The 72,089-nt window shown below is 42.3% G+C and overlaps 1 protein-coding gene across 2 annotated transcripts; it reads right to left on the bottom strand.

The window, feature by feature from the left end:
* Positions 1-12,932: 12,932 nt before the first annotated feature.
* Positions 12,933-37,313, bottom strand: LOC129855815 (leucine-rich repeats and immunoglobulin-like domains protein 1). Of its 2 annotated transcripts, none has more exons than XM_055923847.1 (5): positions 37,152-37,313; positions 17,283-17,597; positions 16,563-16,838; positions 16,286-16,420; positions 12,933-14,981 (listed from the first exon to the last, which is right to left on the bottom strand). In XM_055923847.1, exons 1-5 carry the CDS (start codon positions 37,213-37,215, stop codon positions 14,944-14,946), a joined length of 828 nt encoding a protein of 275 aa, XP_055779822.1. In that variant the 5' UTR covers positions 37,216-37,313; the 3' UTR covers positions 12,933-14,943. The 2 variants fall into 2 exon arrangements, with proteins under 2 accessions (XP_055779822.1, XP_055779823.1); XM_055923848.1 differs by having other exon boundaries at positions 16,301-16,420.
* Between the last annotated feature and the right edge of the window lie 34,776 nt (positions 37,314-72,089).

Here is a 72,089-nt window from a genome sequence, read left to right as displayed (position 1 = left end):
TTCCTATCTTGGCACACATCATCCAAAGTTATACGCTGCTATGCACAGCCTTCCCAGAGCCACCAGTCATAAGCTGTAAGAGATGTCCTACCCTACATGACAAACTAGTCTACAGCTACCTTCATTGTGACTCTCAAAAAACGTGGCTAGACCACAAACCCAGGGGCTTTTTAAAATGCAACCAGTGCAACCATTGCATAAACATTGCACATAAAAAGTATTTTGTTGACACAGCTTCTAAAACGGAGTATCAGGGTAGCATTTCATTAACTATAACAGCACTCATGTCATTTACCGATTGGAATGTCCACAGTGCAAGGTATTCTACATTTGACGGACATAGAAACGCCTTCGAGACCGCTTAGCGGAACACAAGTACACCATATAGGGAGGCTATGAAGACTACCCCATGACAAGGCACTACAAGTATTTACACCATGGCGACCCTGCCTCCATACAAGCTATGGGTATGGATCATGTTCCGGCCTCAATTAGAAAAGGGGACCACCCTAAACAGCTAAACCGAAGGCAAAGTTTTGGGATTTACATACTACAGGTCACTAAATTAAGTATCCTGGTTTAAATGAAGATATGTTTTTTTGAAACTTTCCTGTAGAGTTGTGAGAGGTCCCTTTGCTGTCATCTAGTGGACATATTGCTATATTGCCCTCAGCTATGTTTAGACTCCTGTGGTCTAGTCTACTATAAAACAGATGTCTCTCTTATTCTTACCGCTTTTCCCAGTCATATTCAAGGTTAGAACTTTGTTTTTCTTGGGGTTCTGATGCTTCTAGCCTTGATTAGCACTTTGAAAACATATCTACAACATTTTATTTTTTAATGTGTATAGTATTGCTTACAAGGTGTTGTCAAATGAATTCTGTAACCACTCCCTCTTCAAATCAGGATTGATTGGAAAATGCTGTTCTAAAGAGGAAATTGTATTATTGTATCTTTGTACTCCCTGACGAAGGCCATGCAGCCAAAGTTTGTAATCTTTGTTTCCATTGAACATGCCATACAAATAAAGGCATTTTAATAAATGATATGAAGAGTGCCTTGCAATTACATTTAAGGCATTTAGCAGACACTCTTATCCAGAGCGACTTACAAGTACATACATTCATACTTTTTTGTACTGGCCCCCCGTGGGAATCGAACCCACAACCCTGGCGTTGCAAGCGCCATGCTCTACCAACTGAGCCACACGGGACCTGCAATGGTGTAATGGACCATGATGAAACCATCAGGCAGATTAATGTTCAATGAGGACTGCACCCATTCCCACATCCAGAATTGTCAATGTGAAGGATTGTGTGGTACCGGTGGAGAAAGTTGTGTGTGTTAATTGTGGGGGCTGGAGATCGGAGGTGTCCAGTGAGAGAAAGGGAGACTGAGGTTGCCAGGGTTGGAGTAGTACAGAAAATGTATAATGTCGAAGCAGTGAAGAGAGTGGTAGAGGAAGATGTGTACAGGGTGAGGGATCCTGAGAGGATTCCTGTGAGTAGGCAGAGACCAAGAGAGAGTGATGGGAAGAACATGAGCTTCAGAAAGGTGGAATTTTTAGCATTTATAGCCATGGTTGTCAATTATACTGCAGAAGTGGATTGAAAGTCACAGAAAATAGAAGTTGTGGTGGCAGAGGCAGAGAAGTATTTGAGATTGCAAGGATTAAATGCAGAACAGCTGCAGGAGGTGTTGTGTGGTAGTGTTATGTCCTCTCAGACTGTTGGTCTGGAGTAGGACTAGATAGGGTTCAATAGTGGAATGAGTCGTAATTTGTTTGGAGTTGGCATGGCAAATTTAGCAATTTTGAATTGTCGTATCAAATAATATAATGTAGGTAGGTGATGAGAGCCCTCACACACCAGTACAGAAGGTGGCGTTGTATGCACCTAAAAGTTGGATGCGATCCACCAACCAAATCTCAAAGAAGAAGAAGGAGAAGAAGAAATTGGATTTTCAATGAAAGAAGCAAGTGCAAAATACCAAATTCTTGCAGGTCAACCTCCCAGTGGAAGCTCCTCGGAGGAGGAAGGGGAGGACTGTCCTCCTCAGTGAATTTTATGGAAATAAAAATAGTGAAACATTAAAAAAGTTATCCATTTTAGATAAAACTATACTTAATATATTCCCGTCACCAAATAATTAATGAAAACACACTGTTTTGCAATGAAGGTCAATAGTAACCTCAACGGCACTCTGTAGGGTAGCACCATGGTGTAGCCGGAGGACAGCTAGTTTCTGTCCTCTTCTGGGTACAATTACTTCAACACACAACCTAGGAGGCTCATGGTTCTCACCCCCTATAAACTGACATGTTGTCCACCTAAAATCAAAGGATCAGAGAATGAATCTAGTACTGAAAGCATGATATGCACCTAGCTAGCACTGCATTGCATAAAATGTGCTAAGTAATTGACTCAAAGAGAGAGAAAGACGATAATTGAACAGGGGCCCGCCGGTCTAACTGTTAATCTGTAACTGCACGATCATAACGGGTTTACTAATGCATTAGTTCTAGTAGCTATGTTTACTTGACGCTAGCTAATATGGTGAAAACAATGTAGGCAGTGTGTAGTGTTTAAGTTTAAATGTGACTTTGTATTATTTAGGTAGGGTAACTTCCTTATTGGGACATTGCATAATTCATTTGGGGGGCCTTGGGTGGCAAATAATATTGTTGGCGGGCCAGATTTGAACCACAGGTAGCCAGTTGGAGAACCATGTCTATTAAAGGGTAGCCAGTTTCTGCTCTGCTTGCTTTTATAACTCGGTGAAAGAGCGCAACACATACACACTGAACTATGATCAAATCTATAATTAATGACAATGAGACAAGAACATAATGCCCGGAAATAACAGTACTAATCACAATAGACTTGGCAACCTCACTGTCTCAGCGAACAGGAGGAGACAGTAGTCTAGGCTCAGCGACCAGGAGATAGTGTAGCCTATGCTTCTAGGGTATTGTTTGGTGAATTTCAAGTGTTTCTCTATTTATTGAGTTTAAGTGTGTGACATTTTGTCACTTTGCATGACATGCAGCTTTACATAAAACATTTTAAAACAATAAATACTGTAAACAGTAAATGTTTAACTTTTTATTTAAAAAATTCTATAAAAGTGCAAGCATTGTTTTGATAAATGTTGGGCTTTTCTTCTGATGTCTTTTCCCCAACTAGCGCTATGTTAGGTTACCCATCTAGTGGTTGAATGTTTTTATATTTCAGCATACTTTATACCGGTGGTGCAACTTTCACTGGGGACAGGGGTTATGTCCAGCGCACATTCTGAAATTGCATTTTTGTCCCCTCCAGTTTTATAATTGCAATGTGATACAAAATACAGCTAAGGCGTGCTTTAGGACCTTGCGGACGCCTCCGAGCAGTGAGGCTGTTTGGAGTGTTCAGCTGGCTGGATTTAGGACCGCTGGATTTAGGACCAAGGGCACACCACAGAGTGGGCTGACAGGCTGTGTGAAGGCAAAGCTGAGAGTTGCAAAAAAAAAAAAGCAAGCAGAGCCTACTCTTTATTTGACTGATGTAGCTGGCAAGGTAACTACTGTTTAAATGAACATCATTTTTTTAAACTACTGTTTATTCGTAGTGCTGAGCTAGTATTGTAACTGACATGTTAGCTAATGTTTCATCCCCTCTCGACTGAGGTGAATTTACAAGCTACAGTAGCTACCTCAGCCAGGTCAGCTCTAGCTTCTAGTTATCTGTCAGATAGTATTAATAGCTGTCTAACAGCTGTTGTTTTTACGGAAATGTTTTGTAGTCTTTGTTTTGTCCCGTTTCAGATGTAAACTAACTTGGTTAGCGTTCGCCAGTTGATGTACCGTTAAAGAGAAAGCTGGCCAAAAATTGGCTAATGTTAGCCATTATTTTAGCTTCAATCACTGAAGACCTGAATCAAACGATGAAACCATCTGCCAAAGATTGATATTCTGAAGTTTTTTCACTGCACTGTGAATTTATTAGTCATTATGGCAATGTAATGTTATTGATCTGTCAGTTTCCCAAGCTAATTCCCTACTTTTCTCACTGACACAGTAATAAAGAGCTTTAACATTACAGGCTTCACTGTCATGGTGCACCAGCTGGCTTTCTGTCTGACTCCTAAACCAAACCGCAATCCCACAATATTATTTTAGGCGTATGTCATGCAGCTTGCCTGCCAGCCACGGTCCCAGCACTTTTGCGTCCTATAGGCAATATTGCATTTGCAAAATATCTTGAAAAATATGTACAATTACCAGAGATTCTCACATGGTAAAATGTCTGGTAAAATTTCCAGAGATTCTCACATTCTCCCTTATTGTGTATTACTGGGATATGTCAGCCAACGTCATTCAACAGGAGAGAGAATGCAGGAGGCAGTCAACTAATGAAGCATGCAGTTGACCATTATAGATCACTTTCTATGCAAGTGTTGCACAGCAATAAATAGAGAAAAACTACCCCATTCGAGTAATTCATTTCAACAATAATCTTAATTTGATTTCGCAAACAATAAGATGGCTTAATTGGAGTCTATTTCTGCCGAGCCTAGGCCTATATAAAATATACCTTTAATGGCTATGAGGCAGGCTATGAGGCTTAACAGAATCTTTCACAATAAAAAAAGTATATGGTCTAATGGAAGTGGGATTGTTTTATTAGGTCTACTTACAATTGCAACTGGCCAAAAATGTAGCATCCTACAAAAAACAATAATTTAAAGAAAAAAAGGTGACATCTGTGTCTGAATGTCTGTATCGGGATAGCCTGCTCCTGTAACGACGGAACACAGAAAATACTGTCCGTTTGATACCTAAATATCCCTGGATAAGCACTCACAATAATGTTAGTATTTACTAAATACAGTTATATAGGCCACTAAGTTACTTACTCAATGGGAAAGGTTGAATTTCCCCTCGGACACGATCTTGTGGATGACGGGTGAGAGAAGCGCAGGCAGTCCACAATTGACTTATGTGAAACCCGGATCCTGTGGTGAGTCTATATTGCATTCATAGAGGAAAACACTCGCAGGTGTAAGTCGATCCAAACATTGCTAGCACATAAAATGCAAGGTTATTTATTGTGCTGTATTCTGAGCATGCCACCCAAAACGCACACAAGGATTCGGCACTCCTGAGCTCATTCCTGATTTGGCTCGATGACTGGAATTCAAATCAGCTCAGTGTGAATTGAATTGAGGCCTAATCCAGCAAGGGTGTCGTTTTCTTAGCAAGGGAGGATATTTCTCAACCTGGGCGGACTGTGAGAGGAACACGTAAAAACGCAATGATATCCTTGGGCATGCTGTAGCCTTCCCATCTGGTGGAGAAGTTGTCCCTCAGCTGCTTGGTGAAATCTTCCATCACCTCTGTGACAATGCTGCGGACTGGTCCCTCTTCCTGTCGTTTCTTCAGTGTGCTGAAATGCAGCAGCCTTCCAGATGACAAGTCCAAATCGAACAACTCAAGATTCCTAGTAAAAACTGCAGATTAAACCCATTTAAGTGACTTAATATGTCCGCCAAAAAAGCCTTGTGTGTAGCTTGCAGTTATAAACGCTTCAATGTTTCTGCTCCGGCCTCTGTCTGGGGCGGGAAGGACACTTTGAAAGTTATATGCTTGGATTTTTAATGACGTCTGAGATTGAATTGTTTGCAAACAGGGATATTTTCATTGCAAATAAGACACATTGGCTCGGGATTTGGAAAATATGGAAAGATGAACCTATCTCTGTACAATCTTCCCTGAAACTTCGATTTTTATTATCCACCTTTCTTTTGATACTTTTCTCTTGCTATCAAACTAATTGTTCTGAACAAATGTTGACGTATAACAAAGAATTGTAGCCTACAGTAGGCTACATAGACCTGTTTTTCCCACCAATTAACGCACAGAGAAATAGACAAAAATAGTATTGAATAGAGATGTGATTTTGTGAGCATATTTATGGATTCATTATGTACTAATCAGATGTGTTAAAAATGTTGTTCAAATTGTAGTGTAGGCCAATGAATTGTGCTAATATTATATTACAACTTATGTTCTGGCCCGACGACTTTTGGCTCCGACACAATTTGGCCCAGGGCCAAACCTAGACGACAAACCCTGATTTGGGGGATGTCTGTAGACACCGCAGGAGTGCAGGGACGGTTTTAAAATTTTCTTTTGGAGAACACTGCAACGATTTCTGAGTACACCACAAAGGCTGCTGCTGGGATAAGAGTATGTTCATCCATGCCTCTCATCTTTGTGTGGGTGAAAAACAAATACAATACATTACATACATAGTGTACCTCACATAAATAGAACACAGAAGCATACAAGGTTATGCAAACTGCAAACAGTTTTGATTTTATTTTATTCAGATCCCCATTAGCTGTTGAAGAATCAGCAGATATTCTTCCTGGGGTCCACAAGCGCCAGTAAATAATTGTAAAAGTTCATAGTGAAATTCAATTCTCCAATCTAATCTCAGGTTAATCGCAAATTAATTATAAAAAAGTAACCTTTATTTAACTTGGCAAGTCATTTAAGAACAAATTCTTATTTACAATAACGGCTTACACCGGCCGACACTGGGTCAATTGTGCGCTGCCCTATGGGACTCTCAGTCACAGCCGGATGTGATGCAGCCTGTATTCAAACAAGATACTGCAGTGATGCCTTTTGCACTGAGATGCTGTGTCTTAGACAGCTGCGCCACTCGGGAGTACCAATATAACAAGTCTATTAAGCCCTCGTCTTAATTTTTTTTAAACAATAGTGTATTGAGCTTAGAGCTGATGGTAATAAAGGATAATGATCTATCTTACCTTCTTCATCTCCAAGGTCTCCATCTTCACAGGGTGTAGTGATGTTGACAGTGAAGGTCTGTTTAGTGACAGGACTGGCAGCTAACCAGCTGTAAATGGAGTTGTAATGTTCTCTCCCTACCTCCAGAGGGAGTAAGAGGTTAGGTTGGTGGTGAGATCAAGTCTCACATGCACCTGTAAGGTCCTAACCGTTAGGACATGAAGAGCTAAACTTAAATTGAGGCTGGTATGTCTTGTCGGTATGTAGGCCTAGGTTGACCTTTTTTTACTTAAATTATGTGCATTTGGTTTATTGATTGCAGCCTAACAGGTGGGAATTATGTTAAAGGAACTATTTGTACTGAACATACCAGTAGCCTATTTTACCGCTACGCCTAAACCTTAAGTGTAATCCTGTATGTCCTAATAATATAATTTAAATGAAAGGACATTGCATAGTCCTACGATGTGGATGCTTTTTTGATTGGGGTAGTCCCGATAGGGGAATTCATTTCATTACATCATTGATGTTTCCTACTGTTGGTTTGTTGTTTTGAAACTATGTGCTTTATTTGCATCACTGCACGAGATAAATAAAGAGAGAGTTAAATAGGGTAGTAAATAGAGCTTTTTCATGGGAGAAGTAAGCTATTACAGGTTGTGGGCTGCACAATATCTCTAACATGGCCTCAGGGGAATTCGTAAGACTACTATATAAATAAACTCAGCAAAAAAGAAACGTCCCTTTTTCAGGACCCTGTCTTTCAAAGATGATTTGTAAAAATCCAAATAACTTCACAGATCTTCATTGTAAAGGGTTTAAACACTGTTTCCCATGCTTGTTCAACGAACCATAAACAATTAATGAACATGCACCTGTAGAACGGTCATGAAGACAGTAACAGCTTACAGGCGGTAGGCAATTAAGGTCACAGTTATAAAAACTTAGGACACTAAAGAGGCCTTTCTACTGACTCTGAAAAACACCAAAAGAAAGATGCCCAGGGTCCCTGCTCATCTTTGTGAACATGCCTTAGGCATGCTGCAAGGAGGCATGAGTACTGCAGATGTGGCCAGGGCAATAAATTGCAATGTCCGTACTGTGAGACGCCTAAGACAGCACTACAGGGAGACAGGACGGACAGCTGATAGTCCTCGCAGTGGCAGACCAAGTGTAACAACACCTGCACAGGATCGGTACATCTGAACATCACACCTGCTTGACGGGTACAGGATGGCAACAACAACTTCCCGAGTTACACCAGGAATGCACAATCCCTCCATCAGTGCTCAGACTGTCCGCAATAGGCTGAGAAGGGCTGGACTGAGGGCTTGTAGGCCTGTTGTAAAGGCAGGTCCTCACCAGACATCACCGGCAACAACGTCGCCTATGTGCACAAACCCACCGTCGCTGGACCAGACAGGACTGGCAAAAAGTGCTCTTCACTGACGAGTCGCGGTTTTGTCTCATCAGGGGAAATGGACAGATTCGTGTTTATCGTCGAAGAAATGAGCATTACACCGAGCCCTGTACTCTGGAGCGGGATCGATTTGGAGGTGGAGGGTCTGTCATGGTCTGGGGTAATGAGTCACAGCATTATCAGACTGAGCTTGTTGTCATTGCAGGCCATTTCAATGCTGTGCGTTACAGGGAAGACATCCTCATCCCTCATGTGGTGCCCTTCCTGCAGGCTCATCCTGACATTACCCTCTAGCATGACAATTCTACCAGCCATACTGCTCGTTCTGTGCGTGATTTCCTGCAAGACAGGAATGTCAGTGTTCTGCCATGGCCAGTGAAGAGCCATATAGCACGTCTGGGACCTGTTGGATCGGAGGGTGAGGGCTAGGGTCATTCCCCCCAGAAATGTCTGGTAACTTGCAGGTGCCTTGGCGGAAGAGTGGGGTAACATCTCACAGCAAGAATTGGCAAATCTGGTGTAGTCCATGAAGAGGAGATGCACTGCAGTACTTAATGCAGCTGGTGGCCATACCAGATACTGACTGTTACTTTTGATTTTGACCCTCCCTTTGATCAGGGACACGTTATCCCATTTCTGTTAGTCACATGTCTGTGGGACTTGTTCAGTTTATGTCTCAGTTGTTGAATCTTGTTATGTACATACAAATATTTACAGCAGTTGACAGTTGACGCAGTTGAGAGTGAGAGGACGTTTCTTTTTTTTGCTGATTTTATGTTCCCCACCATTTAGTATGATACATTACTTTCTGTTTGGGTACATTATGAATGGAATAGTGTGTGTACATTATCACACGAAATAGAGGAAGCTATCATAGTTCCTCTGAATCGGATGATGTAACTTATCATACATTTTGGAGGATGTACAGTGCATTCGGAAAGTATTCAGACCCCTTGACTTTTTCCACATTTTGTTATGTTACAGCCTTATTAAGAATTTATTCAAAAATATATATCTACAAACAATACCCCACAATGACAAAGCAAAAATAAGTTTAGACATTTTTGTAAACGTAAAAAAATGAAATATCACAAGTATTCAGACCCTTTACTCAGTACTTTGTTGAAGCACCTTTGGCAGTGATAAAAGCCCCGAGTCTTCTTGGTTATGATGCTACAAGCTTGGCACACCTGTATTTGGGGAGTTTCTCCCATTTCTTCTGCAGATCCTCTTAAGCTCTGTCAAGCTGAATGGGGAGCGTCACTGCACAGCTATTTTCAGATCTCTCCAGAGATGTTCGATCGGGTTCAAGTTCGGGCTCTGGCTGGGTCACTCAAGGCCATTAAGAGACTTGTACCAAAGACACTCCTTCGTTGTCTTGGCTGTGTGCTCGTTGTCCGGTTGGAAGGTGAATCTTTTCCCCAGTCTGAGGTCCGGAGCACTCAGGAGCAGGTTTTCATCAAGGATCCCTCTGTACTTTGTTCCGTTCATCTTTCCCTCAATCCTGACTAGTCTCTCAGTCAAACATCCCCATATCATGATGCTGCCACAACCATGCTTCATGGTAGGGATGGTGCCAGGTTTCCTCCAGATGGGATGCTTGGCATTCAGGCTAAAGAGTTTGATCTTGTTTCTGATAGTCTGAGAGTCCTTCAGGTGACTTTTGGCAAACTCCAATAGGGCTGTCATGTGCCTTTTACTGAGGAGTGGCTTCTGTCTGGCCACTCTGCCATAAAGGCCTGATTGGTGTAGTGCTGCATAGATGGTTGCCCTTCTGGAAGTTTCTCCCATCTCCACAGAGGAATTCTGGAGCTCTGTCGGAGTGACCTCAGGTTCTTGGTCACCTCCCCGACCAAGGCCCATCTCCCCCAATTGCTCAGTTTGGCTGATCAGCCAACCCTAGGAAGAGTCTTGGTGATTCCAAACTTCTTCCAATAAAGAATGAGAGAGGGCCCTGTGTTCTTGGGGACCTTCAATGTTGCAGAAATGTTTTGGTACCCTTTCCCTGATCTGTGCCTCAACATAATCCTGTCTCTGAGCTCTGCAGATAATTATTTCGACCCCATGGCTTGGTTTCTGTTCTGACATGCACTGTCAAGTGTGAGACCTTTTATAGACAGGTGTGTGCTTTTCCAAATCATGTCCAATCAATTGAATTTACCACAGGTGGACTTCAATCACGTTGTAGAAACATCTGAAGGATGATCAATGGAAAACAGGAAGCACCTGAGCTCAATATTGAGTCTCATAGCAAAAGGTCTGAATACTTATTTAAATAAGGAATTTAAATGTCCAAAAATTTGTTTTCACTTAGTCATTATGGGTTATTGTTTGTAGATTGATGAGGAAAACATATATTTTAATACATTTTAAAATATCTGAATACTTTCAGAATGCACTGTATAGTATTACACGTCTTTCTCTGAGACCAGGTTGCTTGTTGTGTTGTAACAACAAATGAGAATTATGTGGAGAATTCACTTTAGCGGTTAGGAAAAGTAATGACAAAGGTAAGGATAATTTATGTGAAAGGTTAGATGAGAATGCTGTTCATCGACTATTATCAGCTCAGCATTTAACACCATAGTACCCTCCAAACTCATCATCAAGCTCGAGACCCTGGGTCTCGACCCTGCCCTGTGCACTGGACTTCCTGACGGGCCGCCCCCAGGTGGTGAGGGTAGGTAACAACATCTCCACCCCGCTGATCCTCAACACTGGGGCCCCACAAGGGTGCGTTCTGAGCCCTCTCCTGTACTCCCTGTTCACCCACGACTGCGTGGCCATGCACGCCTCCAACTCAATCATCAAGTTTGCGGACGACACTACAGTGGTAGGCTTGATTACCAACAACGACGAGACGGCCTACAGGGAGGAGGTGAGGGCCCTCGGAGTATGGTGTCAGCAAAATAACCTCACACTCAACATCAACAAAACAAAGGAGATGATTGTGGACTTCAGGAAACAGCAGAGGGAGCACCCCCCTATCCACATCGACGGGACAGTAGTGGAGAGGGTAGTAAGTTTTAAGTTCCTACGGCGGACACATCACGGACAAACTGAATATGTCCACCCACACAGACAGCGTTGTGAAGAAGGCGCAGCAGCGCCTCTTCAACCTCAGGAGGCTGAAGAAATTCGGCTTGTCACCAAAAGCACTCACAAACTTCTACAGATGCACAATTGAAAGCATCCTGTCGGGCTGTATCACCGCCTGGTACGGCAACTGCTCCGCCCACAACCGGAAGGCTCTCCAGAGGGTAGTGAGGTCTGCACAACGCATCACTGGGGGACACCACCCGATGTCACAGGAAGGCCATAAAGATCATCAAAGACAACAACCACCCGAGCCACTGCCTGTTCACTCCGCTATCATCCAGAAGGCGAGATCAGTACAGGTGCATCAAAGCAGGGACCGAGAGACTGAAAAACAGCTTCTATCTCAAGGCCATCAGACTGTTAAACAGCCACCATTAACATTGAGTGGCTGCTGCCAACATACTGACTCAACTCCAGCTCACTTTAATAATGGAAATTGATGGGAATTTATCAAAAATGTATCACTAGCCACTTTAAACAATGCCACTTAATATAATGTATATGTATATACTGTACTCTATATCATCTACTGCATTGTGCCATCTTTATGTAATATATGTATCACTAGCCACTTTAAACTATGCCACTTTTATGTTTACATACCCTACATTACTCATCTCATATGTATATACTGAACTCGATACCATCTACTGCATCTTGCCTATGCTGTTCTGTACCATCACTTATTCATATATTTTCATGTACATATTCTTTATCCCTTTACACTTGTGTGTATAAGGTAGTTGTTGTGGAATTGTTAGGTTAGATTACTCGTTGGTTATTACTACATTGTCAGAACTAGAAGCACAAGCATTTCGCTACACTCACATTAACATCTGCTAACCATGTGTATGTGACAAATAACATTTGATTTGATTTGATTTAGATGAATTGGGATAAGGTTAGAATAATGGTTAGGGGAAGGGTAAGCTAAAATGCTATAATTTACCCTGATGCAACTTAAACACACAACCTTTGGATTGCTAGACGGTCGCGATATACACCCTACCCATCCTCCTCAACCAACCTCCCTCCAATTTATTTTTCTTAAGTAACCTTCTGTCTTTATAATCAATACTAATTATTGGAGGTGAAAAGATTTAAGTAAAATACCAAACGTCTTTCCATTGAGTCCATAACTACAGAGCATGCCAACACTTGATTGGTTGTTTTGATTCACAAGACATCTGGAACAATGATTATAAACTCCACATTTACAGTGTCTGTGATTGTTAACTGATTAATCTCTCGTTAGAATTGATCTGAGTTAATTAAAGGGTATTTTCCTCTGAAAGATGACTTTCCTTCTCTCCAATTACTTTTTCTCACACTAATACAGGAACAGTATAGACTTGTTTGTGTTACCCATTTCAATGAAGTTTGAGGACAATTCCATCTATGATGATGTAACTATCTATAGAGGATGTGCCCAACCAATATATTCAAATGTAATACCGATCAGCTTTTCATTCATGAGTTTTATCCAAAGTAGGCATGTTAAAGGTTAGTTAGACTGCTCCACTCTAAACAGAAAATGTTGGTGGTTTCCTGTGATTACGTGATCAGTGTCTATCTGTCACGTAGAGGCCAGATGGTAGAGTGAAAGACGAGTGGTTGAGGAACAGGTCATGTGCTTTATTAAATAGATCATGGGCAGACAAGTGAGATGGGTGAAAATGTTGTAGTTAGTTTCATGACAAGTGTTGCAGCATGAGCAAAACAAGACTGCCGTTTTTGGGGTCTTAACTGGAAAAAACAGACTCTAAATGGTGTAGCTTACGTATATAATATATACTCTACTTTGTGACAAGTGTGTTGATACTGAGATATCTAAGCTATCTACTCTGTGAAGCCCAGCATTCAGCTCAGTCTGAAACTCAGCAGGTGAAAGAGATTGTGGGAAAGTATTTTTTTTATACACTTAATTAGTTATACATATATGCTGGTTTCTGGTGAAAAAGTTCAACACCCTGACAACTGTGCACTGAAGGAGGGGTTGTCAGTGTGAGCTGCAGAAACATCTGTTTTAGGAGGAGCCAAAGACAGTTCTTCACACTGACCATAATGCTAAAGATCAGGAATCAGGAAGTTAAAATGTATTGCACAATCTGAAAATTGTAGAAAAACACATCACATAAATACACAGAATGATAAATGAGGCACTCATGTTTTCTGACCAAATGTGATTAAAATTATATTTGGCATGGAAGAATTTACAAGACATGTTTTTATATAAAACATAAATTGGCACAATAATGCATGACCACAGTCCAAATGTAAAAGCATAGAACGGTTAGAGAACATTTTGCTGACACATGATTTAAGCTACACTTACAATATACAGTACACTGACTCAGAGTACAAATTGGTGTACACTGGCTCAGAGCACAAAACTCTTCCTGGGGTCCACAACAAAACATTGAACCGTACATTCAAACTGCATGAACACAGTTATTGTCAAAGCAAGATCTGAACTACACTTAATCAAGTCTGCATTTTGTGAAAAGCAATAAGAGTAAAATGTCACCAAAGATCACTTTCTGAGTCAAAAAGCAAATCAAGATCTACCACTCAGAAATGTTTCAACAGAATTTGGTGGTTTCCAACGTAGCCTAATTGTCACGTTCTGAACTTAGTTCCGTTTTTATGTCTTTATTTTAGTTTGGTCAGGGCGTGAGTTGGGGTGGGCATTCTTTGTTTTGTTCTGTATGTTATATTTCTATGTGTTTTGCCTAGTATGGTTCTCAACCAGAGGCAGGTGTCAGTCGTTGTCTCTGATTGGGAGCCATATTTAGGTAGCCTGTTTTCTATTGTGTTTTGTGGGTGATTGTTTCATGTGTTAGTACCAATCGGTACTAGTTCGATTTTCATTTATTCTCTTGTTCTTTTGTATTTTGTATTCATTCTCGATTAAATGATATTATGGATACGTACCATGCTGCATTTTGGTCCTTCCACCAACGAAAGCCATTACACTTATAGCCATTGTGCTGAGGAGTAGGTGGCTTTTTCTCACCAAACATCTACTTTTTATGTTCACAGCTGCTATCCACTGGCAAGCTAAATAATGACCAGTTATAAAAAAAATATACAGGGGCGGCACCTACATTTAAACAACAGAACAGACAATACTGAAAAGAAGCTTTGGCACAGCAGTAGTATAGTAAGTACACTAATTAATTGTATTAAAAGAGGTTCCATTTGTTTTAATAACCTATACATTTGGACAATGGGCACTTGAAAAGAGGGATCATCCTACTAATAACCCTAGGCATAGTTATTGAATTTGTCTGCATCAGTGAATCTCATCGAGCCCCCAAATCAACAAGAGACTGTGAGAATGACCAACAAAGGAAGTTTGAAATGATAACAGCACAATCGTTAAATGGGAATTTCCTCCAGTAACAACTGTGCCTCCATTAAGTTTTCCAGATGAATATTTACTATAATTTTGTCTCAACATCCACTGTAAGAGGTAACACCTTCTCTTGGATGTGAATTATCATGTTACCCTCTCAGTAACTTGCTGTTCTCTCTCTCCTTCATGCTGTGTCAACATCCTCGCTGGCAGCCATGTGATGTTACTGGAGTGTATAATAAACTAATGTTCAGGTTAGTGTTGTCTCTAAGCAGATCCAGTTCTGGTATACCTCTTCGCTCCTCCTAGACAGGGAGAGGGAAAGAGGTAGAGAGGGAAGGATTGAGAGGGACAAGGAAAGAGGGGCAGAGACGCGGGGAAGAAAACGTGTAGCAAGAAAGTTAAAGAAAAATAATGATGTGTTTCGTTATTAGATACTTTGTACCAGAGGAAGGAAACAAGACACGTCTGATGCTCTCTTGTCTATTCTCATTGTTCTGCATTAAGTAACTCAACAGTCAACACATCTAGAACATTCCTAAATCTAGTGGGAGGAGCCAAGAAGCCAAGCTTAAAAGTCCACTGACTTGACAAATACTGTAAAAGACACGGGAAGATCAAAGGCATTACTATACTGAACAAAAATATGAATGCAACATGCAACAATTTCAAAGATTTTACTGAATTACACTTCATAAAATGACATCAGTCAATTGAAATTAATCCAATAGGCTCCAATCTATGGATTTCTCATGACTGGGCAAGGGCGCAGCAATGGGTAGGCCAGAGAGGGCATAGGTCCACCCACTTGGGAGCCAGGCCCAACCCTCCCACCCCTCCCAGATGACCTGCAAGTGAAGAAGCCTGATGTGGTGGTCCTGGCTGGTATGGTTACATGTGGTCTGCAGTTGTGAGGCCGGTTGAATGGGTAGGTGTGTCCAAACGTTTGACTGGTACTGTATGTACAATATGAAGTGTGGCTTCTCATTGTGCAACCCAAACATTTCATATGGGCAAAACTGGTTGCAGTGACATCAGGCCGGTTATCAAACTCAAGTGGTCTGTGCAACTCAAGACCACATTAACTCACTGGCACAGAGCTAAAGCCTACAGTTGTAGCCTTGAGGGCTACAAAAGCTGCTGTATTTCATCTCCTATGTTTATCAGCCTGTAGCATTATTACTAAACTGGTTATCTGCTGGTTTACTGTGAGTTCTCTGCATAGTGAATGTCATCTTGTTTTCTTTCAGCTGAATCTATGAAGGCAAATAAAGGAAATGAAACATACAGTGTGGGTGGGAGTAACTGACAGATATGCACAAATGCTCACCCCAAGGACAGGTTCCACAAACACTAAGGACTCTTTTTTCCACCAGAGAAGCTATAAATATTGTCAGAGTCTGCTTGTGTGTATGTGCCTTCTGCATTTTCAACATTTAGAGAAGTGGTCTGAAATAATGCAACTGTCTGACCAAGCAGAGGAAGTGTGGAAGATACACCTCTTCATTTGACCTGCATCCGTTGTTCAGGCAAACATTTCCTACCTATTCCAAAACACGATCCTTGATAATTAAAAAAGGTTGTGCACAAGGAGAATGACCTCACCCACCTATAAGATTAATACCTGCATGTGAGTGTCCGTTTCTCCTCTTCTTAAGATAGATTGCAAGTCCAACAAGACCTGAAGCAACCAGAACGCAGATTACAGCAATAATAAGACAACCTTGAGTCCTCTCATCACCATCTAAAGTAAAAAGAGAGCAAACAATATTTTAATTTAAACATTGGGATTCATAAAATGAGCTCTACAATACTTATTGCTTCATATACAAGTTGGTATTGTCTGGATATCTGCAATTTAACATTGCTACTGTATATGTTTTTACCTGCCACCTTGGATGGATCACTCTCTATACAGGGATTTGGAACAACAGCTGTCTCCTTGCTGACTGGGTTGGCAGCCTCACATCTGTAAGACTCTCTGTTCTGTTCATCCACCTTGAGAGGTAGAGAGAGTGTGATATTGAGGTCAGGGCTGCTCGTCTGGTTGAGTTTCTCCTCTCCTCGGTACCAGGACAAGGTCACATCTCTCCCGTTCTCCACAGAACACACCACACTACAGGAGCTGCTGTCATGGACTGTCACTTGAGGTTTGGACAGAACTGGAAGACAAATAATGAATAAATGGGAATTGGTGACATGGTAGTTATCTTTAAATTGTCAAAGAGCAGATGCTACATACATTTTTGGACTTATACATTCATGATTTGGACACATTGATTCCTGAAGAAAATGACTCATAAATGCTTCATGAGCTTAGACTCGTCAGAGAACCCATCAGCTTGTTTAACTCCAGTGCTTGTAAACAAAGAAATTGTAAGCAAACACTATATATAGTCTAAAAACATGGTTACAACTATAATTGTTATATAATGGTTGATCAGTCCTTGCATCCATAGCTCTGTCTATGAATTTGACAGTGGTTACATTTCTCCAGAAACATCCCTCAGCTTTTTACCGAACCAATAAAGCAACAGCTTTAGTATTGTTTCTACTGCTCATTGCCACTTTAATGATTTAGTAATTTACAGCACACACACACTTACAGTACACAGTCAGCTGAAATGCATCGGTCATCTCTTCATCTGCATTGTCCACAGTGTAAATCCCAGAATCGTCTATTTGTAGGTCTGACAAAGTGAAGAATCCAGTAACATTGTTCCAGTGAAGGCGGTTTTCAAATCTCTTCTCAAGGTTTGTATTACATTGTTTACCAGGGTGCACCTGTGCAATATTGCCAAGGTCTTCATAAAGTAAAGTGCCAGACTTCAACACCTTTTCTGGAAAAGAGAGAGACTTTCCCACGATGCCTTTCACCTGCCTAGTCTCAGGTTGGGCTGAATGCTGTGCTGAGCAGAGAACTGTGGAGAGGAAGAGAGACTCAATATCAACGCATTGACTTAAATATCATAGTTCTTCTCTAAAAACATAGCAATGTAGCAAATTAATTGTTCTTGATTGCTTGAGAAGTGTCCACACAGAAATAACTTTTTCTAAACAACTAACAGTCAGCCCCAAACTGAAACAAGTTGGCCAAAATGACACATTTCATTTGCGAAATGCATTAAGACTTAAATACATGACACAAAATCAACTACATCCATCAAAACATACAACTTATTACCTAATAAAAAAAATCTTTACACAACGGCCCAATAAATACTAACTACAACTATCAATATACCCATACATGGTAAAACCTCTTATATTTCTGGGTCATCTGTTGATACTATAATTATAGCATGACCATAAAGACAAGTAACCATATCACAGCATGGGGTGTATTCGTTTGTCCTAAAATGATTTGACCAAAGATGACCAATGCAGAAAGAATGTCACATCTGAACCCCTCTTCCTCTATTGGCCCCTCTACCTCTCCGTTGACCTTGCCCTCTGCCTTTAACTTGGTCCATTCTTGCAAACAGCAATTCAGAGGTGAGTGACCTCTTTAATGCATGAATAAGGACTGATTGCTGACTGAACAATTGTGCAAAGAAGTTTTGCACATGTTCAGAAGTAGTTCACAATCATGGGAATCATTTATATCAGCTGTGACCAAATGTTTTAATTTAGTTTGACATGATTTAATCAACTGAATTTTGCTTCTTTTGTAGAGAGTTGTGATTACTGTTTTGCAAAAAAAATTGCTTAGCATTTGCTATGATGTGTCATAACCTAATGGTTATGGTTATGATGTGTCATTAAAAGTTTAATTGAAAGTGTCTTAGCAATCGAGAAAAACTGTAAAGGCCTGATGACAGTTGGGAAAGACAGTTAGGAAAGAAATGACAGGACTGGTAGCTCTACGAATTTGTTTGTACACACTCTTAGAAAAACTGTTCCAAAAGGGTTCTTCGGCTGTCCCCATAGCATAACTTTTTTTGATTCTAGGTAAAACCCTTTTTGGTTCTCAGTCTAACCCTTTTGGGTTCCATGTAGAGTAAATGGGGGGCAAAGTACGGCCCGCCGGGCACTTCAATCCGGCCCGCGAGACATACACCTTTATTCCCCCCCAAATTTTTGGTATCCAATTGGTAGTTATAGTCTTGTCCCATCGCTGCAACTCCCATACGGACTTGGGAGAGGTGAAGGTTGAGAGCCGTGCGTCCTCCAAAACATGACCCAGCCAAGCCGCACTGCTTCTTGTTCCAATGCCCACTTAACCCGGAAGCCAGCCGCATGCATCAGGCCCGGAACAGGAGTCGCTAGAGCGTGATGGGACAAGGAAACCTCAGCCTGTCAAACCCTCTCCTATCCCGGACGATGCTGGGTCAATGTGTGCCGCCTCATGGGTCTCACAATCACAGCCAGCTGTGACACAGCCAGCTGTGACACAGCCTGGGATCGACCCAGGGTCTGTAGTGACACCTCAAGCAATGCGATGTAGTGCCTTAAACCGCTGCGCCACTCAGAAGCCAGGATATGCATATCATTGGTATCATTGGATAGAAAACACTTTGAAGTTTCAAAAAATGGCTGAGACTTTAACATAATTGATATGGTAGGCAAAAATCCGAAGGAAAACCAGCCAGCATTTATTTTTTGAGGTCCCAGGCTCTTATAATAGAAAGCTATGGATCCTATGTAATTCTGGCTCCCAGATTGCAATTTCTATGGCTTCCACTAGATGTCAAAAGTTTTTGTTCAAGGTTCCAGGCTTGTTTCTTAAAAAATGAGTAAGAATTTTGAGTTTTTGTATAGAGACCACTGGAACAATATCAGTATTTCGGCGCGCAAGGAAGAGGATGTGTGCTTAGTAATTTGACTTTCCTATTGAACATACTACTTTCCGTATGAAATATTATAGTTTATTTATATTTTAGGGTACCTGATGATTAAATAGAAATGTCGTTTGACTTGTTTGGACGAAGTTTAGCGGTAGCTTTTTAGATTCCTTTGTCTGCATGTTGAACGAGTGGATTCCTGAAATCGATGGCGTCAACTAAACAGACTTTTGGGGATATAAAGAAGGATTTTATCAAACAAAACGACCATTCATGTTGTAGCTGGGACCTTTGGGATTGCAAACAGAGGACGATTTTCAAAAGTAAGTGATTTATTTAAGCGCTATTTGTGATTTTGTGAAGCCTGTGCTGGTTGAAAAATATGTTGATGTGGGGCGCCGTCCTCAGACAATCGCATGGTACGCTATCGCTGTAAAGCCTATTGTAAATCAGACAATGCAGTTAGATTAATAAGTATTTGGGGTGGCAGCGTAGCCTTGTGGGTAGAGCATAACTGGAAGGTATGCTCTAACCATAGCCATAACTGAAAGGTTGCCAGTTCAAATCCCCGAGCTGACAAAGTACAAATCTGTCATTCTGCCCCTGAACAAGGCAGTTAACCCACTGTTCCTAGGAAATCATTGAACATTTGAATTTGCCTAGTTAAATAAATGTAAGCTTTTAAAGAATGACAGAAGTTTGCACAAGAGGGCTTTATAAACAAAAAGAGAGCAGTGATTTGATCTACAAGACTGATAAGACTCATATAAAATAATAATAATAAGAAGAAGACTGATATAAAATGCAATGATTTGTAATAAAGCAAAGTGTGCTGTTCTAAACTGAATCTAATGGTTTCAGTGTAGTGGCAGTTGCACTCATATATAAATGGTGTCATCTTAGTCTAGTACTGGCAGGAAAGCTGACTGAATTATCTGCTTTCTGCTGTTCAAGGAGAGGCATGATCTATTTACAAAGAAGAAGCTCATTTTATTCTCAACTAAGTAACCTCTACGGGATCGGTGTCCCCCCGAGATGTTCGAGCTAACGTAGGCTAATGTGATTAGCATGAGGGTGTCAGTAGCAAAATAAATTCTCAGGACAGAGACATATCTGATATGGGCAGAAAGTTTAAATTCATGTTAATCTAACTGCACTGTCCAAATTACAGTAGCTATTACAGTAAAATAATACCATGCTATTGTTTGAGGAGAGTGCACAATTATGAACATGAAAATGCATTAATAAACCAATCATGCAGTATTGATATAACATCTTTAACAGATATACAATGGTTCATTGGATCAGTCTAAAACTTTGCACATACACTGCTGCCACCTAGTGGCCAAAATCTAAATTGCGCCTGGGCTGGAATAATACATTATGGCCTTTCTCTTGCATTTCAACGATGGTACAAAAATATATATTTTTTAATTGTATTATCTTTTACCAGATCTAAAGTGTTATAGTCTCCTACATTAATTTCACATTTCCACAAACTTCTAAGTGTTTCCTTTCAAATGGTATCAAGCATATGCATATCCTTGCTTCAGGTTCTGAGCTACAGGCAGTTTGATTTGCTCATGCCATTTTAGATGAAAATTGAAAAAAAGGGTCAGACGCTTATTTCCATAAGCTTTTTAAAAGATAACTTTTAGTCAATCCAGATGTCCAGATATTTATAAGTGGGACGCGATCAATGTGGGCACCATCCAGATACATTTTTAGGAGAATTGGAAACATCATGTACTTGGTTTTAAATGCATACAAAGGCCGATTGCAGCTCCGAAAAAGCCTGGTCAACAGTGGCCAAATAGCCGTGGACAAAAGTTTTGAGAATGACACATTAATTTTCACAAAGTCTGCTGCCTCAGTTTTTATGATGGCAATTTGCATATACCCCAGAATGTTATGAAGAGTGATAAGATGAATTGCAATTAATTGCAAAGTCCCTCTTTGCCATGCAAATGAACTGAATCCCAAAATAACATTTCCACTGCATTTCAGCCCTGCCACAAATGAACCTGCTGACATCATGTCAGTGATTCTCTCGTTAACACAGGTGTGAGTGTTGACGAGGACAAGGCTGGAGATCACTCTGTCATGCTGATTGAGTTTGAATAACAGACTGGAAGCTTCAAAAGGAGGGTGGTGCTTGGAATCATTGTTCTTCCTCTGTCAATCATGGTTACCTGCAAGGAAACACGTGCCATCATCATTGCTTTACACAAAAAGGGCTTCACAGGCAAGGATATTGCTGCCAGTAAGATTGCACCTAAATCAACCATTTATTGGATCATCAAGAACTTCAAGGAAAGTGGTTCAATTCTTGTGAAGAAGGCTTCAGGGCGCCCAAGAAAGTCCAGCAAGCGCCAGGACCGTCTCCTAAAGTTAATTCAGCTGTGGGATCGGGGCACCACCAAAACAGAGCTTGCTCAGGAACGGCAGCAGGCAGTGGTGAGTGCATCTGCACGCACAGTGAGGCGAAGACTTTTGGAGGATGGCCTGGTGTCAAGAAGGGCAGCAAAGAAGCCACTTCTCTCCAGGAAAAACATCAGGGACAGACTGATATTCTGCAGAAGGTACAGGGTTTGGACTGCTGAGGACTGGGGTAAAGTCATTTTCTCTGATGAATCCCCTTTCCAATTGTTTGGGGCATCCGGAAAAAAGCTTGTACGGAGAAGACAAGGTGAGAACTACCATCAGTAAAGTATCCTGAGATCATTCATGTGTGGGGTTGGTTCTCGGCCAAGGGAGTGGGCTCACTCACAATTTTGCCTAAGAACACAGCCATGAATAAAGAATGGTACCAACACATCTTCCGAGAGTAACTTCTCCCAACCATCCAGGAACAGTTTGGTGACGAACAATGCCTTTTCCAGCATGATGGAGCACCTTGCCATAAGGCAAAAGTGATAACTAAGTGACTCGGGGAACAAAACATCAATATTTTGGGTCCATGGCCAGGAAACTCCCCAGACCTGAATCCCATTGAGAACTTGTGGTCAATCCTCAAGAGACTCCTCAAGAGACAAACAAAACCCCACAAATTCTGACAAACTCCAAGCATTGATTATGCAAGAATGGGCTGCCACCAGTCAGGATGTGGCCCAGAAGTTAATTGACAGCATGCCAGGGTGGATTGCAGAGGTCTTGAAAAAGAAGGGTCAACACTGCAAATATTGACTCTTTGCATCAACTTCATGTATTTGTCAATAAAAGCCTTTGACACTTATGAAATGCTTGTAATTATACTTCAGTATTCCATAGTAACATCTGACAAAAATATCTAAAGACACTGAAGTAGCAAACTTTGTTTCATTCTCAAAACTTTTGGCCACAACTGTATACACAACAGTGTCATCTGCATACAGTATGTTAATCTTTTTTGCAGAAAGACCAATATATTATATATAGACAGTAAGACATACAGGACCTAAAATCAACCTGTTGGACACCTTTCCTAACATCAAAGAAACTGGACTGGTCCTATCTGTCAGGTAGATTATAAACCTGAGCCACAGAAAAACATTTGGTGAGACAGCATTTGTCCCAGTATTTTTCAATATGTTGTGGCGGTGTCACGTTCTGACCATAGTTCTTTTGGTTTTTCTTTGTTTTAGTATGGTCAGGGCGTGAGTTGGGGTGGGCAGTCTATGTTTTCTGTTTCTTTGTGGGGTTTCTTGTTTGGCCTGATATGGTTCTCAATCAGAGGCAGTTGTTAGTCATTGTCTCTGATTGGGAACCATATTTAGGTAGCCTGCTTTGTGTTGGGTTTTGTGGGTGGTTGTCGTCTGTCTTTGTGTCTATGCACCAGATAGGACTGTTTCGGTTTTCCACATTTGTTGTTTTTGTATTTTGTAGTGTTCTCCTTTTTTGTCGTTGTTAAACATGATGAACACTAACCATGCTGCGCTTTGGTCCGATCCCTGCTACACCTCCTCTTCAGACGAAGAGGAGGAAATCTGCCGTTACAGAATCACCCAACAACCAAGGACCAAGCAGCGTGGTAAAGGACAGCAGCAGCAGCGGCAAAAGACACAGGATTCATGGACTTGGGAGGAGATTCTGGACGGCAAAGGACCCTGGACTCAGCCAGGGGAATATCGCCGTCCCAGGGCAGAGTTGGAGGCAGCGAAGGCAGAGAGGCGCTGGTATGAGGAGGCGGCGCGGTTGGAAGCCCGAGAGTCAGCCCCAATAATTTCTTGGGGGGAGGCACACGGGGTGTGTGGCTAAGCTAGGTAGGAGACCTGAGCCAAGGAAATCTGCCGTTACAGGCGGCGCTGCCACATCGAATGCGTTTACAATATATTTGCATTAGTTCACATCATAGAAAAACATATCAAAAAGTTTTGCAACTGAAAAAAAGCAGGTGTTTCTTATTGGACAAGTACCTCAATTTAGCCCAAGTTCCTCGAGAAGCCCTGACTGCAGTGTGCAGTTCGGGGCCTTTGCTCAATGTGGGCGGAGTCAAACGTCGGAGCCGGGCTCAATGTGGGCGGAGTCAAACGCGTTTAACCCGAACTCTTCCCGTCTCCTTCAAGGTCACCCAAGTTGAGGTAAACGTTGAAGGTATCAACGTGAACGAAAGCGAATCTTAAATCGAACCTAAGCTAACCTACATGGATAAAAATATAAACCATGGAAGTAAGTAAGACTGTCATTATGCATAAAGTATTTTGTAATATTCATGTTATACCAGTGTAGTGGTATGTTTTTATATGACCAACTACCGCACTGATGTTAGCATAGCACCCATTTGCACCTGAGCTAGCTAATTGCTCACAACGAGGTAATCTTATTTGGACAGAATTGCCTACATGAGCAGTAAGCCTAGGTTTCCATGTACAGTTATGTAATTGATTTCATTGTTGAATGTCTGTGTTTCTTCAATGCCTTGTTTTGTTTGGCTGGCTCTAAATGTGTATTGTTGATGCCATTCCCTTAGTTACACATAGCGAGTCTACAAAGCCTACACATTGTATATACAATAATGACATCCCCTGGTCCCAACATACATGGCAGATCAAAAGTCATTGTAACTTTTCCACACTGCAAACTGAAGTTAAATAAGAAAAAACTTCAAAACACATTTACGAAGAAAGCATACAGATTGTTTTGAAACAGTGTCCAAGGAAAGATTTTTGGCATGTGAGTGCATTGATGTAAGAAATGGTGTGTTTGCAGTCAAAAATAAATTTTCTGGTACAGCAAAACTCATACATTGTCACATTCGTTGAAATGAGTAGACCAAGGCGCAGCGTGCATAGAGTTCCACATATTTTTAATAAATCGAAACTGACCAAAACAAAACAATAAAGCACAAACGAAACGTGAAGCTACTGGTGTGCACTCAGGCAACTAACTGTAGACAAGATCCCACGAATAACCATTGGGAAATGGCTACCTAAATATGATCCCCAATCAGAAACAACGATAAACAGCAGCCTCTGATTGGGAACCATATCAGGCCACCATAGAAATACAATTTCACCTAGATGACCCACCCAAGTCACTATCACGCCCCAACCAAGACAGAGAATAAACAGCTTACTATGGTCAGGGCGTGACATACATGTTGTGAAAAATACTTGGGCTAATTCAGCTCCAACAGTGTTCAAAACTGTTATGCATGCTGGAGTATAAAAAGCTGTTGAATTGTACTTTTTCTTTACTTTCACATACACTGTGTTCACAGAAACATTGCTCGGATCTTGTCCCCTGGACCTTGGAGGACTTTTGGTGTGGATGATGTTCAGGTTAGATGTTCCTTTAAATTATTCCGCTGAACTGTACCATTTGATTGTCATTCATATATTGAAAATTGCACCTTGTTCAAACCACAGGGCCGACCAAAGCAAGGTTTCTCAAACAACTGTGGGGTGTTTGTTTTGATGGTAAGATGCTAGCTATTCAGTATGTTATATTAGTCCTATTTTCTGTTATAACATATGAAAAGTTATTATTATTTCTGTGCTTGCAGCATGCAAAGCACACTATTGTTATTGCTCATACTTCTTCTTGTTAATTATTCTTGACACTTTTTGGGACCTATTTTGTACAGTTTTTACACTACAAACTCCTGCAGAGCTGGACGCTGATGTGACATGCTGTGATTTCTTGGGGGGGATGTCTTCTACATCCTGAAATATATTCCTGGGGGAGTATTATTATTATTTACTATTATCATTATTGTTGTTATCATAACTATCAAACGTAATCTTTCTTAACTTGCAGTACGCTCTGTACATTGCAATGGAAGCACAGTGTAGCGGGCAAACGGCTGTTCCACCTTCGGCAAGAGAAGAGGAGCACGCAGGACTTCGCGCTGGAGTTCCGGACCAGCCTCCGGGAGCCTCCGGGAGGATGTCCGCAGGGAGCTAGCTTGTCAGGACACCTTTCCCTCGACGAGCTCATAGATATGTCAGTCCGACTGGACAACCTGCTAGCTGCCCGCGGGCGTCCAGAACAGGTTCTGTTAGTTCCACCTCCCGGCCCTCCCGCTCCAATACCTATGGAGTTAGGGGGGGGGGGGGGGGGGGGGGGCGCATCGAGGGGAACCGGAGGAGGAGGCTCCTCCTGCACCAGTTGTGGTCGGAGAGGACACACTGCCGATCGGTGCTGGAGGAGCTCGTCTGGGAGTCGAGAGGGCAGGCAGAGAACTTCTCGGTCACCCCAGGTGAGTCAGCACCAGACTCACCCAGAGCTCCTTGTTGGTCACATGTTTTTACTAATCTCTTTCCCTTAGATTTCTCCTTCTCTCCAGCATAAGGCGCTAGTCGATTCAGGTGCAGCTGGGAACTTTATGGATCGCGGACTCGCTCTTAGGTTAGGGATTCCGCTGGTGCCAATAGATCAACCCTTCCCCGTGCACTCTCTAGATAGCCGACCGTTAGGGTCAGGGCTGGTCAGGGAGGCCACGGTTCCACTGGACATGGTAACGCAGGGGAATCATGGGGAGCGGATTAGTCTCTTCCTTATTGATTCACCTGCGTTTCCAGTGGTGCTGGGGATTCCCTGGCTGGCTAGTCACAATCCTAAGATTTCATGGAAGCAGGGGGCTCTCCAGGTGTGGTCAGAGGAGTGTTCAGGTAGGTGTAGAGGAGTTTCCATCGGTGCTATCGGACGCAATCGTCCCACCTGGCCAATAGCCAGGCAAAATACAGCGCCCCATATTCAAATAAAATGATATAAAAATCACATTTTCATTAAATCACACATGTAAGATACCAAATTAAAGCTACACTCGTTGTGAATACAGCCAACATGTCAGATTTCAAAAAGGCTTTTCGGCGAAAGCATAAGATGCTATTATCTGATGATAGCACAACAGTAAACAAAGAGTAGCATATTTCAACACTGCAGGCAACACTAACTTTACCAAAACATTTCAAACCACTTTTGTAATACAACGTTAGGTATTTTTAAACGTTAATAATCGATCAATTTGAAGACGGGATGATCTGTGTTCAATACAAAAAGAAAACAAACTGACGCAACTTTTTTCATAACGTGCCTCACTCAAACAATTTACTTAATGTGACCCTCATTTACGATAGCCCTACTTCTTCATTACACAAAGGAATAACCTCAACCGATGTCCAAGGACTGGTGACATCCAGTGGAAGCGGTAGGAACTGCAAGCAAGTCCCTTAGAAATCTGGTGTCTCTAAGAACACTCATTGAAAAGACAGTGACATCAAAAAAATAAAAATTCTGAATGGTTTGTCCTCAGGGTTTTGCCTGCTACATAAGTTATGTTATTCTCACAGACATGATTCTAACAGTTTTAGAAACTTCAGAGTGTTTTCTATCCAAATCTACTAATAATGTGCATATCTTATATTCTGGGGATGAGTAGCAGGCAGTTGAATTTTGGCATGCTATTTATCCAAAAGTGAAAATGCTGCCCCCTGCCCCGAAGAAGTTAACACTAAGGCTTACGCGCTGTTCCGTCTCTATGACGCCGAGGAGCGGTCCATCGATCCTACTCCCATTCTTCCAGCTTCATGTCTGGTGGCACCAGTGGTATGGGAGGTGGACGCGGACATCGAGCGGGCGTTACGGTTGGAACCTGCGCCCCCACAGTGTCCAGCGGGTCTTCAGTACGTGCCGCTTGGTGTTCGTGACTAATTGATTCGTTGGGCCAATACGCTACCCTCTTCGGGTCATCCGGGTATTGAGAGGACGGTGCGGGGTCTTAACTTCTCTGGGATATGTGGAACGGTAGCGTCCCACTTGGCCAAAAGCCAGAAAAAATGTAGCGCGCCAAATTCAAATATATTACTATAAAAATCAATCTTTCATGAAATCACACATGAAAGACACAAAATTAAAGCTACACATGTTGTGAATCCAGCCAACATGTCTGATTTCAAAAAGGATTTACGGCGAAAGCACACCAAGCGATTATGTTAGCTCAGTACATAGCCGCAGAAAAACACAGCCATTTTCCCAGCAAAAAATAGTAGTCACAAAAACAGAAATAGAGATCAAATTAATCACTAACCTTTGATGATCTTCATCAGATGACACTCATAGGACATCATGTTACACAATACATTTGTTTTGTTCGATAATGTGCATATGTATATCCACAAATCGCGGTTTACATTGGCGCCATGTTCAGAAATGCCTCCAATATTTCCGGAGAAATTGCAGAGAGCCACGTCAAATAACAGAAATACTCATCATAAACTTTGATGAAAGATACATGTTTTACATATAATTAAAGATACACTTGTTCTTAATGCAACCGCTTTGTCAGATTTCAAAAAAACTTTACGTAAAAAGCACACCATGCAATAATCTGAGACGGCGCTCAAAAATAACATTTCTCCGCCATGTTGGAGTCAACAGAAATACGAAATTACATCATAAATATTCCCTTACCTTTGATCATCTTCATCAGAATGCACTCCCAGGAATCCTAGATCCACAATAAATCGTTGTTTTGTTCGATAATGTCCATTACTTATGTTTAAGTAGCTACTTTTGCTAGCATGTTTAGTGCACATGTCCAAACGCTCGCACAGATTTTTTTATTTTTTTTATTTCACCTTTATTTAACCAGGTAGGCAAATTGAGAACACGTTCTCATTTACAATTGCGACCTGGCCAAGATAAAGCAAAGCAGTTCGACACATACAACAACACATGGTTACACATGGAGTAGAACAAACATACAGTCAATAATACAGTGAAAAATAAGTCTATATACAATGTGAGCAAGTGAGGTGAGATAAGGGAGGTGAAGGCAAACAAAATATATATATAAATAAATAAAAATATTTAAAAAGGCCATGGTGGCGAAGTAAATACAATATAGCAAGTAAAAAAACACTGGAATGGTTGGTTTGCAGTGGAAGAAAGTGCAAAGTAGAGATAGAAATAATCGGGTGCAAAGGAGCAAAAATAAATAAATGAATACAGTAGGTAAAGAGGTAGTTGTTTGGGCTAAATTATAGATGGGCTATGTACAGGTGCAGTAATCTATGAGCTGCTCTGACAGCTGGTGCTTAAAGCTAGTGAGGGAGATAAGTGTTTCCAGTTTCAGAGATTTTTGTAGTTCTTTCCAGTCATTGGCAGCAGAGAACTGGAAGGAGAGGCGGCCAAAGGAAGAATTGGTTTTGGGGGTGACCAGAGAGATATACCTGCTGGAGCGCGTGCTACAGGTAGGTGCTGCTATGGTGACCAGCGAGCTGAGATAAGGGGGGACTTTACCTAGCAGGGTCTTGTAGATGACCTGGAGCCAGTGGGTTTGGCGACGAGTATGAAGCGAGGGCCAGCCAACGAGAGTGTACAGGTCGCAGTGGTGGGTAGTGTATGGGGCTTTGGTGACAAAACGGATGGCACTGTGATAGACTGCATCCAATTTATTGAGTAGGGTATGGGAGGCTATTTTGTAAATGACATCACCGAAGTCGAGGATTGGGAGGATGGTCAGTTTTACAAGGGTGTGTTTGGCAGCATGAGTGAAGGATGCTTTGTTGCGGAATAGGAAGCCAATTCTAGATTTAACTTTGGATTGGAGATGTTTGATGTGAGTCTGGAAGGAGAGTTTACAGTCTAACCAGACACCTAGGTATTTGTAGTTGTCCACATATTCTAAGTCAAAGCCGTCTAGAGTAGTGATGTTGGACAGGCAGGCAGGTGCAGGCAGCGGTTGAAGAGCATGCATTTAGTTTTACTTGTATTTAAGAGCAATTGGAGGCCACGGAAGGAGAGTTGTATGGCATTGAAGCTCGCCTGGAGGGTTGTTAACACAGTGTCAAAAGAAGGGCCAGAAGTATACAGAATAGTGTCTTCTGCGTAGAGGTGGATCAGAGACTCACCAGCAGCAAGAGCGACATCATTGATGTATACAGAGAAGAGAGTCGGTCCAAGAATTGAACCCTGTGGCACCCCCATAGAGACTGCCAGAGGCCCGGACAACAGAACCTCCGATTTGACACACTGAACTCGATCAGAGAAGTAGTTGGTGAACCAGGCGAGGCAATCATTAGAGAAACCAAGGCTGTCGAGTCTGCCGATGAGGATGTGGTGATTGACAGAGTCAAAAGTCTTGGCCAGGTCAATGAATACGGCTGCACAGTATTGTTTCCTATCGATGGCGGTTAAGATATCGTTTATGACCTTGAGCGTGGCTGAGGTGCACCGATGACCAGCTCTGAAACCAGATTGCATAGCGGAGAAGGTATGGTGGGATTCGAAATTGTCGGTAATCTGTTTGTTAACTTGGCTTTCGAAGACCTTAGAAAGGCAGGGTAGGATAGATATAGGTCTGTAGCTGTTTGGGTCAAGAGTGTCCCCCCCTTTGAAGAGGGGGATAACCGCAGCTGCTTTCCAATCTTTGGGAATCTCAGACGACACGAAAGAGAGGTTGAAAAGGCTAGTAATAGGGGTGGCAACAAGTTCAGCAGATAGTTTTAGAAAGAAAGGGTCCAGATTATCTAGCCCGGCTGATTTGTAAGGGTCCAGATTTTGCAGCTCTTTCAGAACATCAGCTGACTGTATTTGGGAGAAAGAGAAATGGGGAAGGCTTGGGCGAGTAGCAGAGGGGAGGGTAGTGCTGTTGACCGGGGTAGGGGTAGCCAGGTGGAAAGCATGACCAGCCGTAGAAAAATGCTTATTGAAATTCTCAATTATAGTGGATTTGTCGGTGGTGACAGTGTTTCCTATCTTCAGTGCAGTTGGAAGCTGGGAGGAGGTGTTCTTATTCTCCATGGACTTTACAGTGTCCCAGAACTTTTTTGAGTTTGTGTTGCAGGAAGCAAATTTCTGCTTGAAAAAGCTAGCCTTGGCTTTTCTAACTGCCTGTGTATATTGGTTTCTAGCTTCCCTGAAAGGTTGCATATCACGGGGGCTGTTCGATGCTAATGCAGAACGCCATAGGATGTTTTTCTGTTGGTTAAGGGCAGTCAGGTCAGGAGAGAGCCAAGGGCTATATCTGTTCCTGGTTCTAAATTTCTTGAATGGGGCATGCTTATTCAAGATGGTGAGGAAGGCATTTAAAAAAAATATCCAGGCATCCTCAACTGACGGGATGAGATCAATATCCTTCCAGGATACCTCGGCCAGGTCGATTAGAAAGGCCTGCTCGCTGACGTGTTTCAGGGAGCGTTTGACAGTGATGAGTGGAGGTCGTTTGACCGCTGATCCATTACGGATGCAGGCAATGAGGCAGTGATCGCTGAGATCTTAGTTGAAAACAGCAGAGGTGTATTTGGAGGGCAAGTTGGTTAGGATGATATCTATGAGGGTACCCGTGTTTACGGAATTGGGGTGATACCTGGTAGGTTCATTGATCATTTGTGTGAGATTGAGGGCATCAAGCTTTGATTGTAGGATGGCTGGGGTGTTAAGCATGTTCCAATTTAGGTCGCCTAGCAGCACGAGCTCTGAAGATAGATGGGGGGCAATCACATATGGTGTCCAGAGCACAGCTGGGGGCAGAGGGTGGTCTATAGGAGGCGGCAACGGTGAGAGACTTGTTTTTAGAGAGGTGGATTTTTAAAAGTAGAAGTTCAAATTGTTTGGGAACAGACCTGGATAGTAAAACAGAACTCTGCAGGCAATCTTTGCAGTAGATTGCAACACCGCCCCCTTTGGCCGTTCTATCTTGTCTGAAAATGTTGTAATTAGAGATGAAAATGTCAGAATTTTTGGTGGTCTTCCTAAGCCAGGATTCAGACACGGCTAAAACATCCGGGTTGGCAGAGTGCTAAAGCAGTGAACAAAAGAAACTTAGGGAGGAGGCTGCTAATGTTAACATGCATGAAACCAAGGCTATTACGGTTACAGAAGTCATCAAAAGAGAGCGCCTGGGGAATAGGAGTGGAGCTAGGTACTGCAGGGCCTGGATTCACCTCTACATCACCAGAGGAACAGAGGAGGAGTAGGATAAGGGTACGGCTAAATGCTATGAGAATTGGTCGTCTAGAACGTCTAGAACAGAGAGTAAAAGGAAGTTTCTGGGGGCGATAAAATAGCTTCAAGGAATAATGTACAGACAAAGGTATGGTAGGATGTGAATACAGTGGAGGTAAACCTAGGCATTGAGTGATGATGAGAGAGATATTGTCTCTAGAAACATCATTGAAGCCAGGTGATGTCATCGCATATGTGGGTGGTGGAACTGAAAGGTTGGATATGGTATAGTGAGTAGGGCTAGAGGCTCTACAGTGAAGTAAGCCAATAAACACTAACCAGAACAGCAATGGACAAGGCATATTTACATTAAGGAGAGGCATGCTTAATCGAGTGATCATAAGGGTCCAGTGAGTAGAGTTTGGTTGGGGTCACGGCGATCCAGACAGCTGGCCGGGTAGATGGCTATCGGTAGCAAGATAGCATAGGATGGAAGTCTATTTTTAGACACCTCGTGCGTTTCCGTCGGTAGATTAGTGGGGTTCCGTGTGGTAGAGGGGATCAATCCAATTGGCAAAATAGATATAGTGACCCAAGAAAAATTGTCCGATATACTTATTCAGATAGCAGCCGATAAGACAGCTAACGATTAGCGGGCCCCAGATGAGCGTTCAGGTAACGTTGCGACGGAGGTGCCAGTTGGATAACTCCCTCGGGCAGATAACGTCGGCAGTCAGTCGTGAAGGCCCGATGGGGCTCCGCATCTGCAGCAAAAAAACAAAAAAAGAAAAAATGGGTCCGGATAGGTGACTGTAGCCCAGGAATGGCTGATGGAACTCCTCAGCTGGCTAGCTCCGGAATAATTTAAGTTTGCTCCGGGATCGACGTAAGCCAATAGTCACACGGTTTGCAGCTAGCTAGCTGCGAAATCAAGGTGCAAATGTCCGGAGCCTGCGGCTGAAATCCGGAGACACTGAGAAAAATAGACCCGGTATGCTCCCGTCCGAGTCGCGTTGCACAAAAGTGCCGATAGATTATCGAGCTATAGGAATATCTGAAGACCACAAAACGTGGGCAGCTGAAACACCAACGCTAGCCAGCAAACCGGCTAACTTCTGGGCAGCTTCAGATTAGCTACTGGCTAGCTTCTAGTTAGCTTCTGGGTAGCTTCTTGCTAGTTTCTGGCCGGCTTCTGGTTAGCCTCTGGCTAGCTTCCACTGTGGATTTTCAGATTTTAGGTAAATAATACTTTTTTTTTGTAATTGGTGAGGCGGGTTGCAGGAAAGCTTTTGTAGTTGAGTTCTTGGATAATAAAATATATAAAGATATGCGAAGAAAGGTGTAAATATATATATATACAGGACACGACAATACGAAGACAAAATGACGTCTGAACTGCTATGCCATCTTGGAACAGTGATGCAGGCGAACTCGGACGAAAACTTCAAAAAGTTATATAACAGGTCGAATAAACTGGTCAAACTAAGTAGAGAATCAATCTTCTGGATGTTGTTATCATCCAATAACGTTCCAACCCGAGAATTCCTTTGTGTCTGTAGAAGTTGAGGAAAGAGCATGACCAGGAACTGGCCTTCTGCCAGACCAATGACTGAAACACCTCCCATCCGGCCCCACATCACACTAGAGGCTTCATTCCATGTTCTACAGACTGTTGACATCTAGTGGAAGGCTTAGGAAGTGCAAACAGATCCATATCTTACAGGGAATTGAATAGGCGATGAGTTGAACGTTGACCAGTCTCAGAATGATTCCTGTTTGGATTTTTTCTCAGGTTTTTGCCTGCCATATGAGTTCTGTTATACTCACAGACATCATTCAAACAGTTTTAGAAACTTCAGAGTGTTTTATATCCAATAGTAATACTAATATGCATATATTAGCATCTGGGACAGAGTAGGAGGCAGTTCACTATGGGCACGCAATTCATCCAAAAGTGAAAATGCTGCCCCCTATATCAAAGAAGTTAAAGGGAAGTACTGGTAGCCCACTTTAGTGAAGGACGTGAGGTTTTATGTCTCCTCCTGTTCGGTGTGCGCTCAGAGTAAGGCTCCTAGACACCTGCCTACAGGGAAGTTACAGCCCCTCCCCGTTCCACAACGGCAGTGGTCTCATCTGTCGGTGGATTTTCTCACCGACCTTCCCCCGTCTCAGGAGAATACTACGATCCTGGTTGTTGTGGATCGGTTTTCTAAGTCCTGCCATCTCCTCCCGTTGCCCGGTCTACTTACGGCCCTACAGACTGCGGAGGCCCTGTTTACCCACGTCTTCCGGCACTACGGGGTGCCTGAGCACATCGTTTCTGATCGAGGTCCCCAGTTCACGTCCCGAGTTTGGAGGGCGTTTATGGAGCGTCTGGGGGTCTCGGTCAGCCTGACCTCGGATTTTCACCCTGAAAGTAATGGGCAGGTGGAGAGAGTGAACCAGGATGTGGGTAGGTTTCTGCGGTCGTATTGCCAGGACCGGCCAGGAGAATGGGCGAGGTACGTCCCATGGCCGGAGGTGGCTCAGAACTCACTCCGCCACTCCTCCACGAACATGTCGCCTTTCCAGTGCGTGTTGGGCTACCAGCCGGTCCTGGCACCGTGGCATCAGAGCCAGACCGAAGCTCCTGCGGTGGAGGAGTGGGTGCAGCGCTCAAAGGAGACCTGGGAAGCCGTCCAGGAATCACTTAAACAAGCTGGTGGGCAGCAGGAGAGGAGCGCTGACCGCCACCGCAGTGAGGCCCCCGTGTCCGCACCGGGGGACATGGTCTGGCTCTCGACCCGAAACCTGCCCCTCCGCCTGCCCTGCCGGAAGCTTGGGCCGCAGTGTGTGGGGCCAATTAAAGTCCTGAGGAGGATAAACGAGGTGTGTTATAGGTTACAGCTCCCTACTTACTATCGTATTAACCCCTCGTGTCTCTCCTCAGGCCGGTGGTAGCTGGTCCCCTGCAGGAAGGTGAGGTGCCGGAGGTCCCTCCGCCCCCTCTGGACATCGAGGGATTTCCATCACTGCTGAGTGATTTCCATCGCCCTGCGCCCCGCCCTCCGGGTCGCCCTCGAGGCCGGTGTCGGCGCGCTGCGGGAGCCGTGCGTCAGGGGGGGGGGGGGGGGGGGGGGGGGGGGGGGTACTGTGACGACTTCTACCGAAGGTGGCTCCTGTTCCTGTTCGGGCGGCGCTCGGCGGTCGTCGTCACCGGTCTACTAGCTGCCACCGATTCCATTTTCTTTTTTCTGTTGATTATGTCTTTATTGGTATCACCTGTTTCTTGTTTGGGGGTTATTGCAGGGCTATTTAAACTATACAGTCATTCTACAGTGCCTTTGAATTAACACGAGTTTGTCCAGTCTTTGGTTTGAGTATCATGTGGTGAGCTATGCATGCCTAGTTTGTTAATTTAGCATAGCAAATGCTCTTATATTCCCATGCCCACAGTCAACACAAATCTATTTTGTAACAACAATAACATGGAATGAAATATAATAAATTAGTAGATAGTTTCCTGAGTGTAAAAAAAGTTACAAGTGCATATACTGTAGGCCTACCTGATGATATGCGGCTTTGTGTTAAAACAAATGTATTTTTCTCAAATTCGACGATTAGATGCTTCAGATGTAACTGGTTCCTTTTTACACTGTTAGCACTGTTCCTAATCCTCTTTTTTAACAGCCTGTATTGAAATCACAACCTCTCTGGTGCTGCAGCAGGCGCTCATTCATTGTCTATATTAAAGGTTCTGCTTGTCTCCAATCATGTAAAATGAAGTAAATGTAAAAACATCAATGTGTTTATAAAAGGCAATTTCTTCTCAGAATTCAAATAAGATGATAGATTCATGCAGTGCCCTTGTCCGCGGTGGAGTGTGAATCCACAACCGTCTGACAACTTTGGCATGTAGGCTAATGATTACAAAATGAAGAACAGTTTCTAAAACGACATATCTAAAGGCTCTGGTCTGTCCATGGATTGAGGGTAAACGGTAGGCATGTTCTCTGCTATCCACTTTGTTTCATTTTGGGTACAGAGGAGGGTCAATTGTCTTTTTTCAAGCGTTCAGGGAGTGTAACAATATATGTTACAGAGGCCAGATTTTCTCCAGGTATCCCTCATTATAAATAACGTACAGTCCCTTAACAGTTCACAAGCACCTCAGTCAAGAAACTCGAGATAGATCTGACAGACAAAACCAAAACCTGAAAACCCACATCATTTCCTTCTCACACTACATCTTAAATACTTTGAGGGCTTGTTTCCCAGGCACATATTAGGCCTAGTCCTGGACTAAAACCCTATTTTAATGAAGATTCTACATTGTGCATACTTTTTAGTCCAGGGCTTAATCTGTGTCCAGGAAATAGTCCCTGAACATTTGAGAAACGGGGTTCTTCATTTTGTTTATGGACCTGGGCTCATTGTCATTCAATAATATAACACCATGGAGGAGATTCCCAACTCTAGTTCTTATCATGACAATAATGTTTTAAAACATCATACGAATCATAAACACAGTTGTTCATGTTACAGTTTCAGAAAAGGGAATTTGTTCAAGAGCAGCGCTTTAGGCAAGTTGGACAAACATCTAATGCAGTGAGTTGATAAAATCGTGTTACCAAGAGAAAATGCTCTCTCTTCTCCATCCTGAACATAGAGGGGAATGACGTGTGTGAGCTCACGTTCAAGCCCAACATTCAAATAAGAGGCACATTGGTTGCAGTCAGATCACTAGTCTCAGAGAAATAGATAACAAAGTCACCTTGAGTTACTCAAGTTGATCAACTTCGCTTTCTCTATGAGATACAACAGAGAGTTTGTCTGCAAAATTTGTATCACACAACTGTTGTTAGGTGTAGCCATCAACACTTGTGAACATAGCCACACGAAATTGGGGTGCTGTAGCACCCCCTGAAAAATAAAAAAGGAAAAAAACTAACAAAAACAGCGCCCACCATCAAACTGCTTTCTGCGGCTATACTTGTCTAATTGCTTTTGCACAGAAAAACTCCCTACAACCTTATCAAATGGGTCAATGCCTCTTTTTATATCAGTTGTGTAACTTGAGGGTGTACGCTACGCCTGGAACAACAGTGGAAGTCCCATAAAATGGTATAAAGCATCAGGTAGCCAAGCCTGCAGATATAGTAATTATATTTGGGAACATAACTAATAAGACTAATAAGTCTACATGTACAGCTTACCTATATATATATGACGTTTCTGTATCACATGGAAAAATGACTAAAGGTGTCACAAATGAGTTTAACGACAGCTGTCGCTAGTCTCAAGTCTCTACAACCACAGTCACAAAAATCAAAGGGCACATACCGAAGAGATACAGTAGCTCATTCCAACTGGTTCCCCTCAGTTTTTTTCTTTGAGAAAACAGCATTGTAGCCTACAGTCCATACAATCATCTACAAATAACGTGACATAGTCTGAGATACTCGACAAGAGCGCCCAGACATTGAGTCTGTTAGTTTAAGCTGTCCCAGGGGCCGGGTGGGCGGAGTTTGAAACAACCACAACTCCATCTACAGCTGTATTTGCTTTTCACACACAACACAAAAAGGAGGAGGGGCATGGAGGGAGATAGTATCCTGTTATCCCAGCGGCAGCCTTGGTGGTGTACCCAGGAATCTTTGCAGTGTTTTTCAATATGATGAAACCGCATCAAAGGTAACACCTGTTAATTTGTCTCTCAAAAGACTGTTATAGATGAACTCATCCTGTGTGCATTCTTTCTAGCCCAGATAATTGTTGAATGTTGAGTGATGGTGGATGAGCATTCCATTTCGAGGCAGAGAACAGAGAGAGAGAGAAGGGGGAGAGCGAGAGAAGGGGGGAGCGAGAGAAGGGGGAAAGTGAGAGACGGGAGAGAGAGGGAGAACAGCCAGGAACACACTCTAATCATTCTTGATTAAACCTTTTTATTTCACATGCACATATTTAGAAGATATTATTGCGGGTGTAGCGATGTGCATTTATTTAAAGGAGATTGTATGTTTGTGAAGGATTCACCATCCTGCTTAGTGAACAATTTGACCAGGTGACACAATAATGATCGATTTGAACAGGGCGTAATGTGTTTAGTGTCTGTGTGTTGTGGGGTTTTTATAAGGTTTTTTGACATGCTTAACTAACTATAAGCTAGTAGGGCTTCTTATGCATTAAAGTTTGAATTGCTGACTCTTGTGAACCTGCATTTTCCATTAGTCTCTACTCTTACCAGTGCTCTGTCTAACCATGAATATCAGCCTAAAATGTGTGTGTGTTAAAGAGAGCGCTGTACTGTATGAAATATGTGTGTGTATGCAACAAAGTATCAGTAGTGTGGGCGCTGTACTGTGTGGCCGAGACTGTGCTAATCTTAGAGAGACACAGGAGGGGGGTGAATCAGGAGACTGCTGACCAGACAATAACAGATAAACTATACACACGAAAAACACATGTGAGGTTCTGAGTCATGCACTATAACCCAATACTATAACAAACGTGATTAGCAACTATATCATATGTGATTGAATACTATAACAAACGTGATTAGCAACTATATCATATGTGATTGGATATTGACAACCTGTTGGCCTGGGCGCCTGGATGTCTGTGTGTGTGTGCTGGAAGTAACAGTTAGCTCAGATAAGAAGCTGGGAAGCTGTAGTTAGCCTTGAGCGAGAACAGTGGACAATGTATACAGATGCAGATATCTCAGACAATGTTATAAAACTGTCTGACCCCAGTCTCTGGGGTGAAGGAGCGTAATCTACACAGCAACAATGAAGGGACACCAGAAAGCGCAAAGAAGCTGGGACCAGCTTGTGTGCCAACATCAACGATAGGCTGGGTGAGTCTAAACCACGCCCAGTCTCTACTCTGACAGGCCGGCTCGGAAGCGGGAACTAACCTCTGTCAGAGTATAATATAATATCTTTGTCAGAAACAAATCAGTTCTCTGTCTTATCCTGCGTGATGAAACATTGAACCCGTATATATGGAAATTGTATTTGCCATTTATTAACTTTTGAATTAAACAATTATTTTAACCAAGTTCAGGTGTACTATTGTTCCTATCTCAGTTGAACTTTCGCAACCCTAACAGTGTGCAGACAGTCAGCTGTCTATTTTGATCCACATTGGGTGAACCGTTTAGGAATTACAGCACTTCTTGTACATAGTTCCACCAATTTAGGGGACCAAAAGTATTGTCACATTTCTACAATTGTTCTTTTAGTTTGAAAATGTGTGTAGGTTGTGTAGATCAGTGAAAAAAATCCCAATTGAATCCCTTTTAATATTTTTATTTAAGGCAGCAAAATGTGAAAACTGCGCAAGGGTTTGTTGGGTTGCTAGATCGAAAGGTTGCTAGATCGAATCGCCGGGCTGACATGGTAAAAATCTGTTGTTCTGCCCCTGAACAAGGCAGTTAACCCACTGTTCCTAGGCGGTATTGTCAATAAGAATTTGTTCTTAACTGACTTGCATAGTTTAATAAAGGTAAAAAAATTAATAATACACATTTCAGTAGACAATGGGGACCCTATTCAGACTTGAGATAAGTTGATTTAACATGAACTTAAGCCCCCCAAAATGTACTTAAGTTAATTTTTTTTGTCAATTTATCTCTGTCTGAATCAGAGTCTGTAAAAACTAAAACTACCTTACCCAACACCTAAAGCTAATAATAGCAAATTAAAATCAGTTACTGTACACTTTACACTCAATAGTAACAATATACTTACTTTTTAGCACTTTGAGATTGTTTTTAACTGAAAACAGATAAAAAATGAAATGTATTATTATTGATTACTGTTACTCTTAAATAATATGCATGTCAAGCAAATATGTCTACCTAGATAAGCTTTGTCACAGACACATTCATTTATTCTTCAGTTCCTCACAGCTCGTTAAATACATTCTTATAACACCTGAACTGACACATTGGTGAAGGTTAGCTGGACAGACAGGTTTCACCTGCATTCTGATTGGTTTTCTTAACGTTTGTGACGTTAGTATAGGGATATTGTATAGTATATATTTTTTCCCTATTCATTTTGGAGAAGAGACGGTAGTTTGTGATTTATGAGGGATTGTGGAGTTGATGCCTTGGAATCAGGATAAGACCGAGGTAAGACAACAATGGACACATTTCTGTAATAGGGTGAACTATAACTTTTATAAGATACACCGGACAAAACGACATGTCGACGGACAGTGGTGGCTGCTGAGCTGTATGAGATGGGTCTTTAATGGTCAAGGGACAGACAGTAGTGGCTGCTGAGCTGGATGAGATGGGTCTTTAATGGTCATGGGACAGACAGTGGTGGCTGCTGAGCTGGATGAGATGGGTCTTTAATGGTCATGGGACAGACAGCGGTGGCTGCTGAGCTGCATGAGATGGGTCTTTAATGGTCATGGGACAGACAGCGGTGGCTGCTGAGCTGGATGAGATGGGTCTTTAATGGTCTTGAGACAGACGGCACAAGCTGTGGTGTTAGACAGACTCCAGTGGGAGAAGATTGTTGCGGCTTAATGTCCCTCACGGGAATAATAGGACTGAGTAAGTACAACTTTTAACGCTAAGAAATATTGTAAATCTTGAACCTTTAAATTCTTGAATCTTGAAATTAATACCACCATCATTTTGACATCCAAGGCAATCGTTCACATACAGGATAGTTGGGAAATACTAGGCTACATTGAATGCAACATGGATATGTTGCCAGGAAACAGTTTTTATATTGACTCATTACAACATCTCTAGAAAAACACATTTATGAAAAAAATATTACCAATTAGAGATAAATATTGTATTTATTTATCCTTTAAATAGACTCTTGAGGTTAGAAACCTATTTGAGAGGGATATGTTAGCTAGTTAAACCAGTTAGCAGTTGTCAGTTCATTCAGATGTACTAATGGCACTAAAGAAGTCTCTTTTCTTGTTCTACGGGAGTGTTTTTAACCAGAACAAGAACAGTTCACCACGTTCAGACACTCAACTATGACACTATGATAACTGCAACACCCTCATAACCCACAGGATTTTTCCTCTCACGCTTTAACAGTGTCATTATTGAGACATTCACAGCATTCTCAACCATCTTCCCCATCTCATTTATTGTTCTGACCACATTGACGTTTTACGTGAAGCCCACTGCCTGTTTCCTCAACCACTTGTCTATCGCTCTGCTATCTAGCTTCTCTATGTGAAAGACATTTCCTTTTAAAGAACATCAGTATGATACCATTAAATGCATCTTAAATACTTGCCATACTTTTAATTTGATCCAAAGGGTTCTTCATTTTGTTGGTGGACCCAACAACATTGGAAGACTTCATATAGCTGATGGTCACTTTAAATGGAACACTATTTACTTTAATCATGTTTACATACTGTTTTACTCATTTCATATGTATTTACTGTATTTTACTGTATTTTTTGTGAATGCCACTCAGGCATTGCTTGTCACAACATTTATATATTTATTAATTCCATTCTTCTACTTTTAGATTTGTGTGTATTGTTCTGAACTGTTAGATACTACGGCACTGATGGAGCTAGGAACACAAGCATTTCACCACACCTGCAATAACATCTGCTAAATATGTGTGTCCAATACATTTTATTTGTTGTACAGTACATTTATGTGGATGACACTGTTCTCTATTCAAGTGGCAGCAGTTTGACTTTGACTTTTGAAAAAGCTCAAACAGCTTTTAACATCCTTCAACAGAATCAGTATGATTTGAAGCTTCTTCTGAATTCCTCTAAAACAAAATACATTTCCAATACTAAACACTCTGAAAACCGTGTCATTACTTCCTTGGAAGGACATTCCAAACAGCAAGTGAAGCTGAGTTTCCTTAATCATGTTGAGAACCTGGTAAAGACGATCAAGTTGAGAATAGTTTTTTTATTACCGGCATAAGGGTTGTTTTTCTTTGGAGGTGTCACGCCCTGGCCTTATTATTCTTTGTTTTCTTTATTATTTTAGTTAGGTCAGGGTGTGACATGGGGAATGTTTATGTTTTGTTGGTTTTGGGTGTTTATTTGGTAAAGGGGTTATGGGGTGTAGTAGATGGTTTTGTGTTAAGTAAATGTGTCTCCTGTGTCCGTATGTTATGTTCGTACCACATGGGACTGTAGCGTTTGTTTGTTTCGTTTTCGTTTCGATGTCGTCTGTTTCCTGTACGTAAGTTTATGTTTAGTTATGTAAGTTTATGTTCAGGTCTCGTCAACGTCGTTTTTATTATTTTGTAGTTTTGAAAGTGTTTTGTTTCGTTTCGTGTTGCCATCTTTATCGTTGTTCTAATAAAGATGGCTTATTTCCCGCAAGCTGCGTTTTGGTCTTCAGATCCCTCTCTCCTCACCTCATCCGAGGATGAGGAGAGCGTCACCCGTGACAGAATTACCCACCATAGGACCAAGCGGCATGGAAGGCGGCAACAGGACCTACCTACACAGGATTTCTGGAGTTGGGAGGAGGAATTGGAAAGAGATGGACCTTGGGATCAACCTGGAGAATATCGCCTCTCTCGTGAAGAGCTGGAGGCAGCGAAAGCCGAGAGGAGGCGATATGAGGAGGCAGCACGGAGACAAGGCTGGAGACCCGTGAGTACAACCCAAAAATTTCTTGGGGGGGGCCTTAAAGGGAGTGTGGCGAAGTCAGGTAGGAAACCTGCGCCTACTCCCTGTACTTACCGTGGAGAGCGGGAGTACGGGCAGACACCGTGTTACGCAGTAGAGCGCACGGTGTCTCCTGTACGAGTGCATAGCCCGGTTCGGTACATTTCAGCTCCACGTATCGGCCGGGCTAGACTGAGCGTTGAGCCGTATGTCATGAAGCCGGCCCAACGCATCTGGTCACCAGTGCGTCTCCTCGGGCCGGCGTACATGGCACCAGCCTTACGCATGGTGTCCCCGGTTCGCCTACATAGGCCGGTGCGGGTCATTCCACCTCCCCGTACTGGTCAGGCGACGGGGAGCATACAACCAGGTAAGGTTGGGCAGGCTCGGCGTTCAAGGGAGCCAGTACGCCTGCACGGTCCGGTATTTCCGGCGCCACCTCCCCGCCCCAATCCAGTACCACCAGTGCCTCCTCCACGCACTAGCTATATGGTGCGTGTCTCCAGCCCTTTACCACCAGTGTCTAAACCACGCACCAAGCCTCCTGTGTGTCCCCAGAGTCCTGTGCGTCCTGTTGCTGCTCCCCGCACTAGCCCTGAGATGCGTGTCCCCAGCCCGGTGCCACCAGTCCCGGCACCACGCACCAGGCCTACAGTGCGCCTCAGCCGGCAGGAGTCTGCCGTCTGCACAGCGTTGACTGAACTGCTCGTCTCCCCAGCGCCATCTGAGCCATCCGTCTCCCCAGCGCCATCTGAGCCATCCGTCTCCCCAGCGCCATCTGAGCCATCCGTCTGCAATGAGCCTGCAAAGCCGCCCGTCTGCCATGAGCCTGCAAAGCCGCCCGTCTGCCATGAGCCCACTGAGCCGTCCGCCAGACAGGAGCCGCTAGAGCCGCCAGCCAGACAGGAGCCGCTAGAGCCGTCCGTCAGACAGGATCTGCCAGAGCCGCCAACCAGACAGGATCTGCCAGAGCCGCCAACCAGACAGGATCTGCCAGAGCCGCCAATCAGACAGGAGCAGCCAGATCAGTCAGCCAGCCATGAGCAGCCAGATCCGTCAGCTAGCCATGAGCAGCCAGATCCGTCAGCTAGCCATGAGCAGCCAGATCCGTCAGCTAGCCATGAGCAGCCAGATCCGTCAGCTAGCCATGAGCAGCCAGATCCGTCAGCTAGCCATGAGCAGCCAGATCCGTCAGCTAGCCATGAGCAGCCAGATCCGTCAGCTAGCCATGAGCAGCCAGATCCGTCAGCTAGCCATGAGCAGCCAGATCCGTCAGCTAGCCATGAGCAGCCAGATCCGTCAGCTAGCCATGAGCAGCCAGATCCGTCAGCTAGCCATGAGCAGCCAGATCCGTCAGCTAGCCATGAGCAGCCAGATCCGTCAGCTAGCCATGAGCAGCCAGATCCGTCAGCCAGCCATGAGCAGCCAGATCCGTCAGCCAGCCATGAGCAGCCAGATCCGTCAGCCAGCCATGAGCAGCCAGATCAGTCAGCCAGCCATGAGCAGCCAGATCCGTTAGCCAGCCATGAGCAGCCAGATCTGTCAGCCAGCCATGGGCAGTCCCTCAGTCCGGAGCTGCAGTCCCTCAGTCCGGAGCTGCAGTCCCTCAGTCCGGAGCTGCCATTCCTCAGTCCGGAGCTGCCCCTTACCCTGGAGCTGCCCCTTACCCTGGTGCTGCCCCTTACCCTGGTGCTGCCCCTTACCCTGGTGCTGCCCCTTACCCTGGTACTGCCCCTTATCCTGGTACTGCCCCTGACCCTGGTACTGTCCCTTACCCTGGTACTGGTCCTTAGTCCGGAGCTGTCCCTTAGTCCGGAACTCCCCCTTAATGCAATGGGGTTAATGTGGAGGGGGGTCGTTTGGAGGAAGCCTAGGAGGTGGTTAGGTACTGTGGTGACGTGGGGACTACGACCAGAGCCGGAGCCGCCACCGTGGAGGGGAGCCCACCCAGACCCTCCCCTAGACTGTATATGGTGCGCCCGGAGTTCGCGCCTCAAGGGGGGGGTTATGTCACGCCCTGGCCTTATTATTCTTTGTTTTCTTTATTATTTTAGTTAGGTCAGGGTGTGACATGGGGAATGTTTATGTTTTGTTGGTTTTGGGTGTTTATTTGGTAAAGGGGTTATGGGGTGTAGTAGATGGTTTTGTGTTAAGTAAATGTGTCTAGTGTTGTCTATGTATGTTTAGTGGTCTAGGAGAGTCTATGGTTACCTGAATGAGTTCCCAATTAGAGACAGCTGATTTCGGTTGTCTCTGATTGGGAGCCTTATTTAGGGTAGCCATAGGCTCTCATTGGTTGTGGGTAATTGTCTATGTAAGAACGTTTGTAGCCTGTATGTTTGTGCACAACGTTTGTAGCTTCACGGTCGTTTTGTTGTTTTGTTAAAGTGTTTTGTTCGTGTTCATCTTCGTGTTGTTCAATAAAAGAAGATGGCTTATTTTCCAACTGCTGCATTTTGGTCCGTCAATCCGCCACACGATCGTGACAGGAGGCCATAAAAGAGCTGGTACGGAGTACATTCCTGTCTGTCTTGGACTATAGTGATGTAATTTACATACAGACCTCAAGCACAACCCTGAAGGCAATTGATTTCGTGTATCATGCAGCTCTTAGGTTTATTAGCAATCCAAAGTATCTGACACATCACTGTGATCTCTATAGTGTTGTTGGCTGTTCGTCGTTGACTCTACTTAGGCTTACACATTGTTATACTATGATTTAACCTGTTGGGGATGGGGGCGCTGTTTAGACTATTTATGCTAATTTGGCTAATTTTTTAAACGGCTTCCCACAAAATCCTTGATCGTACAATATGCATATTATTATTATTATTGGATAGAAAACAGTCTATAGTTTCTATAGGAGTTGAAATTTTGTCTCTAAGTGGAACAGAGCCCATTCTACAGCAATTTCCCTGACATGGAGTCAGATTTGAGAAATGTTGGCCACTTTTCTGAAGTCAGTTAAAAGGGCACTGTCGTTGCTATGACTATACGGACACTTCTTACGTCTTCCCCTGGATGCCTTTACGTGATGACGATTCCAACGGGGTCGATTGCGCGTTCACAGGCCCTACAAATGAAAAAACACTGAAGCTAGTCATTCTTTGGGAGCTGCGTCATGAGCCTAGAGGACACCGGCGCGCACCTGTTCCAAGCGTTAGTTTAGCCTGTTATATTTCTCCGGTCATCTTTTCACTCGTTATAGGAGTTAAAAACATCATAAAGTAGTTAATTTAAAGCGTTTTATAGCAATTTATATCCGTTTAGTGCGATTTTGGGACATTTATTTTTGCAACGATGTGAAAAGTTGGGCACGCTTTTCAGTTCATCCCGAACGCAGTTGACATTTCCACATGGCAAGAGGACAGCTTTCCACCAAAAGACGATTTCTCCCAAGAAAGGATCCTTTGCCCAAGATACTGATGGAAGAACAGCTCAAGGTAGGACATTTTTATTATGATAAATCGTGTTTCTGTCGAAACATTTTAGTGGCTTAGGACGCCATGTTTTTTGACGTAGCTTCGCTTGGCGCAAACTGTATTGAAAAGTAAGGATAAATTAAAAAATGTAATAACGCAATTGTATTAAGAATTAAATTGTCTATCAATCCCTGTCCACCCTATATTTTTTAGTCACGTTTATGAGTATTTATGTATAAGAGTAGATCACTGTCTAAGTGGCGCAAGGACTTTTTCTTTACCAGCTTGTCTACATTTCACATTGTCTAACCATGATTTTGGTGGCTAAATATAAACATTTTCGATCAAACTGTATATGCATGTTGTAATGTGATGTTACAGGAGTGTCATCGGAAGAATTCTGAGAAGGTTAGTGAAAAAATTAATATCTTTTGGCGATGTTGACTTTTATCGCTCACTTTGGCTAGAATCAATGCTGGGCTGCTAATTGCTATGTGCTAAGCTAATATAACGATTTATTGTGTTTTCGCTGTAAGACACTTAGAAAATCTGAAATATTGTCTGTATTCACAGGATCTGTGTCTTTCGATTCGTGTATGCTGTGTATTTTTACGAAATGTTTGATGATTAGTAGTTAGGTAAACACGTTGCTCATTGTAATTATTCTAGTCCATTTGTGATGGTGGGTGCAATTGTAAACTATGCCATCTACCTGAAATATGCACTTTTTTCTAACAAAACCTATCCCATACCATAAATATGTTATCAGACTGTCATCTAATGAGTTTTTTTGTTGGTTAGGGGCTATAAATATCTTAGTTTAGCCGAATTGGTGATGGCTACTGGTGTTGGTGGACAAATAAAAGATGGTGGATTATGCTAATGTGTTTTTAGGTAATAGATGTACATCTTTACATATTGTGTCTTCCCTGTAAAACATTTTAAAAATCGGAAATGTTGACTGGATTCACAAGATCTGTGTCTTTCATTAGCTGTATTGGACTTTAATGTGTGAAAGTTAAATATTTTAAAAAAATATTTTTTTTGAATTTCGCGGCACTGGTTTTTCAGTGGGGGGGGGGGGGGGTGTGTGCCGCTAGCGCCACGCTGATCCTAGACAGGTTAAAAGGGCATTTTGGGAAAACTGCGACTTTATCGCTGTTCTTCTTTGATAAGGTCGGAAAATAAACAACAGTTACGGTCTCACTACTTACTTTTAACGGTTACTAAAATCAGAACGGATCAACAAAGGCTAAATAAAACATCATAATAATTCTCCTTCAATGATACATATTGGGGGCGTTTCCTAACCCAATGTTCCTGTTACAGTGTCAGAAAAAGTTCAAGAGGAAGTACGAGCTCTGACAGTTGGCCAATATTCAAAACAGAGGCACATTTTGGCTACCAAGTGGTGCAGCAGTCTAAGGCACAGCATCTTAGTGCCAGAGATGTCACGATAGTACCTGGTTCAAATCCAGGCTCTATCACATCTGGCCATGATTGGTACACAATTGTCCCTGTGTTGTCCGGGTTTGGCCGGAGCAGGCCGTCATTGAAAATGAGAGTTTGTTCTTAACTGACTTGCCTAGTTAAATAAAGGTTAAATAAAAAATAGTGATGGTGAAGCTGTAGAACCTTTTGAGGATCTGAAGACACATGCCAAATCCTTTAAATCTCCTGAGCGAGATTTGTTGTGCCCTCTTTGTCGTGCCCTCTTCACAACTGTCTTGGTGTGTTTGGACCATGATAGTTTGTTGGTGATGTGGACACCAAGGAACTTGAAGCTCTCAACCTGCTCCACTACAGCCCCGTCAATGAGAATGGGGGCTTGCTCGGTCCTCCTTTTCCTGTAGTCCACAATCATCTCCTTTGTCTTGATCAAGTTGAGGGAGAGGTTGTTATCCTGGCACCACACGGCCAGGTCTCTGACCTCCTCCCTATAGGCTGTCTCATCATTGTCGGTGATCAGACACTGTTGTGTTGTAGGCAAACTTAATTATGGTGTGTCGTGCTTGGTCATGCAGTCATGGGTGAAAAGGGAGTACAGGAGGGGACTGAGCACCCACCCCTGAGGGGCCCCAGTGTTGAGGATCAGCGTGGCAGATGTGTTGTTACCTACCCTTACCACCTGGGGGCGGCCCATCAGGAAGTCCAGGATTCAGTTGCAGAGGGAGGTGTTTAGTTCCAGGGTCCTTAGCTTAGTGATGAGGTTCGAGACTACGGTGTTGAACTTTGAGCTGTAGTCAATGAATAGCATTCTCAAGTAGGTGTTCCTTTTGTCCAGATGGGAAAGGGCAGTGTGGGGTGCAATAGAGATTGCATCATCTGTGTATCTGTTGGGAAGATGTGCAAATTGGATTGGGTCAAGGGTTTCTGGGATAATGGTCACACCCCAAGCCGGTTTAGAGGGTACCAAACTAGCAGGCCCACGGCAGTCCAAGCACACACAGTGTCACGCCCTGACCTTAGTTATATATGTTTTCTGTATTATTTTGGTCATGTCAGGGTGTGACGAGGGTGGGTATGCGTGTTTTGTGTTGTCTAGGGTTTTTGTAGATTTATGGGGTTTTTGTAAGTCTAGGTGATTGTAGGTCTATGGTGGCCTGATTTGGTTCCCAATCAGAGGCAGCTGTTTATCGTTGTCTCTGATTGGGGATCCTATTTAGGTTGCCATTTTCCATTTAGGTATCGTGGGTTATTGTCTATGTGTAGTTGCATGTCAGAACTAGTTGTTTATAGCGTCACGTTCATTTTGTTAGTTTGTTTAAGTGTTTTTCGTTTTAATAAAAGAAGAATGTATTCCAATCCCGCTGCGCCTTGGTCTCCTCGTTACGACGAACGTGACACACAGGTTCCACCGGCTCCAAAAAGCTGCACAATTAATTGAATTCAGATATCCATATCACAAGAGATCCACATGGCATGCAATATGTTGAAATGACACCCAGCCGTGTATCGCGTCCTTTCTTTTTTTACTCCGTTTTTTTCCCCTCTTGCAGCTGCTTTTCACACACAACAAGCCCGGCCCCGCCACTCAACCAGCACAATTCCTCCTAATCGCTGTAATATTTACTATAAGTTTGCATGCTGTTCTGTTAGGTCAAATGCAGTCAATGGACGGTTGCAAACAAGAATGATGCTGCTTTCCACTTTGCTTCTAAATATACATCATCCTACTTCGATTATTCCAACAGTTTACCCATGTGTTTTGATATATATTGCAAGTCAAATTGCAATTGAAATATTTGTAAAAAAAAAAAAAAACATATGATTTTTTGCCTATATCGTTACAGAAGCCACCATTTCCCCTAATACTTACCCGAGAAAACTGCACTGTCAGAGCCAAATGTAGACCAATTCCATAGACTCCATGATTTCAAAAACAATACTCACCTTGCAAGTCTAAAATGTCAGAACCTCAAGTCCACAACATTAGAACACCTGTCGTGACTTGGTGAAACACACACGTGCGCTGTGTGTTTGATGGTAAAGCCTTCAATCCCTACATGACACGCCAAAATGGCTGCCATTTAAACCTTCAATGTGGAAAAAGAAAGGCCCTACACAAAAAGATATTGCAAGAATGTCGAAATGTCCACCAAAGAGTTCTGAAAAGGGGTGAGGGGTGCAGTCTCCACTCCGTAGAGATATCTGGGAAGATGCATCGCCCTGAGCAAAAGGAAATTCGCACTGCTTCTTAAGAACATATAACGTGCCAGGTTTAGGAGAGAGAGAGACCACATCCCCCCAGCCTGATGAAAGACCTTACCAGCACATACTGGCCCTCCAACATCTGAAATAAAAACCTCAGCTATAGCAAAACTGTCTGTAGCTCTTGGGAATTAATATGCAGCATCCTTTGCGCTGTTAACCTGTCTAGGATCAGCGTGGCGCTAGCGGCACACCCCCCCCCCCCCCCACTGAAAAACCAGTGCCGCGAAATTCAAAAAAAATATTTTTTTAAAATATTTAACTTTCACACATTAAAGTCCAATACAGCTAATGAAAGACACAGATCTTATGAATCCAGTCAACATTTCCGATTTTTAAAATGTTTTACAGGGAAGACACAATATGTAAAGATGTACATCTATTACCTAAAAACACATTAGCATATTCCACCATCTTTTATTTGTCCACCAACACCAGTAGCCATCACCAATTCGGCTAAACTAAGATATTTATAGCCCCTAACCAACAAAAAAACTCATTAGATGACAGTCTGATAACATATTTATGGTATGGGATAGGTTTTGTTAGAAAAAAGTGCATATTTCAGGTAGACTTCATAGTTTACAATTGCACCCACCATCACAAATGGACTAGAATAATTACAATGAGCAACGTGTTTACCTAACTACTAATCATCAAACATTTCGTAAAAATACACAGCATACACGAATCGAAAGACACAGATCCTGTGAATACAGACAATATTTCAGATTTTCTAAGTGTCTTACAGCGAAAACACAATAAATCGTTATATTAGCTTAGCACATAGCAATTAGCAGCCCAGCATTGATTCTAGCCAAAGTGAGCGATAAAAGTCAACATCGCCAAAAGATATTAATTTTTTCACTAACCTTCTCAGAATTCTTCCGATGACACTCCTGTAACATCACATTACAACATGCATATACAGTTTGATCGAAAATGTTTATATTTAGCCACCAAAATCATGGTTAGACAATGTGAAATGTAGACAAGCTGGTAAAGAAAACGTCCTTGCGCCACTTAGACAGTGATCTACTCTTATACATAAATACTCATAAACGTGACTAAAAAATATAGGGTGGACAGGGATTGATAGACAATTTAATTCTTAATACAATTGCGTTATTACATTTTTTAATTTATCCTTACTTTTCAATACAGTTTGCGCCAAGCGAAGCTACGTCAAAAAACATGGCGTCCTAAGCCACTAAAATGTTTCGACAGAAACACGATTTATCATAATAAAAATGTCCTACCTTGAGCTGTTCTTCCATCAGTATCTTGGGCAAAGGATCCTTTCTTGGGAGAAATCGTCTTTTGGTGGAAAGCTGTCCTCTTGCCATGTGGAAATGTCAACTACGTTCGGGATGAACTGAAAAGCGCGCCCAACTTTTCACATCGTTGCAAAAATAAATGTCCCAAAATCGCACTAAACGGATATAAATTGCTATAAAACGCTTTAAATTAACTACTTTGTGATGTTTGTAACTCCTATAACGAGTGAAAAGATGACCGGAGAAATATAACAGGCTAAACTAACGCTTGGAACAGGAGAGGGTCGGTGTCTTCCACGCGCGTTACGCAGCAAGAAAAGACTTGCTAGCTAAAGGTTTTTTTCATTTGTAGGGCCTGTGAACGAGCAATCGAGCCCGTTGGAATCGTCATCACGTAAAGGCATCCAGGGGAAGACGTAAGAAGTGTCCGTATAGTCATAGCAACGACAGAGCCCTTTTAAATGACTTCAGAAAAGTGGCCAACGTTTCTCAAATCTGACTCCATGTCAGGGAAATTGCTGTAGAATGGGCTCTGTTCCACTTAGAGACAAAATTTCAACTCCTATAGAAACTATAGACTGTTTTCTATCCAATAATAATAATAATATGCATATTGTACGATCAAGGATTTTGTGGGAAGCCGTTTAAAAAATTAGCCACATTAGCATAAATAGTCTAAACAGCGCCCCCATCCCCAACAGGTTAACCAAATCCCTCTTTCTGAGTAGCGCTCCATATCCCAGTAAGGATGCTTCGGTCATGATAACCCTGCAGTCACTACTAGGCACATGAGAACCCCACCTACATGTTCTCGTTAAACTCTTGCAGCAAATCGATATGATACATCTATAGCATTGTGACCACATTCAACAACCGGTCCGCGACACCCGCAGCTTGATAGTCTTTGTCCAGCTGATGCTCTGAGAATCGGCAATGTTTATTCGGAAGCACCGAGCTAGGATTAGCCCCCTTTTTACCATCTGGAGCTAAGTAACTCTCCAGCTTTCCATCCATCAGCGGTGTGCAAATTGCCCAGCCTCCTCCATACCCTCTACAGTGCTCCTGAGTGCCACAGCAGTCTAAGGCACTGCATCTCAGTCCCTGGTTTGAATCCAGACTGTATCACATCTGGCCGTGATTGGGAATCCCAAAGGGCGGCACATCATTTCACCAGCTTGGTCGAAAGAGGGGTATCACAGCTCGGCTTTAGCTCATCGGCAAAATCTTTAAAGAGGGGTAAGCGACGCTTCACCACTGCAGGGCCAGAAGATAAATACATTCCCCCAAAGCTGGTGGAACTCCACTGCAGGGGAGAAGACCAATAGTACACTCTCCTCCGCCAAAATCCAAAGCCAGGGCTTTAGGCTCCACGAGACTGAGTTAATCCTATTCAAGAAAATCCTCCAGAGCCAACCAGGGATGGTATATCATCCCAGAATCTGTACTCTAAACACTGCCAGAGAAATCAGCTCTGCTCTCTTCAGGCTTCAGTCTTCCCCATTCCTGAGGTCGCTTCACCGGAAGACCCTTTGCCAGCAGCCCCAATATGTCTCACAAAGTCAGCCCAACACTCAATGGAAGTTGAACGCAGCCAGAGACAATGGTCACACAAACTGGTACGAGCCAAAGCCTCCGGAGTGTGTTTCTACCCCAGACAAACAGTACAGCACTCCTGAGTATCTTTAATTTGCATTGTGAAACTACATGCCCTTGGGTATGGCCGGAGGTTCAAACTCGGCTGGTTAGCCTTTGTGAACTTAATCTTACCGCTGGCCATCTTACTCAAGCAAGGAAGCACAGGGCATCACAAGCAGAGCAGAAAGTAGTGGGTTTTTAGCAGACACAAATCCTACCCAAGCAAGGAAGAATTAGCTACACAAGCAGAGCAGAAAATAGTTGGCTTTTAGCAAACACAAAAACCGATACCAAGACCCAAAACTCACAACACCTCGGGGCACGAGTACTCTCAACCCACTATCATAGACCTAAGTCAGAGCTCAATTTCGTAGTCTTTGTGTGATTGAACATTTTGTAAATTCCTTGACACATTCTTCCTTCAGGCGATCAAAGAATTTAAGAAATTAATGCGTACACCGGTATTAGCACCAGGAAGACAGGGGTTTCGAGTGCGGGCTATGCATCCATTGACCCCTTGGGCGTAATTTCAGTTTTCTTCAGGTAAATATGATTGGTCGTTAACTTCTTGTCAATATGGGTGCGCTGTTTTCACTTTGTAAAAATTCGTTCCCAAACTAAACTGCCTCATACTCAATTGTTGCTCGTACAATATGCATATTATTATCACTATTGGATAGAAAACACTCTCTAGTTTCTAAAACCGTTTGATTTATATCTGTGAGTAAAACAGAACTCAAGTTGGAGCCAACTTCCTGTCAGGAAGTGAGAAATCTGAAATCGGGCACTCTGTTCCAGGGTCAGTGTATTAATTTGCATGTATTCTATTGGTCGACATGCACTGCATACGATTTCCCCTAGATGTCAGTAAGCAGTGAGAATTGGAATGGTGTTGCTAGGTAGATCTGAGGCCGTATAAAGGCTCTTGGAACCGGGTGTGCACTCTTTTCAACGTTCGCCATGACGCGAGACAGACCTCAGGATGGCATTCTGGAAAGCTCTCGTTATAGGCCTTAGATATATCCGGCTCTGATTTTATTCGATATAGGTGTTAAAAACGTCATAATGTAGTTATTTTAAACCGAGTTCTCATTTTATATCAGTATATTGCGATTTTCGGAATTTTCTTTGTGCTGCGTTATCATGAGTTGGACACGTCTGCGCCACATAGCTAATGTTTGCTGCTAATTCCAAAGTTGAAGACGACATTCTACAGCCGGAGCAACAATTATTCTGGACAAAGGACAACTTGCCCAAGATTCTGATGGAAGCTCATCAAATAGTAAAAACTATTTATGATGTTAATTCGTATTTCTGTTGAAAAATGTTAAGCTATAATTCCGCCATTAATTTCGGCACGGTCTCGCTGTAACGCACGCTGTATGTCGTAGTAACGTTAATTTTAAAAATCTAACACAGCGGTTGCATTAAGAACTAATGTATCTTTAATTTGCTGTCCAACCTGTATTTTTTAGTCAAGTTTATGATTAGTTATTGATTAGATTAGGTGCCTCCAAGATGGCGCCGGACAGATTGTTTGAAGTTTGGCTACTATTCACATTGTATAACCACGATTTGTGCCGCTAAATATGCACATTTTCGAACAAACCCTATATGTATTGTGTAATATGATGTTACAGGACTGTCATCTGAAGAATTCTGAGAAGGTTAGTGAAAAAATTAATATATTTTGGGGGTTATTACGTTATCACTATTTTTGCCTTGAATCAATTCTGCTGTGTGGTTGGCTATTGTGGTTAGCTAACGCTATATTGTGTTTTCGCTGTAAAACACTAAGAAAATCTGAAATACTGGCTAGATTCATAAGATCTGTGTCTTTCATCTGCTGTACGCTGTGTATTTTTAAGAAATGTTTTATGATGAGTAATTAGCTAATACACAATGGTCTCTGTAGTTATTCTAGTCGCTTTTGTGAGAGTTGTGATGGTGGCTGCAATGGTAAACTATGGTAAACAATGGTAAACTCAGACGAGGAGGAGCATGGATCGGACCAAGATGCGGATTGGTAAGTGTTCATTATTTAATGGCAAACCAACAAACACTACAAATTAACAAAACAACAAACGTGACTAACCTGCAACAGTCCTGTGTGGCCCAAACGCTGACACAGGAACAAACACCCACAAACCACCAGTGAAACCCTGGCTGCCTTAGTATGACTCTCAATCAGAGACAAACGATACACACCTGTCTCTGATTGAGAATCATACCAGGCCGAACACAAAACCCCACATAGAAATAGAAACCTAGACCAACCCACCCAATTCACGCCCTGGCCAACTAAAACAAATACATAACAAAGGAAAACAGGTCAGGAACGTGACAGCTGCGGATAAAAAAAGAGAGGGTCCAGATTGTCTAGCCCAGTTGATTTGTAGGGGTCCAGATTTTGCAGCTCTTTCAGAACATCAGCTATCTGGATTTTGGTGAAGGAGAAATGGGGGAGGCTTGGGCAAGTTGCTGTGGGGGGGTGCAGAGCTGTTGACAGGGGTAGGGGTAGCCAGGTGGAAAGCATGGCCAGACGTTAAGCATTTCCCAGTTTAGTCCCCCTAACAGTACAAACTCTGACGATAAATGGTGGGCAATTAATTCACATGTGGTGTCCAGGGCACAGCTGGGGGCTGAGGGAGGTCTATAAGAGAGACTCATTTCTGGAAAGGTGGATTTTAGAAAGTAGAAGCTCGAACTGTTTGGGCACAGACCTGGATAGCATGACAGAACTTTGCAGGCTATCTCTGCAGTAGATTGCAACTCCACCCCCTTTTGCAACTCCACCCCCTTTGGCAATTCTATCTTGGCGGAAAATGTTGTAGTTGGGGATGGAAATTTCAGAATTTTTGGTGGCCTTCCTAAGCCAGGATTCAGACACGGCTAGGACATCAGGGTTGGCGGAGTGTGCTAAAGCAGTGAATAAAACAAACTTAGGGAGGATGCTTCTGATAAATGCATGCATGAAACCAAGGCTTTTACGGTTACATAAGTCAACAAATGATAGCGCCTGGGGAATAGGAGTGGAACTGGGGGCTACAGGGCCTGGGTTAATCTCTACATCACCAGAGGAACAGAGGAGGAGTAGGATAAGGGTACGGCTAAAGGCTGTAAGAACTGGTCGTCTAGTGCATTGGGGACAGAGAATAAAAGGAGCAGATTTATTGTGGTATTGTGTACATTTACAATGAAGGTTACTGAGTGTTAATGTCCATTGTGAGAGAATGGAAAATGGTAGTAAATGTGTCAAGACAAAACAGCACAGTACAAAAGAAAATGGAATAAATACGTCCAGAACTGCATGGTGAAAATAACTGAAAAACAAATTGCCTTTGTAGAAATATAAATGTTTGAGTTGTCAGATGCTATATATTTTCAACACTATGCAGGATTTAAAAATCCTATATTTCAAAGTTATCCAGGATTCTGCAGCTACCATCAGAGTTTCATGTCTCTTTCTATGACTGTGGTGTAGTTATTTAATTTACATGTGATCAGAAGCATAACTGAAATGAAGGTGTTCTACAGAATATAGGCCTACACAAACGACTTCTGATCTTCTGTACAAAACAGTTCTATCTGCAAGGTTCTTTGAATAAGCCCCTGACATTAGTGTCATAACAAAACCCACAAATGGAGAGATTGTGGTACATGCTTCTGGTTGCTCAATTATGACTACAAATACACATGTATCAAAATGAACATGTCAACCCACATGGATTCCATCAACCCTTCATCATCCCTAGAGTATGGTGAGTGTGCATGCATATGTACGTGTGGTAATTGCTTCTCTGTCTATTCTCTTTGTAGTCTGTAGCCTATATGGGTCAGTCACTCTCATTCTCACTTGCTTATAGGAGAGATGTGGTACCTTCCTCCAGCACTGTACAGATTCTTGTACGCAACACAGCTCACGCCACAAACCATGCTCTCAATCCCCTTTACCCCAACTCCTCACTTCTATTTCAGGTCTGGATGTGACTTTCTCAGACTTTAAGAGTAATAGGTCACAGTGTATTTTCACCCCCATCTTGGCTTTGCTGTGCCTGTGTCACACTAGGTTTAACTGTAGCTAACCTCACCTGATAAAACATCCCTCTGCCCTCTGTCAAAGGAGAATATAATAAACCATGTATGCAAAGTCAAAGAAGACTGCCTCACTACAGGAATACTGTATGCACAATATGGTTGATATTTTACTAATAGTGTCTTATATGGAATTTATTATCTTGCTGTCTTGGGTTATAAGGGGACACACCATATTGGATCAATAAAAAAGCATTAGCCTTACCATTCCAAAGTGCTTTATGTGTTGCCTGGCACCATGTGGTAATGATGGGCAGGGCTTGACCGCAATTTGAAAGTGTGAATTAGGGGTGGTTGAATTAGGAGTCATTTGTTACTATGTGTACTAACTGTGTCTGTGCTTGCAGTCTTTTTGGCGTCAGAGAAGTCCAGCTATTCAAGTAATCATTGTTAGAGTGTGTGTGTGTTTGTGTGTTACTTCTGCTTTTTCAACAATTAGAGAAGTGAATCAGACAGGTTAAAAAAAATGCAACTGCCTGACCAAGCAGAGAAAGTGCCACTATATTTTACCTGCATCCTGTGTCCGAACGTGTCTGAGTTTTTTGGGCTAAAATGTCCTGGTACTGTAAAGTTCACAATGCCGTTGACCACAATGCCGTTCACAATGCCCCATAACATCAAAGATCCACCACCATATTTTACAGTAGGGATGAGGTATTTTCTGCATATGCATTGTTCTTTCATAGGCAAAACCCACCGCTGGCGTGTGTGGCCAACAAGCTCTAACTTCAGGTCATATGACCATTGTACTGGTTCCAATCCAGGTGCTAATGCCATTTATCAAACTCCAGGCAGGGATATGGTCAGATGTCATGAAAATAGAGGTCTTTGACCACGCACACCAATGGTGTGAATTATTTATATTTTTTGCTAACCTTTATCAAGGTGTCTCTGCTTGTGACCACAGACTCCTTTCCTTTCCCATCAGTCTGTCACATTGTGTGGTCAGTGCTTTTCTAGCACATAACTAGAGTGTAACTTTATAGTGCTTCTCTACAACATTGTTTTGACATTATCTAAGTGAACGAGGTATGCAAATCGGTGATGATTCCAGGGTACATACTCCAGGCACTTGAGAATAAAGTATGCAGACGGTATAAGCCTAATATCTTTCTGTGTTTATGTCTCACCCACACAAACTCACATACCAAACTCATGTTCATCTAAAATGGTTTAGGATCCTATTCACTTGAATTACCCACTACCATTTTCCACTAGAATATAGTTGATTTTAAATGAATTATACTTCACTAAAACTTCAAGAGTTTTCACCCCATAGGACTTGCATTAGAGAAAACAACAATTTCTCCACCTCTAAACATTTTATTTGGAAATTATTTTTGTGGTTTGTGTTTTATATTTCAGTTGCGTATATTACATTTATTTGATTTGATGACGTTATGATTTCATCTCATCTCTATAGAGCTTCTGCCTATGCTGTCTGCCAACATCACTGTTTTAGTAGATCCGTGTCTACTAACCGGCATAGGTGGTGGAACAAACCAAGATGCAGTACCTGCTTTAGTTTTTGAGATGATCGATCTCTATCGAGGGAGGAGCTGTTTTTTTGGCGTGTTATTTTCATTTTTATATATATATATATATATATATATTGTTTTACCCCTTTTTCTGCCCAATTTCGAGATATCCAATTGGTAGTTACAGTCTTGTCTCATCGCTGCAACTCCCGTACGGACTCGGGAGAGGAGAAGATCAAGAGCCGTGCGTCCACCGAAACACGACCCCGCCAAGCCGCACTGCTTCTTGACACAATGCTTGCTTAACCCGTGTGCCAGCCGCACCAATGTGTTCGGAGGAAACACTGAACAGCTGGCAACCAAAGTCAGCATGCATGTAAAAACCAGCCCTTCAAAAGGAGTGAGGGGCTGGTTTTTACATGCGGTGTATATTTGTTTAACTCATTTACTTTTGTTGACAATGTCAATTCTTGCTTTTTTTCCCAATACTTAATTTTATATTCGCTAGCTGGACAGGCAAACGCCGCCGAGTACTAAACTGTAAATCAATCAAAGATTGTGTACTGTCCATGGTACTATCGCTGCTGATCATGTCTGCCTATCACATTATCTGTATCTAAGGAAGCAGACAGCTGGTGATGACCGCTCGCGAGAGTTCTCTGTCCGACAAACTGCTATGAGGTAAAGTTTTTAACATTTATTTGTAAACTAACTATTTAGTTACACTGTAAGACTTTTCTGTAATTTCAATAGTAAAACACTGTAGGATACACAGTATAATAACATGCAAGTGTTTTACAGCATTAAGGCTGTAGATTGCACTGCATTATGGGTAAAATGATGAAAAATACAGTTATTAAACATTTCTTTGCTTTTACGTTTGGACTGTGGCCATGCATTATTGTGCCAATTTATATTTTATATAAAAACATGTCTTGTAAATTATGCCATGCCAATTATATTTTTAATCACATTTGGTCAGAAAATATGAGTGCCTCATTTATCATTCTGTGTATTTTTCCACAAAGTTCAGATTGCGCAATATGGTGACGGCAGTGCTTTGTTACAGGAAATGAGTACATACCCTGAAAGAGCCATACCCTCTTTCAGTTTTTCTGGTGCAGAGATCTCTGAGTGTTTAACTTTTTCACTAGAAACCAGCCTATATGTATAACTATTGGTACAAAAAATATGTAGTGAACAACTTGAAAACCAAATGAAGTAGAGCCTATATGTTGTGAAGAACTTATAATCATCAAGGAACAGACTAGACAAGATTCCGATTGGGAGACATTCTATAGGCCTAATATAGGAGAGTTGGCAGAATGATTGTCCAGTACTAAAATGTAAATGTTTCATCTTAATATTGATTAATTGAATGAAGGCACAGTGTAAATAATTTGTAATTTGTAAGTAAAAAAAACTTTTCGATAAAGTGGTTAAAACACACACGCTCAAATTTACGGCTTCTCCTCTCTCCATCTGTATTTTCCACAGTATAAACCCCAGAATCTTCTATCTGAAAGTCTGACATAGTTAAGTATCCTGTAACATTGTCCCAGTGTAGGTGGTTTTCTAATCTCTTATCAAGGTTGATAATGCTTTGTTTAGCAGGCTACACCTATGCAATATTGCCAGTCATACATTATACTGCCCACTTCCAACACCTGCTCTGGAAAAAATAAAGACTTTCCCACGATCTCTTTCACCTACTCTGCAGTTATTGAGCCAGATTGGACTCAGTGGACAGACGTTTGGTATTTTACGTAAATCTTTGCCCCTCCAATAAGTAGTATTGATTATAAAGACAGAAGTTTACTTAATTAAGACAGAAATTATAGGAGGGAGGTTGGTCAGTGAGGATGGGTAGGACATATATCACGACCGTCTAGCAATCCAAATGTTATGTGTTTAAGTATCATCAGGGTCAACTGTAGCATTTTAGCTTCCCCTTCCCCTAACCATTATTCTAACCTTAACCCAATTCAGCTAACTTTTTATGTAAATTATCCTAACCTTTGTCGTTAGTTCTCCGAACCACTAACGTAAATTCTCCCCATAATTCTAATTGTTGTTACAACACAACAAGCATCCTGGTCGCAGAGAAACACGTGTAATACGACACATCCTCCAAGATGTGGTTACGTCATCCAATTCGTAAGGACTGTGATGCCGTCCTCTAATTTGTGTGATATTGTACGACCACTATTCCATTCATAATGTAACCTAACCTAAAGTAATGTATCATACTAAATGGTGGGGAACATATTTATATAGTAGTCTTACGAATTCCCCTGAGACCATGTTAGAGATATTGTGCAGACCACAACCTGTAAGAGCTTCCTTCTCCCATGAAAGAGCTCAATTTACTACCCTATTTACCTCTCTCTCTCTCTCTCCAACAGAAGTAAAGAGTGGAATGGTTTGCAGTGAGATAAATAAAACACGATTTCAATACAACAAACCAACCTATAAATCATCAATGTCCTTTCATTTAAATTATATTATTAGGACATACAGGATTACACTTAAGGTTTAGGTGTAGCTGTAAAATAGGCTGCTGGTATGTTCAGCACAAATAGTTGCTCTAACATAATTCCCACCATGTTAGGCTACAATCTATAAACCAAATGCACATCATTTAAGCAAATAAAGGTAAACATAGGCCGACATACCGACAAGACATAACAGCCTCAACTTAAGTTGAGCCCTCCATGTCCTAATGGTTATGACCTTACAGGTGCATCTGAGATCTCAACAGACGTGATCTCACCACCAACCTAAACTCTTACTCCCTCTGGAGGTAGAGAGAGAACATTACAACACAATTTACTGCTGTGTAGCTGCCAACCCTGTTAGTAACCAGACCATCACAGTCAACATCACTACCATCACAGTCAACATCACTGTGAAGATGGAGGCCCAGAGATGAGCAAGGTAAGATAAATCATTATCCTTTATTGCCATCAGCTCTGAGCTCAATACACTATTGTCTAAATCTCTCTTGAGACGAGGGCTTAGTAGACTTGTTGTATTGTGATGAACCTGAGCTTAGATTGGTCAAAAGCACCTTCTATTGGAGAAAATGTAGAATTTCACTGTGAACTTATACAATTATATACTTGAACTTGTGGACCCCAGGAAGAATATCTGTTGCTTCTTCAACTGTTTGCAGTTTACATGAACTTGTATGCTTCTGTGTTGTATTATGTGAGGTACACTAAGTATGTAATGTACTGTATTTGTTTTTCACCCACACAAAGATGAGGCATGGATGAAGATACTATACTCTTATCCTAGCAGCCTTTGTGGTGTACCCAGGAATCTTTGCAGTGTTCTTCAAAGACAAAAGGCACTTTTAAAACTGTCCCGTAACTCCTGCCGTGTCCACAGACATCCCCCAAATAATCAAAAACCGACTCTCGGAAAATGAATGCACCAGAGGAGGCTGGTGGAAGGAGCTATAGGAGGAGGGGCCCATGAAATGGAATGGTACCAAACACACCAAGCACATGGAAACAACGTGTTTGACTCCGTTCCACTAATTCCATCCCAGCCTTTACAATGAGCCCGTCCTCCTATAGCTCCTCCCAAAACCTCCTCTGGAGTGCACAACTGGTAAATAGTGGCATATAGATATGTCAGTCAGTCAGGTGGCTAGCTGCTTCCAGATACTTGTATTGCAGTAATGTTGAAGGGCTCTGGATAGTATTACTTAGCCAGCCAGCAGGATGAAGTAAGAAGCTAACATTAAACGGAGGCTACCTCAGCAGGAGCAAAAAAATACCCTACCAAGTTCTAATAACTTTGCTTTACAGAGAGTAGAATACTGAGACAAACATTGATGCAGCGCTCAGTGGTGAGGCTGAGGCAGGCTGCAATGCATGCAGGAGGAAGCAGAGGACACAGAGGGAGAGAGGTCAGCAGAGAGAAGTTAGTACATTGGTTCCCAAACTTGGGGTCGGGGCTCTATGTAATACGCCGCTGATGCTACGTATCAGTGTGAATCATTTCTCATATTTCCCTCCTTTCAGAGGTATAACATTACAAAAAATGTAGGTGGGACAAAACGTTTTAATTATCATAAAAGCATACACAATACCCTACTGTAATCGATTGAACACAACAAATCATCTAACGTGATTTCACAATAGAGATAAAACAGTCTTGTAGGCCTACGACTCACATAATAAACCAAAGGCCTATAATTAATAGACTATGAGACTAGAAGATAATGACCTGAAATAACAGTAATTATCACAATAGGCTTGACAACCTCATCGACCAAGAGATAGGCTCAGCGACCAGGAGAAAGTAGGCTAGGCTCAGGGACCAGGAGATTTTTTATTTAACATTTATGTAACTAGGCAAGTCAGTTAAGAACAAATTCTTATTTACAATGACGGCCTAGGCTAGGCTCAGGGACCAGGAGATAATAGGCTAGGCTAGACTCAGCAACCAAGAGATAGTAGACTAGGCTCAGCAACCAGGAGATGGTAGGTTAGGCTAAGCGGCCTAGGCTAGGGGGCTAAGCGGCCTAGGCTAGGGGGCTAAGCGGCCTAGGCTAGGGGGCTAAGCGGCCTAGGCTAGGGGGCTAAGCGGCCTAGGCTAGGGGGCTAAGCGGCCTAGGCTAAACTTGCTGAGAGCATCATAAATACATTTACTTTTTAAATTACTTTGCATTTTTAAAGTTATGTCCACCCCGTTCTTGACCTTTCCTAAATGTAGTCTATCTAACACACTATCATGGTTAGAATCTTAATATCACAAACAGAATTTGTGTTATGAACAGTTTTACGAGGAAATTTCTTTTTTGGGGGGGATGATGCCCCATCGAAACAACATTGAAACTAATTTCTCACATATAATAATAGAGTCAGCCTAAAGACAATATTAAATTGACAATAGTCTGATGGGTGAGAATATTATCAATTGTTAAATGTATATGAAGAATCTGATTAACAGTGCAGCTTGGAATTGACACAGGGGCAGAGAGGGAATTTCCTCTACATTCCTCTACAGAGTTGTTTTGATGTGTATATAGTATCAGAAAGATCAGAATCTGACCCCTTGAGCTCTATTACAACATTCTGGGCAGAATTTGTGTGTTACACATGCTCGCCACATGAACTTGCAACACTCAAAGCACAGTCATTTAAACTCAAAATATGCCATTCTGTTGTTTTGAAAATAATTTTCTGGAATTCATTCCTTAAAACCTGCTCTTAACAAATGAATTATATTTGTTATGGTGTTTATTTAACGGATTTTCACACTTGAGTTGTGGTGTTGTAGTGGTTTTTATTTTGTACGTACAGCCTACAGTTACATAAACTAATGGAAATGCCATTGTGTTCTTTGAAATACATTTTCTTTCGTATTATAATGTTTCTGTCACGTTCGTCGTAATGAGTAGACACAGGCGCAGCGTGAGTAGAGTTCCACATATTTTTAATAAATTGAAACTCAGCAAAATAAAACAAACAAGCACAAACTCTACTGGTGCACATAGGCAACTCTCCGTAGATAAGATCCCACAAACATAAATGAGGAAATGGCTACCTAAATATGATCCCCAATCAGAGACAACGATAAACAGCTGTCTCTGATTGGGAACCATATCAGGCCAACATAGACATACAAAAAACCTAGATGACCACCCTAGTCACTATCACGCCCCAACCAACATAGAGAATAAACAGCTTACTATGGTCAGGGCATGACAGTTACCTAAGACCTTCATAAACACAACCAAATTATTATGTTTACGATAGCATAAATTAAATGTATTTATTAGACTGCTAGAATGTTGAATTTCAACAGACACGTCATTGGTCCGAAGAGAGGTCCAACGAGGCCAGACTTTTCTAGTGTTATTCAATAGCACAGACGCCAATCAAAGTAGATCAGGTGTGCATTAGGTTACATGCTGCATATTATTAAAGCTTGCTGTTAGATAGCTAGCTAACATTACGTGTATGAAATGTGTGTAGTGATGTTATCTCAGAATGCCATTTCGCATCTATTGTATAATAATGCTAACATATTTGTATCTGGAATTTGCGATTCAGCATCAGTAGAACACGCCTGACTCTCCTCCACCAGTCATACGAGGACAATGGTCTAATGCCTCCCATCAAAAAGAGAGCTGGCCCAAGCAAGCAAAGGCAGCAGCGCAGTCATCAACTAAATGCACCATTTCTTCAACAACTACAGAGTTGGGGAAACACCTGTGGACCTGAATTGTGATAACTGCAGTGGCCAAAACAAGAACACGTTTGTGCTCCGGTATTGTTCCTGGCGAACCATGCGCAAGCTCCACCACAGTATGGACCTTCACTTCCTGATCACAGGCGGGGGGACTGGTGCTTGGGCCTCATCAAGCAGCGCTTCAGAAAGACCAGAATGAACACTTTGACTGAGATTGCTGGTGTTGTGAAGGACAGCACTGTGACAGGGGTCAACATCCCAAAGCTGGTTGGACGGGAGGATGGTACGGTGCTGGTGGAAAGCTATGGCTGGCAACAACACCTGACCGATCATGCAGTACCAGCACTTCAGGTGAAAATAATTTTCAATGTATAAGGTTATTCTTATCTAAATTTTGGAGGTGATGTTGTGCAGGATTGTAATGTCTTCTGATTTTCTTTTGTTGTTGTTCCCTGTTTTACAGCTTTGATGCTCTGGAGCCTGGTGTTGTTGTCGCCAAGGAGCATTCGGACTGTCGGGACCAGGTTTCTGCTGCGCAACGCTGACATCCTTCCTCCCATAGATGGTCTGCCTGTACGAGCACCACCTTGACTGGACACAGCTAGACAAACATATATTTTTGAGAAGATCAGGGAGTTTTACGACGAAGAGGGTATGGACATCACTTGCCCTGCACCAAAGTCAAGGGCAAGACAGAAACAGGCTCTCCAAATACAGATTCCCTTGTTCATGCGTGTTTCGGATGGACCAGTCATCAGCACTATCTGCAGTGCCTCTATTCAAATGACTCTCTCTTAACACACGTTTCTGCTACAAATTTTTCATCCTGCTGCTCAGCCACTTTACCCCTGATTTATATAATTATTGATATTGTTCTTGTACATACTGTATATTCTTTTACGTATATTGACACTATCTTTTTCTGATATTGCTACTATGCAAGTAACCATTTGACTATACCGTTTCCACCTTCTGTAGAGACCCATCCACTTGGCAAGATGTGGCTGGAGGTTTTAGCATTTCTTTCACATGACCCATCAATTTAGACAAGTGTGTCTGGGTAAGCGTCATCTAATATTTATAAAATATTTTTTATCTGGACACTTTCTGTTAAACCTGGATTGTTTCCATATTGTAGGCTACTACCACTTTTAGTCTTAATCTTTACTACACTACTCACTGTTTAGCACATGATCTCATGTGAATCCTTCAAGAGATGGGTGGGGCTGGCTTAAGAGGGTGTGGACTATGCTGAATGGGTGTCGACAAAGGAGGGCTCTCCAGTAGGTACCAAAATATTCAAAGGCCCTTTTCTCAAAAGTGAGTTTACAAGTGTATCAACTTTCAAAGGAGAATTACTTTCCCATTGTTCCTCAAAAATGCTCTGTACTGTATGATATACCATTTTGTGACTGAGTCTCTACTTTTATCCAATGTAAAAACATATGTAATTTAAATGTTGATACATAAATCCCAATCCAGGTGGTGAGTCACATATGATGAGATTATTATAGACAGTGCAGGATTATTTTAATTTGTCAAATGTCAGCCAAGCATCGATCATCATGTAACCAGAATAAAATCCTTGATATTTATTAACCTTTCTAGCCCAGGGGTTCCACTAGCGAAACACCCACAACATTCCTCTGAAAAGGCAGCGCGCGAAATTCAAAAATATTTTTTTGAAATATGTAACTTTCACACATTAACAAGTCCAATACAGCAAATGAAAGATAAACATCTTGTTAATCTACCCATCGTGTCCGATTTATTTTATGTTTTACACCACCAAATCCCAAAAAACACACAGCCATTTTCCCCAGCCAAAGATAGTCACACAAAAGCAGAAATAGAGATAAAATGAATCACTAACCTTTGATAATCTTCATCAGATGACACTCATAGGACATCATGTTACACAATACATTTATGTTTTGTTCGATAATGTGCATATTTATATCCACAAATCTCGGTTTACATTGGCGCCATGTTCAGAAATGCCTCCAAAATATCCGGAGTAATTACAGAGAGCCACGTCAAATAACAGAAATCCTCATCATAAATTTTGATGAAAGATACATGTTTTACAGATAATTACAGATAATTAAAGATACACTGGTTCTTAATGCAACCGTTGTCAGATTTTTTTTTAACTTTAGGAAAAAGCATACCATGCAATAATCTGAGACGGCGCTCAGAAATACACAACATTTCTCCGCCATGTTGGAGTCAACAGAAATACGAAATTACATCATAAATATTTCCTTACCTTTGATGATCTTTCATCAGAATGCAGTGCCAGGAATCCTAGTTCCACAATAAATCGTTGTTTTGTTCGATAATGTCCATTACTAGTGTCCAATTAGCTAATTTTGCTAGCACGTTTAGTTCACGTGTCCAAACGCTGGCGCCGGTCCAGTCGAACTCGGACAAAAACTTCAAAAAGTTATATTCCTCGTCGAATAAACTGGTCAAATTAAGTAGAGAATCAATCTTCAGGATGTTGTTATCATATATATCCAATAACGTTCCAACCGGAGCATTTCTTCATGTCTGTATAAGTAATGGAACACATGGCCATTTCATGACTAGCACGCATGACCAGGAACTAGCATTCTGCCAGACCACTGACTCAAATAGCTGCCATCCGGCCCCACATCACACTAGAGGCTTCATTCCACGTTCTACAGACTGTTGACATCTAGTGGAAGGCGTAGGAAGTGCAAACATATCCATATATTACAGGGAATTGAATAGGCGATGACTTTAACATCGACCCTTCTCAGAATTCTCACTTCCTGTTTGGAAGTTTGCCTGCCATATGAGTTCTGTTATACTCACAGACATAATTCAAACTGTTTTAGAAACTTCAGACTGTTTTCTATCCAATAGTAATATGCATATATTAGCATCTGGGACAGAGTAGGAGGCAGTTTACTATGGGCACCAATTCAGAATACTTTTCAAGCTGGTCCATGCTGGTCAGTGCTGGTTGGATGCTGGTCAAGCTGGTCTGACCAACATGGTCTAGCTGGTCAAGATCTTATGTAACTATACACAATATACCTTGAAATAGTAAGAATATGTTTTGCTAACTATTTCATGGGTTGTTGTTGTTATGTTTAATGTGCATTTATAGACTCTACAAGGTGTCAAAAGCTTCCACAGGGTTGCTGGCCCATGTTGACTCAAATGCTTCCCACAGTTTTATCAAGTTGGCTGGATGTCCTTTGGATGGTGGACCATTCTTGATACACACAGGACACTGTTGAGTTTGAAAACCCCAGCAGCGTTGCAGTTCTTGACACAAACCAGTGTGCCTGGCGCCTTCTACCATAACCCATTCAAAGGCACTTCAATATTTGTTCTCGCCCATTCACCCTCTGAATGGCACACATACAAAATCCCTGTCTCAATTGTCTCAAGGCTTAATAATCCTTATTTAACCTGTCTCCTTCCCTTCGTCTACATTGATTGAAGTAGATTAAACAACTGACATCAATAAGGGATCATAGCTTTCATCTGGATTCACCTGGTCAGTCTGTAATGGAAAGGGCAGGGGTTCTTAAAGTGTTGTATACTCGGTGTACATACAATTTGATGGTTTTACATGCTAGACAGAATACCTTGTGCATTACTTGTAAGTAAATATGCTTTATTTTGGTACAGATACTAATTCATTGAATAGCAACAGCTGTCTGTACTGTTAAAGATATTGAATATAGAATATGAAAGTATGTGGATCAGGGGTTGGAACCAGTTCAGGGTTCAAAACCGTAAAATAATGACATTTTTCAAAGAACTGAAAGGAAACGGGAACGAAAGTGATCCAGAACCGTTATTTTTTTAAAGACGGGAACCGGTTAATAATGTAATTTTACATTCCAGGCATTTCTTTCTTGTCACACAACAAAATGAAACAAAGCACCTAAGCAAAGCCCTCACTCTGTCACTTAGAAACGTAATCTAGTGTCTCTGAAATCTTGGTCTGTATGTGTATAAAACTAAACCTTTTCCCTTTAAAGGCTAATATACTTACATTACAATCTTGATTTGACATTACAATATTGATTCAGATTTTGTTTTAATGTATTTAACCAGGTAGGCTAGTTGAGAACAAGTTCTCATTTACAACTGCGACCTGGCCAAGATAAAGCAAATCAGTTCGACACATACAACAACACAGAGTTACACATGGAATAAACAAACAGACAGTCAATAATTCAACAAACATACAGTCAATAATTCAATAGAAAAGTCTATATACAGTGTGTGCAAATGAGGTAAGATAAGGGAGGTAAGGCAATAAATAGGCCATGGTGGCGAAGTAATTACAACATAGCAATTAAACACCGTAGTGATAGATGTGCAGAATATGAATGTGCAAGTAGAGATACTGGGGTGCAAAGGAGCAAGATAAATAAATAAATAAATACAGTATGGGGATGAGGTAGTTGGATGGGCTATTTACAGATGGGCTATGTACAGGTGCAGTGATCTGTGAGCTGCTCTGACAGCTGGTACTTAAAGCTAGTGAGGGAGATATGAGACTCCAGCTTCAGTGATTTTTGCAGATAGGAGAGATCATTTTAATTGTCTAGAGAACAATGGATTCACTTTTTCAATGCTCGTTAAGAATATTATAGGCCTAGTTTTCACGTTTCACATTGGATTTACAAAAAGGTAAGACTTAGTGCCGCTCAGCACACACAAAGTTGTTAGCTAGATAGCTCAAACTTGTTAGCTAGTTAGCTCAAATGACATTAAAAGTTCCTCCACCTAGGTATTATTCTGTGGACCTATAATGCATGTCATAACAAGACCAATTGGGGTCGGCCCGTCAGGAAGTCCAGGATCCAGTTACAGAGGGAGGTGTTTCGTCCAGAGTCCTTAGCTTATAATTTGATGAGCTTTGAGAGCTTTGTACGCGTCTCTGTGTGTGGAATAAAGGTTGTCTAGAGTTTTTTGCCTCTGGTTGCACGTTTAACATGCTGATAGAAATTTGGTATAACAGATTTAAGTTTCCCTGCATTAAAGTCCCCGGCCACTAAGAGCACCGCCTTTGGATGAGCGTTTTCCTGTTTGCTTATGGTGGAATACAGCACATTGTGTGCGGTCTTAGTGCCAGTATCGATCTATGGTGCTATGTAGACAGCTACGAAAAATACAGATGAAAACTCTCTAGATAGATAGTGTGATCTTTTATTTATTTTATTTATTTATTTTACCGTTATTTTACCAGGTAAGTTGACTGAGAACACGTTCTCATTTGCAGCAACGACCTGGGGAATAGTTACAGGGGAGAGGAGGGGGATGAATGAGCCAATTGTAAACTGGGGATTATTAGGTGACCATGATGGTTTGAGGGCCAGATTGGGAATTTAGCCAGGACACCGGGGTTAACACCCCTACTCTTACGATAAGTGCCATGGAATCTTTAATGACCTCAGAGAGTCAGGACACCCGTTTAACGTCCCATCCGAAAGACGGCACCCTACACAGGGCAGTGTCCCCAATCACTGCCCTGGGGCATTGGGATATTTTTTAGACCAGAGGAAAGAGTGCCTCCTACTGGCCCTCCAACACCACTTCCAGCAGCATCTGGTCTCCCATCCAGGGCCTGACCAGGACCAACCCTGCTTAGCTTCAGAAGCAAGCCAGTAGTGGTATGCAGGGTGGTATGCTGCTTACCATGAGATACTCTACCTCAGGTGAGCATAACTTTCTTAGATATCTTGCACCAGCTGTTGTTTACATAAGACATTACAGTTTTTAATGTCCTGTTGGTAGGTTAATCTTCCTCATAGGTCATCGGTTTGATTTTCCAATGATTGCACGTTAGCTAGTGGAATGGAAGGCACTGGGGTTTATTCAATCTCCTACGAATTCTCAGAAGGCAGCACGACCTCCGTCCTCTTTTTCTCCGTCGTCTCTTCACGCAAATGGGGATTTGGGCCTGTTCCCAGGAAAGTCGTTCACGTCGGACTCGTTAAAAAAAAAAAAAGAAGCTTCTGCCAGTTCGTGGTGAGTAATCACTGTTCTGATGTCCAGAAGTTATTTTCGGTCATTAGAGACGGTAGCAGCAACATTATGTACAAAATAAGTCACAAACAATGCAAAAAAACTGACATAAAAACAGAATCGGTTAGGAGCACGTAAAACGTCCGCCATCTTCTCCGGCGCCGCCTTCGCTTTGCATATGTACAGTGTGTACAGTAGCTTTGATTCGACTGATCATGTCAACATCTTACTTTCAAAGTCTGAGCTAGCGGTCATCATCATGAATCAAGTCAACAATCTACTGGCAAATCCTTTTTAATCCTTGTCATATGAAGAGAAAATGAAGAGAAACTATAGATAAAACATATCGATGCTCATCGGCCATTGGACATAAAGATTACACAACAAGTTGTAAATCGCAAATTCAACAATGAGTTGTTTGGAAGGAATCAGTGGCTAACTGCAAGCATTGCAAAGCAACTACTAATGTTAGCCTGCTATTCAATGGAGTGTCTATGTGTTTTTTTTTTCAAGTTCCCACCATAAATCCAGAGAATGCTAGACTTTGATAACAAAGTTTGATTACAAAATTTGCCCACAAAGGACGGCTGCGCAACCTTTTCAAGGTGGGTCCAAAAATGTCTTGTATGCTGCTGCATAAATTATGTAATATGCAAGGGAGATATATAATTATGTAATAGAATTGTGTTATTTAGCGTGTCAATTAAAAGCTTATTTAAAGTGTGAAATAGTGTAATATGATGTGTATCTTTAAAGACACGTAAAGAACCAAACGGCATTCAATGTGCCTCACCCTAATAATTTGGTTTATTTTCACCTCTTAATTTCGCCTACTGTTCTAACTTGGTGGGCACATGTTGCCTTTAACCTTTTTTAGAGAAATGTAATCATTGACTATTGTAAGGGCTTTCATTGTGTAATGGTTTTCTTCCTGGGATGAAGGAGAGGACCAAAACGCAGCACGGCTAGTGTTCAACATAATTTAATAAAGAAGATGTGAACACTACAAACAACAAAACAATAAATGTGAAAACCGAAAACAGTCCTATCTGGTGCAGAACACAAAGACAGAAGACAACCACCCACAATCCCCAACACAAGCCACCTATATATGATTCTCAATCAGGGACAACGATTGACAGCTGCCTCTGATTGAGAACCATATTAGGCTGAACACAGAAACAGACAAACTAGACACACAACATAGAATGCCCACCCAGCTCACGTCCTGACCAACACTAAAACAAGCACAACACATAAGAACTCTGGTCAGGACGTTACAGTACCCCCCTCCGGAGGTGCGGACTCCGAACGCACCCCTAAGACTCAAGAGGAGGGTCTGGGTGGGTATCTGTCCGCGGTGGCGGCTCCGGGACGAGGACACCACTCCACCATTGTCTTTGTCCCCCTCCTTAGCGTCCTTTGAGTGGCGACTCTCGCCCCCGACCTTGGCCTAGGAATCCTCCCCAAGGCCCCCACATGATTTAGGAGACAGTTCAGGACAGAGAGGTATCTCAGGACAGAGAAGTATCCCAGGACAGAGAGGTAGCTCAGGACAGAGACGTAGCTCAGGACAGAGGGGCAACTCCGGACTGAAGGGCAGCTTCGGACAGAGAGGCAGCTCTGGACTGAAGGGCAGCTCCGGACTAATGGCAGCTCCGGACTGGAAGGCAGCTCATGACTGGAGGGCAGCTCATGACTGGAAGGCAGCTCATGACTGGAGGGCAGCTCATGACTGGAAGGCAGCTCATGACTGGAGGGCAGCTCATGACTGGAGGGCAGCTCATGACT

Source organism: Salvelinus fontinalis, chromosome 5 (genome assembly GCF_029448725.1).
Source record: "Salvelinus fontinalis isolate EN_2023a chromosome 5, ASM2944872v1, whole genome shotgun sequence".
Classification (NCBI taxonomy): Eukaryota; Metazoa; Chordata; class Actinopteri; order Salmoniformes; family Salmonidae; genus Salvelinus; species Salvelinus fontinalis.
Note: the sequence above shows the minus strand (reverse complement) of the source record. Positions and strands in the feature narration are given on the sequence as shown.

Bases quoted from the DNA above. Each gene is read 5' to 3' on its own strand.
- LOC129855815 (XM_055923847.1), bottom strand. From the start codon at position 37,215: ATGCTGTTTTCTCAAAGAAAAAAACTGAGGGGAACCAGTTGGAATGAG. The intron at 16,839-17,282 runs GTAAGTGTGTGT...TTTGTCTTCCAG, and splicing joins ATTTCAGCTGACTGTGTACT to TTCTGTCCAAACCTCAAGTG. The intron at 14,982-16,285 runs GTGGGTGAGGTC...CTCCCTGTCTAG, and splicing joins TGCAGGTATTAATCTTATAG to GAGGAGCGAAGAGGTATACC.